The sequence below is a fragment of the Spinacia oleracea genome, chromosome 1, assembly GCF_020520425.1.
Source record: "Spinacia oleracea cultivar Varoflay chromosome 1, BTI_SOV_V1, whole genome shotgun sequence".
NCBI classification, from domain to species: domain Eukaryota; kingdom Viridiplantae; phylum Streptophyta; class Magnoliopsida; order Caryophyllales; family Amaranthaceae; genus Spinacia; species Spinacia oleracea.
The window spans coordinates 17,830,019-17,902,107 of NC_079487.1; the positions used below are offsets into that span (position 1 = coordinate 17,830,019).

At 37.0% G+C, this 72,089-nt stretch overlaps 2 protein-coding genes across 7 annotated transcripts; one reads left to right on the forward strand and one right to left on the reverse strand.

Moving 5' to 3' along the window:
- Positions 1-11,543: 11,543 nt before the first annotated feature.
- On the reverse strand, positions 11,544-15,894 carry LOC110803566 (EKC/KEOPS complex subunit cgi121). Of its 4 annotated transcripts, XM_022009086.2 has the most exons (8): positions 15,468-15,894; positions 15,096-15,273; positions 13,942-14,039; positions 13,576-13,642; positions 13,352-13,474; positions 13,150-13,233; positions 12,984-13,070; positions 11,544-11,789 (listed from the first exon to the last, which is right to left on the reverse strand). In XM_022009086.2, exons 4-8 carry the CDS (start codon positions 13,624-13,626, stop codon positions 11,760-11,762), a joined length of 375 nt encoding a protein of 124 aa, XP_021864778.1. In that variant the 5' UTR covers positions 13,627-13,642; positions 13,942-14,039; positions 15,096-15,273; positions 15,468-15,894; the 3' UTR covers positions 11,544-11,759. The 4 variants fall into 4 exon arrangements, with proteins under 4 accessions (XP_021864778.1, XP_021864779.1, XP_021864777.1 ...); XM_022009087.2 differs by lacking the exon at positions 15,096-15,273 and having other exon boundaries at positions 13,942-14,001; XM_022009085.2 differs by lacking the exon at positions 15,096-15,273 and having other exon boundaries at positions 15,468-15,893.
- Positions 15,895-50,746: 34,852 nt separating this feature from the next.
- On the forward strand, positions 50,747-56,360 carry LOC110803564 (uncharacterized). Of its 3 annotated transcripts, none has more exons than XM_056834608.1 (6): positions 50,747-50,890; positions 51,940-52,041; positions 53,606-53,857; positions 54,934-55,137; positions 55,516-55,614; positions 55,711-56,356. In XM_056834608.1, exons 3-5 carry the CDS (start codon positions 53,636-53,638, stop codon positions 55,600-55,602), a joined length of 513 nt encoding a protein of 170 aa, XP_056690586.1. In that variant the 5' UTR covers positions 50,747-50,890; positions 51,940-52,041; positions 53,606-53,635; the 3' UTR covers positions 55,603-55,614; positions 55,711-56,356. The 3 variants fall into 3 exon arrangements, 2 of the variants coding, with proteins under 2 accessions (XP_056690586.1, XP_056690585.1); XR_008925772.1 differs by having other exon boundaries at positions 50,762-50,909; positions 55,503-55,614; positions 55,711-56,360; XM_056834607.1 differs by having other exon boundaries at positions 50,763-50,909.
- Positions 56,361-72,089: the final 15,729 nt, after the last annotated feature.

A 72,089-nucleotide genomic window follows, 5' to 3' on the forward strand; every position in this document is an offset into this window, starting at 1 on the left:
TTCCGTCATGATCCATATTTCCATTTTCGGAAATATCATCATTTTCGGAGTATTCTTTATTCTGCCTTTTGACGATTTCAGCTTCCACTGGAATCGAGATCTGTCGTTTCCGAATGTTCATAAATGGAGTGTTTAATGAATAATATATTCACTTAAATACTTGATCCGTTCACGTACTATTTGTGTGACCCTATGGGTTCAGTCAAGAGTAAGTTGTGGATTAATATTATTAATTCCACTTGAACTGAAGCGGCCTCTAGCTAGGCATTCAGCTCACTTGATCTCAGTGAATTTATTAACTTGTTAATTAATACTGAACCGCATTTATAAGACTTAGCATTGAATGCATACTTGGACCAAGGGCATTATTTCCTTCAGATATGAGTGTTTGAATCCCAAAGTTTGACGCATGTAAACGGTCTCCTTGAGTTCTCCGTGTAAGAAGGTATTTTTCTTGTCCAATTGATGAATTGGCCAAGATTTTGGTAGAGCTAAACTGAGCACAATTACAATTGTAGTCAGTTTGATCATTGGGCTAAAAGTCTCTCCAAAATCAACACCAACCTGTTGACCTGCAGCATCACCTACAAGTTGGGCTTTATGCCTCTCAAAAGACCCATCATATTTTTCTTTATGAGTAAAAATCCACATAAACCGAATTACATTAACATTAGGTGGACGGGGCACCAACTCCCACGTATTTTTTCAATAAGATCTTTATATTCATTATCCATAGCCATTTTCCAATTCGAGTCACGAAGGGTCGACACGGAGTTATGAGGCAAGGGGGATTTACTAAGATTTGTGTTTAAATTGCAGTGATTTTTTGGTTTGAAAATTCCTCTTTGACTACGAGTTATTGGTCGTGTAACAAGATTGGAAATGAGTTGGCTAGAAATAGGTGGGGAAATGGTGATTGATTGTGGCCTGGAGTTGTTGCATTTGGCCCAACATTTGGTAAGAGGGAAGAGATTCCAAGTGTTGGGCTGCCAAGAGGAAAAGTTGGTGGCTGAATTGGCATGCCACAATAGGCTCCTGTTGGGCTGAACAGGTTGGGCTCGGTGGGCCTGCTGGGTGATTAGTAGGAGGAGGGGAGATAGTGGGAGTTAATGGAAATTGGGCATGCTGCAATGACTCAGATTGGGCCATTAATGAGTAACATATGGATTTAGACCATCACTCAAGAAATCGTAAGAATGAGTTTTCGGTGTTTGTATCTTAGCAAACGGGAATTGAGATTCATCAAAGACAATATGACCACAAATGATGATTTTATTGGACGATAAATCATAGAATTTGTAACCACGATGATGAGAAGCGTAACCCAAAAAGACACAAGTGGTAGATTGGGGTTAAAGTTTATTCATACTTGTGGAAGGAAAAAGAGGATAGCATAAACACCCAAAAATCCGTAGGTGAGAGTATGATGGTTGTCGTTGATAAAGAATCGTGAGAGGATATTTATAGTGTAATCTTTTGCATGATATAATATAAAGTAAATATGTTTCCATTTCTAATGCATGATGCCAAAAAGACGGAGGTAAGGATGCATGAGCAAGCAATGTTCGAACAATGTTATTAATGGTTCGGATTTTCCTCTTGGCTTTCCCATTTTGAGAGGATGTGTATGGACAAGAAAGGAGAAAAAAAACCATTAACCTTACAAAATTCCCAAAATTCCCATTATCAAATTCCCTCCCCTTATCACATTGAATGTTCTTCACCTCCCGTTCAAATTGAGTACGGATAAAAGCTCAATTTTTAGACAACGGAAAAGTCCACAAAAAATTAGAGTAATCATCCAACAATAATACATAGTTACGATGTCCCGAAGTGCTCAAAACGGGAGATGTCAACAAATCACTATATCAAATGGCATCATAGTACTAGAATTAGAAGCAACAAACGGTAATTTAATAAGTTTCCCAAGTGGACAAGAAGAACAAAAACTAGAGTTTCCAAGTTGATTACACTCAATAACCTTAATTATTCTAAGGGAGTCAAAAACAGATGCTCCTTGATGACCAAACGTTCATGCCATAAAGAAGAAATTATAGCAAAAAAAGTAGATGGTGTGGTAGTGGTGATAGGATAAATATCTCCTCGGCTTTCACACCTCATTAGTCGCACCCCCATTTGAAAATCCTTCACAGAAAACCTAGAAGGATCAAATTCAACACATACAGAATTATCAGTAGTAAATTTCCTAACGTACACCAAATTTTTAATAAAATTTGGAGCATGAAGGACATTATTTAAAGCTAATGGCGGGTTTGGGGTGTTAAAGTGATGTGACCATAACCTCGAATTGGAATTAAATGACCATTACCAACAATGATACCACGATTTTTGCTCAAATTGAAATAAGACGAGAGATTACCCTGATCAGATGTCATATGAGAAGTCGCACCGATATCTATGTACCAATTTGTATCCGGAGGATTAAGCCCAAGAGTGTATATTGCCGCTTCAATATCGGTGGGAGTTGGTGGGGCTGTTGCATGGAAAGCTTGAGAATGAGGACCAAGGATCCCTTGTTGTGGCTGCTTCTGTTGGACATTGGGCATGGCGCAATTGGATGTGGGATAAGGGAAAGGAGGAATAGGCCATCGCCAATGCCAAGGCGATTTCATTTTAGAAGCTTTGTTGGTCCATAATTTTCACCATGGCGGCCACCACCCTTGCCTCCACCGCGATAGCCGCGGTTCTTCCCACCATAATTTCGTGATTTCCATTATTGTTTTTTATCTTTCCACCATAATTTTAAGTGGAATTATCATGGAAAGAAGGTGTATCATCTGCATCCCTGGGCGCGGCAGCCACCATGGCACACAGAGCTTCGTTCACTGCTTTCTTGGCCACGCCCGCCTCCTCAAGTGTAACAATTGATCAGGCGTGGTAGAACGAATATAGAGGATTACTTTAACGGAGAAGGGTTCTTATGTCGTTGTATGCTTCTGTGAGGCCAACCAATAATTGAAGAACAAAACGATCATTTGTTACCGGTGCTCCAACATTCTTGAGTTAATTGGTCCGACAACTCCTTGGGTCATTGACAATATGCGGAGGCATTTGGGAAATCCTACATAGAGGAATGGGAGAATTCCTAATCAAGAGTGACGGCGCATGAATTCTTGTTGTCTTGGAATATGTCACATAACCAATTTCAAACTTCCATTGCCGTAGAGTCAGATTCGATGTTGGTGTGCATGTTACCAGTAGAGATGGTAGAGTATATCCATTGTAGGACCGTTGTATCGAGGGTTGCCAAAAATGTTAGGTTATGATTCATATGAAAAAACATAAATCATGCGGAAAAACCATAAAGCCAGGAAAGCATATTATTTACACATAATTATTTAGCATAGTTTAGATGCATACACTTTGTTGCGTGCCCTCCCTAGCTGCGCCCGAACCGAACAAGAACAAGTCTTTAGGACTCCAAGTGTCGTCCCTCCGTATATAGTCCACAGTACGTCCGGATCCGCCTCAAGATTGACCAACTAGAATCGCCCTTAAGGTTACTAGGAATTTTCGGCTATTGTGTAGCAAGTGTATGGCTGAATTTTTCTTTCAAAAACTTACCTTTAGAATACTTCAATTGTCACTCTAAATAATGACCCTAGGCACTTATTTATAGAGGTATGGAAAGGGAACCGGAATCCTACTAGGATACGAATTAATTAAACTAGAATCCTATTAGAACTCTAATTAATTAATTTATCCTTTTAGGTTTAGGAATTTAATCATATATCAAATCCTAATAGTTTTAGGAATCGTGTATGAACACAAACACACACACGCACGGCAGCCCACGAGGGGCGCCAATGCGCGCGCGGCCTGTGAGCTCGCAGCCCAAGCCACGAGGCCCACACGCTGCCGTGGCCTTGGCGCGCGCTGGGCCTGCCTTGCGGTGGGCTTGGGCGCTGCCTTGGCTTGGGGCGTTTGTGGCGCGCTGGCTTGCTGGGCGATGGCCCAGCTTCGTGCTGGGCCTTGTCCGGCAGGCCTCGTCCGATGCTTATTCGTACGATGCGCTTCCGATTAAATTCCCGGTTCCGGAATTTATTTCCGATACGAACAATATTTAATATTTCCGATTCCGGAATTAATTTCCGTTTCGAACAAATATTTAATATTTCCGTTTCCGGAATTATTTTCCGACTCTGATAATATTTCCGATTCTGACAATATTTCCGTTTCCGGCAATATTTCCGATTCCGGCAATATTTTCCATTTCCATTAATATTTTCCGATACGTACCATGTTTCCGTTTTCGGCAACATCTACCACTTGGATAATATTTATGTTTCCGATACGATCCATATTTCCGTTTCCGGCAATATCATCGTTTCCGGAGTATTCATTTCTTGCTTGTGACGATCTCAGCTCCCACTGAAACCAAGATCCGTCGATTCCGAATATCCATAGATGGAGTATTTAATGCCATTAAATACTTGATCCGTTTACGTACTATTTGTGTGACCCATGGGTTCAGTCAAGAGTAAGCTGTGGATTAATATCATTAATTCCACTTGAACTGAAGCGGCCTCTAGCTAGGCATTCAGCTCACTTGATCTCACTGAATTATTAACTTGTTAATTAATACTGAACCGCATTTATTAGACTTAACATTGAATGCATACTTGAACCAAGGGCACTATTTCCTTCAGTCTCCCACTTGTCCTTAGGGACAAGTGTGCATTACCTAATTCGTTTGTCGCTCGATGCTTGCTCTTGAACATAAGGTAAGAGTTGTCATCCTTATTATGTCCAGAGGTGTTTCTCGGTTTCAGAGTTCAACTGATCAAATAAATAGATAATCATAGCCTATGATTCATCTGAGCACGGCCATGCATTTTACAAATTCTAGCTCTCCGAGTGGCCTTGTACAACTTTTAAGCATCTCATCCCGATTTATGGGAGGACAATCCCAATCTTGCAATCTTGAGATTAGACTTCGTTTGATAGGTGATTACCTGAGCGTTGCCTTTATAGCCTCCTTTTACGGTGCGACGGTTTGTCAACGTCAAAGCAACCAGTTCTCAAACAAGTAATCTCAAATCACTCAGGTATTGAGGATTTAGTGTCTAATAATTTTAATGAAATTTACTTATGACAGATTTTCATCTCTTACAGTAAAGTTTCATAGGTCTGTCCGATACTAGTCTTCCCAAAGTAAGTATCTATGCAAATGATTATGACATTGTCATGTCCACATAGTTCAAGAAACAGAACTACTAGTCATCTTGCATTCTGGTCGTCTAACGTTTTCTATGCGTCCAATTTTATAGAAAACTCCGACCAGGGACCATTTTCAACCTTTGACATTCAAGTTCACTTGATAGACATTTCTTAGTCACAGGACTGGTCCTGACAGTCTATCTTGAATATATCGTCAAATTGAAGGGACTCATCATTTAATACTAAACCAAGATTAAATGGAATATGAAAATTCATTTTATATATGATAAATTTTCAACCCCAATGTTTTACAACCATGGGCCTCTAACCCATATTTAAAACAATTAGTGGAATTCAAAGCTATGCTTGATTTCCAGTGCCACAATGTGAGTGTTGTTTCTCACTTGTTGCTTAGGTTTAGTTGTCATGCTTTGCTAATCTTAATATCCTTTTCATCGAATGTTCTTAGAGATAGGATGATAAGATCTTTTGAGTTTGTTTATTATGTGATCTAGTCTTTCTTACTTTGATAGTGGTTCTACGCATTTTGCAATGAAGAACCATCAAGTCAGCAGACATGTGATCCACTCAAGTTCAGTGAAGAACTCTTTAACGTAAACAACCCTGTTTTATTGCTTCTTAGGCAAGAAGTGCTTTTACTTCAACTGTTTAGGTTGCTAGTGATGCTTTATTTGGATTTACTTATCCAAGTAGTTCATCGATATGTGGAAGACTTTCCGGCTGTATCTTAGAACATAGAAATTATTATTTTAATTTCCCACGCAACAACTCATGGTCTCCAATTCATGTTGCCATTTCAAAACACGATGCTCTCTAGCTCGTCCTTTTCAATGGTTAACTCCAAAGGAATCTTGCTTGATCCTTTGCCAGTGTTTATACGTGCAGCATCAATATTTAGCATATCTTTATTTCCTTGAGTCAAGAACTGTTCCTATGTACCTTTTCAAGTACCTTAGGTATTCTTGATCTCAATCTAGTTGATCTTCACTTAGATCAATAGAGATTGGTATATGTTCGTCATGCCTAAAGTCATACGATACGTTTTTGACGATCCTCATATTATATCATGCATGATAAATTCTTTTGCAGAATAATTCCCAATTGAATTCTATTCATGTAACTTTAGCTCATTCAATTTCAGTAGATACTGAATCCAGCTAAATTCTTTGACATATAATATAGGTTTAAGAATCTCATTTAGACTCTTTGATGTTTAACTTAGTAAATGCTTATACATAGTTCAAACATCCTTTACTTAGATTTATTCATATGGGTTGAATATCTCCAATGGAGTCTTTCGTGTTTGATTTAGTGAATTCCATTACTTAATCTAAGACAATATTATAAGATCTTTGTAACCAGATCTTAATACCCAGTATGTACTAAGTTTCGCCATGGTCCATCATTGATGAATAATTTCAAATCTAAGTCATTAGAATTTGAATGTTAGTTCACAATAGAGAGATATGTGTGTGATACACATAGGACCAATTAAGTTTTACGCACTCCCACTAAACTTCTTATATATCTATAAGAGTCATGTACATTTTATGAAACTAAAATACTTATTTGCTTCACCAAAATACATTTTTAATTCCCAATTGCTTGCTTAAATCTGTACTTAGATTTCATAAGCTAGCTTTCCTTTTCAAGCATTTATTTGGATCCACAAATCCTATGACATACCATGTACATAGTTTATTCCAATATTTGATTGAGGAATACGTTTTGTCATCCAATTGCCATATGTACCAATATGCAATCATTGCTTGAATTATAGACTTAAGCATTACGATTTTGCATGAGGTTTCAACACAATCCACATCGTGAATTTGCTTGTAACCTTTAGCAACTAATCTAGCTTTGTGTGTGAACACAATTCCATGTTTGATGGTTTTTATCCTTAAAACCAATTCGCAACCAATAGGTGTTTAATCTATTCTTGCAAATCAACAAAATTTCAATTTTGTCATCAAAATATTGGTTATGTTTTATGGCCTCTAACCATTTAAAACATTTGAGTCTATATATGGCCTCTAACCATTTTAAGGAATCTGGGTTTCGTCATAGCTTTCTTACAGGTCACAAACTCATTAATCTACATGATAATAGTTTGACTGCAAGTTGTAGGTTTCTTTACTATCTAATAGAAGAATCGCATAGCTTCAGTGATCTGAACTCCATGTTTCTTTACTATCTAATAGAAGAATCTCATAGTTTCAGTGACTTGAACTCTATGCCTAATTGGGTATAGAACATCAAACAATAGAATATCAATGGCCACTTGAAAGTCCTTTGATTCCGTTTTCCTTGAAGCACTTGTAAAGTCTTCTAAGAGATGTCCATTCTTTAAAGCCACTTCTAAAGTCCTTAAAGAATAAGTTCGGATTTTCTGAAGCACTTCGAAAAGCCTCCGGAATGTCCGTTTATGTTTGTTGTTCGCCTCGAAGACTTTCGAGGTCTATTTTCTCCCACTTGTCATTTTGGAAACGAATCTCCAAAATGACATTATTTCGAGCAAACAAACATTATGTTCTCAAAAATTCGTGGTAGAAACAATACCCTTGTGTCTCATTTGAATAAATCACAATGAAACATATATCTAAACTTGGGCCTTAGTTTGTTGAATAACAAACACTAAGCTCCCACTGAGTTTAGGAACTCTTTAGATATATTATGAAAAGATATTCTGAAATTACTTTTCAATATCTTTGACGAATTTGGTTTAGTTTGGTGGTAGTTGAGCATTTTGTTTTAGAAATTATAGGAAAAGTCTTTATGATTCATCATTGATCGAATCAAGTACTAATTGACTTCGATCATTCCAGTTAGATATGCCATATCTCATGGATCTAGATTGTGAAATTACAACACACAATCATTGATGATCATTATTGGTCTCAAGCAATCATTAACATGATCTATCCTAGATCTTTATGATTTCTTACCAAGTGGGATTTATACTTCTGAATCTTTGAACTAGTCAAACAGATTCAAACTTATATCATATTGAGTAAATAAACCTATATTCACTCAAACCTGTGTGAAATAATAAAGTCATAAAACCTTTCTTTAGCTTTGAATTCTATTGTCTAGGCGTTCTAACAATAGTTCATATCTTTTGTTACTTTCAACAAGTAAGACTAGTTGTCTTAAATTGATTTAGAAATCAATGAACTTTCAAAAGTCCATCAAAATAGAGCTTTTGAATGTTTACTTGTGGATATGGTCTAAGCAACAATGCCAAAGATTAGTGGAACTCAAATCAAGGGTTTGATTTGAACCTAGTAAAGTTTTATTGTTAAAGAGTTGTTTGTTTTAATCAAGCATATTGACTCAACCCATAAATGACCATTTTATTCAAATAAACAAACAAACAAACATTGTTTTTGTTTTTCTGAATGTGAGTCTTTCTGTGTTTGAAGCAGAAATTTAGGTATGCTGATTGTGGAACAAAATAGCCATTAAGTTCCAGCCTTTGAAAGGACTTAAAACAAACTAGATGACCCTACAACTAATGTAGTATTTCCATGATTCATTTCCTACTTGTAGGTCATTAGTGTAACCTAGCTTCCATTGTTTGAGTTATTACCGAAGTAAGAACCTCAAGCGGTATATGATACCAAGGAAGTTTGATTGCTAGGTCACTTCTCTTTAAACATAAACTTATAGGTAGAAACGGAATCGTAAATTCCTTTCATTTGTTCCTTGTTTTCCTATTTCTTGTACCCTTTCTTATAGTCTTAAGAATTGAATTCTTTAGTGTTGACTTTTATACTTTGTTAGACATGTCCAATGTCACTCCAACAAGGTTCTTACCATTTAATTTATGTTGAATATTTTGTTTCAACTAGATGATCTTACCAGAAACTTCTAAAGTTCTCTAAGCATCGATCTATTCGAATGTCTAGGGACTAGACTCATTCGAGAATTAAATGGAAAAAGATATTAGGTTGTTAACCATTGGTAAAGCTGAGCGTTTAAACTCAATGCTTTATGATCTCAAAACTAAAGTGTATTTTGAATTCACAAGCACCAATCGGTTTGCCATACGACTTTGATACTCGAAAACAACCATAAAAGTCGATATAAGAAACGTACATTTTAAATTGCTCACTTTCTCTCATTTCCGTGAATCGTTCTTGGATTCACTACCAATCGAGGAAATTTACTGTTTACCTTTCTAAAAGGATTTACTGCAGTGCAAGATATTTAATTATAAACAATAATTAAAACATACATTGAAGCATGCAAAGTCTAAACATTTATCATGAGTAATAACTTGAAAATTAAAGCAATCATGCAATTCAAACAAGTTATTAGCATTTTATTCGATTTTATTGTTCCGGCAGGTGTGAATAAAATGATTCCAAGACCCTAAAATCATTGAAGAATTAAGCACATTATGTTTGACTCAATTCCAAAACATTTTAGGTAAGCAAAAGCCTTTTGCTAATAGTCTAGAAACTACTCTTGGTTGATAGGTACGTCTAAGAACTTATTAGGTAAACCTATCGATTTTGCCACGACATAAAAGGACTCCTTACTTATATCGTTGAGTTTCACCAAAACTAACATGTACTCACAATTATTTGTGTACCTTACCCCTTTAGTATCGATAAGTAACACCTCGCTATGGCGGAAAACTATTACTAAGATCGATGAAAAAAGGATATCCAAGTAAGTGTTATTTTGGCATGGCACCTTTTAACTCAATATTTTTTTTTTAAGTTTGGAACTTAAAGCTCTTACTATGTTGGTTAGATTTTAAGTGAACTAAAATCCTTAATCATGCAACATAATCAAGCTTCGATCTCATGCATATTTAAGACATATTTAAAAGCAATAAATAACTTAAAACATGCATAAGATAAATGTGATCTAGTATGGCCCGACTTCATCTTGAAGCTTCAACTTCAAAATCCGTCTTGAAAATCTCCGTGGGAGGCGCCATTTTCTTCAAATAGGATAAGCTATAATTAAACTAATTACAACTATTTGATGGTACGCAGATAGGCCTGGTTATCGGGCGGGGCGGGTCAGGGTCGGTGCGGGTCAAAAGAGGGTCGGGTATTGAAAGGGTCATTTTTAGAGGGTCGATAATGGGCGGGTCAAAAGCGGGTCGCGGGTCAATAGCGGGTCATTATTGGACGGGTCAATAAACAAGCAATGAAAAATGAAAAACAAAAGAGCCATGTGCAAGTACAAGTAAATACGAAGCTATGCATGTAATTTTTTGTATCATTACTATTTTTATTTTCAAAATAATTGTAGTATAAGTTTGACCCTATAATGACCCTGTCCAATAAAGGCCCTGTCCAATAAGAGTCCTGCCCAATAAAAGCCCTATTAACTTGACCCTAACCCTATATCCATTGGACTACCCTGTCCAATAACCAGGTCTATACGCAGACCATATTTGAATTGAAAAACAATTTTGGTACTTTAGACCAATTACATTCAAATAAATGGTACGCAGACCATATTTTCTATCCTATTTGGGCCATACTAGTCACTTCATAACCTGCAAAACAGTACATATACAATATATACCATTCACCCATTCATTATCATGAATGACCCACATAGCTGGTTAGTAAAACACGTTATGCATCACATAAATATTTGCAGAATTTAATGAAGGGCACCAATAATCTACCAATTATTCAGTCCTTATTAATTCTAATCAAGTTGTTTAACCTTAAGGGATTTGTAGACCTAATCAAGAGTTTATGACTAAAAATGCTCCCACTTAAACCAATAAATTCATATGCTTTACTAATTTTAAACATAAAAATGTATTTCTAGTCTAACCGGAAACATACACTACTACAAAAATAGGTTTATAGAGCTGTTAAAATAGACTATATAAAGCGCCTTAGAGGCGCTCTCCAGCTCAACGCTTTATAAAGTTTATAAAACGGTTGGAAGAGGCGCTTTATATGTCTGATCATATATGACGTTGGTTTGAGAAAGGCGCTCTATATACCCTTCTTAAAATCAATTAATTGAGAAGGAATATAGAGCGCTTGCCATAGGTAACTGTTAAATAAGCATTAACATATGTAACTATCAAGGTAGATAGGCACTGTATATGGCGCCCTGTTTCAATTAGCATACAGAGCGCCTGTTACAGATAACCGGCCTATATTCCCTGCTTATTTATAAAAAAAAAAATTATAAAATTACCGTAATTTATAATATTATAAAATTACGGTAATTTTTAATATTATATAAATATTTGGGGATACTATCATCCTGCACCAAAAATAAATAGATACAATCGATCATATCCAATCAATCTAAAGGCAACATATTTCATATACGAAGTATAAAAAAAATTCATGTCCAAATCCTTTCATTCAATATTAAAATCTTATCATTCGTTGACAAAATGATCTATATAAGGTATAGTACAACCAAAAGAAAATTAAATACCTATCTAATGTCAAAAAAAGGAAAGTACAAAAATAGTTTGTTAACCCATATCACCATCTTCATCGTTAGTTGGCTGGTGATATCCGGTAACATATGAGATCCACCTATCCCTTAGCTCGTCAATACGTGGGAGGAGCTTTGTTAAAATACTACAAAACAAGGTAAATATAAGTTAATATACAATATTAGTCATAATTTAGAAGCTAAATCTACAATGTGAAGTTTAGAAGCTATTCAAGGTTAGTGATCCGAGTTTTAGCTCATGAAGAAACCAGATGGTATAAGTAGAGTAGTAGAGCCATAAAATACTCTTGAACCAGGCAATAAAAATGTTCTAAATAAACCACAGTCCAAATCTCCACCAAAGCAAATGAGGACATAAGATTGTAAAGCAACATATATGATTTAACATTTAAACGTTGTTTGTTCTAGCAAGGGACCTGACTTCAATGAGCACCTAATAATTCCCTTAGTACGTACTTAAATCATAAATCCTATTACTGGAAGTCTGGAAGAGCCCCACGGAAGCAGATGTAAATAAATTGTCATACGCTTGCAGAGTCCTAGAGGTTTGTTCTGATTTTTCATCTACTAAAGATTACACAATTGTGTTCCTACCAGAAACATTCAAACACAAATCAACGAAGGACTGTGCTTATGAAGCTGACAGAAAGTCTTAGCCTTGCAAAACCTATGTGATAGTCCATGTTATAACTTCTAAATTTGTACTCTGGGATGAAGATGCCCCCCCCCCCCCCTCCCCAAAATCCCTTGGTTCAGTAAAGAAAACAAGGTTTATGCTGTAATTGGGCAAACACACATGTGATCTTTATCCAATACTTACCAGGCATACAACTAGAAACTAACCATAACAGACTCTATACCAGAACTAGAAATTGAGTTTGAGCTTTCTATGTCTGTAACTCTATACCAGGTAATGTTGTGTACGAACCACTAAGACATGGACCGACGTTATGGGAAAATAGGCTTTCCAGACCGTACTGCGTTTCAGCCAAATAGCTTATTTGTAAACAAACTTTACACTGACAGTAATAAGAACAAGTAAGGTAGCTCTTCAACTGGAAAAATAAAGTACGAGACAACGAGTGCTGAAATTAAAGGAAAGGTCTGATTAAAAAATGGGATAAATTATAGTCTCAACAAAGCTTTTGATGAAATCTACCAACATATTAAGGAATCCCAGTCAACTCATATGTTAAGTACCAAAAAAATCTTTTGATTTCCATAATAATTAACTCTGGATTAAATTGAACAAAAGAAGTGAAATCAATCAAGGTTTCCTATTGGTATCAAGTGACTGAATCAGGCATAAAGTGGCCTACCTTTTGAATTTGGCTTTGATTTTCTCTTCCTGCCAGCTCCTCCAAACCAATCTCCTTTCCCTTGATTAAGTCTTGGGTGGCTTTAATCTATATAACATTCCAAGTCCAGTCATATATGCTGATAGAACCACCGCTGAAATAATAAAATAAATAGATTACGGCTCACCTCATTTACTGAAGCATCGAAACATGCAGCAGGCATATAGGTACAACTATCAGAAATCCCACGCCTTTTTAAAGATGATGTAATCTATGAACATGAAAACATTAAAATTAAAGCTCTTCAATGCATTATATTTGGGGCAGTAAGGGGGAAGGGTGGGTATGTAGGCAGCATTAGGAACTTATTAGAAACTACAGATGATTACATGCTTAGATTCCGAATAATTGTAAACTAGCTCAGAATGTTGTGTCCTTGTAGTTAGAGAGTTTCGAGCTTTCGACGGTAGAGCCTTGTGGGCAGCTTCTAGAACAGGGAAGACATCAGGAATCTGTTTCAAGAAACAAAATATAACAGTAGATTGAAACTTGAAAGATAAGCAGCAAACTCGCTAAAAATAGAGACTAGAAGCAGAGATTCAGAGAAACTCACAAGAGAAGCATTAATGAAAGCAGCTTCTGGCTCCAACTTTTCTGATTGCATAAGGTCCAAAAGTTCTCTGCAATCACCAGCATTGAAAAATGGTATTAAGGACATATATGGTTTCTTTATTTTTCAGAGTTAGAATTCACATGATCTTTGTATTAAATTACATGTTTATCATAACTAGATATTTAAAGCACAATTTGAGAGGGGAGGGGAAGAGACAAACTGCCTGCATCTCTTCCTAGTTCCTAGGACCATAGAGCTGCAGACCTGTAGTTGATAGGCACACAGCCACACAGCCTCGCAGAAAGGAAAAGTTCACACAGAGACGATTGAACCAATTGATTAAAGGTTTCAGGTGATCAGTTTTACCTCTTAAAATGCACGTAGAGGAAGTCTACTTGAGTGGAGAGGCTCTCCTAGCTTCCTATCCTAACAAAACCATGTCTTGGAACATTATCAAAGGAAGTCTGCAGATACCAAATACAAGTAATTGTAGATCTTTACTAATATTTTAAAAATTGAAAACTGAGAAATTTATGTCAAAAAGCATTTAACTCGCCACAAACTATTCCCTAATTCTTTCTCTATACAACTAACAAGGCCCCTCAGCCTATTACCTATCCCGTCGTCCAAGCTAGTAATATATACATATATATTATGATCACACGAGGTATTAAAATTACAACTCTAGAGGATCAAATAGGTCGAGTAGAACATTTAATCACTACAACTACAAGAGAAGATATCCAGGATAATCTGCAACATAAATTTGCGAAAACCAATACAAAGAGAACAAGGCTGCAAACAGTAAGAAATAGTGCAAACAAAATATCATTCTATATCAGACAAATACAATCTTACACAGGTCATAATAGTAATAGATTAAGTGTAGCAAGGACAACCAATTTGAGTCCAAAAGACTAGGTGAAAAATATTTACATCAATGACAGTATCCAGAGCCAATGCAAACAATGTAGACATAAACCCTTACCTGAACAATTAACACAACAATTGTATTTGTATTGATAGTCAATATACAGATGCTTTATAATATAATAATGTTCTCATCTGTATCATCTCATACTCCCTCTCAAATTTCACTTAACCAGCAAAAAACATGATAGGGGTAAAATTAATAAAATAAAGTCGAACGATAAAAAGACAGATACAATGATAAATCAAACAACGAGAAAAATAAAAGCATGTAAATCAATACAAACAAGTACTCATACAATCAACCGATTTAGAAACCAATATTAGAGGCGGTGTTAAAGCAACAAGAGCATATTAATCTCTTGTGACAACATATATAAGCAAATATAGAACTTCTTTTACCAGTTATGCTGACTTTTAAAACTTAGCAATTTAATAAAGAGCCATATCTGAACCTTCTACACAAATATGGGTCTGATTGGATGCATTTGTAAGATAAAGTTAAAAATTGACTTGATGTAAAAGTTATTTACAGATTACAGTACAGTTAAGTGTCTCAAATAAGTAAAAATTTACACCCTAAATAATACCTTATATAAATTAAAACTTATGTTGTCAGCTTGGAAGAATTGTACCATACACTCCTATTTACCACTCCAAACAATTCTGTTATTATGGCTACTGACTGGTGCATTCCATAGTGATGGAAATCAAACCCATTTCAGCTATTGTATACCTGGCTTCAGTTTGGAATCTTGCTGACACAAACTGAATAGAAAAAGTGAGCGTCTCTCATCATGTAAAATTTCCCAAATTAATCATTGTTGATTGAAGTGAACACAAAAATAACGAAAATTCCATCAAACTCCAGCAGATCAACGCGAAAAATCAAAGGGACGACAAAACAAAACCTAACTTAATGTTGAGAGGATAAATTACTAGAACAAATTAAGGATGCTAACCTCAAAATTCGGAGTTGGAGCGTCGCGTGCGGCGGCGGTACAACCTTGAGACCGGTGGTCGCAGTTTAGGGTTTGCGGGAGATTGCAGTGGTGGTCGCAATTTGTGAGTAGTTGTGATTTCCAAATGAAAAATTAACAGGAGAAGAGGAGGATTTCCGGGTAAAAAAAAATGGCACAAATAGCTATTGTTTGCAAGATAAAACAAAAAATTAACAGAGATAAACGAATTACCCTTGTAATTGAGAGCTCCAACGGAGGAAGAGGGAGAATTCAAGAGCTCCAATGTAGGAAGATAGAAAACGAGAGGAGAGAGAGATGGGTTTGGAGCTGTAGAAAAGAATACTCCGTAATTAGGTTTTGAACTTTTGGGTTTTGCGCCAGACACAATATTTTGAGTTTTGGATGAATTTACTAATTTAGGATCCCGCCTAAGAGTCGGTTTTTTTTTAAAGGGAATATATTACACGGTCTAGCACCACCGCTTTGTATACTAGTACTCGTTCCAGCTATCTATTAGCTTTAATTTTCTTTTTATTGGGGTAAAAATATACGGAACAGTTAACTTACTTAACCGCTCTATATTCTTTCCCCCCATGAAACTGTCATCATAGATAGGCGCTCTATAAAATACTGCAAAGCGCTTAACCCACTTGACCGCTCTATATCCAACGTTTCTTATTCCGATTTTTGTAGTAGTGATACAAATTTAATTAAAATTTAAAGCTCATATAAATTTATAATTGAATCCGCTCATTTAATTTATTTTCAGTCGAATTTAAATTAATTCAAGATTTTTAATTTAGTAAAATAATTAGAATAAATAAAATTTATCATAATTATAATATTCAAAATTAAAATCCAAGAAAACAATTTAAATTATTAATTTTAAAATTAATTAAAATTACATGAACTGAAAATTTCAAATTAAAATTTTAAAACGATTTAATCGTAACACAAGGTACGCACATCACCACGCAACGCACAGCCATAGGCCACACGCACGCAGCCATCGCTGGCCACGATGCGCGCGGCCTATGTGTTGTGTCGCGTCTGCTGCTGCTCACCCTCGCAAGGCATCAATCGAAGCACGCGAGCTAGTGCTCGCTGCGCGCGCCAGCGCTCGATCCACGCGAGCCAGCGCTCGCTGCGCGCGAGCCCGCGCTTGCTTCACGAGGCAATGCGCGCTGTGGCGCAGCTCGCTTGCTGCCCACTCGCCCATCGCGCATAGCACACGACACAAGGCAGGGCTACTGCCTTGTGCTCGCGCACCATTGCCTTGCTCGCTGCATTCGTACCGCATGGGCGACGAGCTCCCTTGCTCGTCGTCGCATGCCCGCACTATACAACACCCCTTAAGGGTAACACGTAGCGTCCATTGCTTTGTGCGTGCAAGTTTAATGAGCGATTTGCATAAAAATTAAAACTTTTATTTCCAAAATTAATGACAAATTAATAAATCATATTAATTTCATAATTTTAGGGCGAAAAATCGAAAATTTATTAATTAATTAATTTTCGATTAACATGGATTCAAATCTAGGTCATAAAAATTTAAAATTTAACACAAATTAACAATTTTTATGGTGGTTTTTAATCATAGGTATCTAATTAAATTATTAATTAATTATGAAAATCAAATCAATTCTAAATTATTCGAATTTTCAACAAATTAATTATAGTTACAAATTAGATTCCATAATTAACAAGGCTATGCATTCAAACTTGTTAAACATATACAGTAGGTCAATCAAAAATTCAAGATTTATCAACAAGAATCACAAATATTTAATTTAACATCTTAAATTTACAAATTTTTGCGTTCGAAAAACTAAAACCTCCGAAACGTCATAATTAGGCTTCGAATTTGGGAATTCTGGGTTCGGCCGAAAAATACTATTTTTGTCAAAATTTAAGAATGCCTTTTACATGCGGAATTGACACAAATAGTACGTAAACGGATCAATTATTTAATGGCATTAAATACTCCATCTATGGATATTCGGAATCGACGGATCTTGGTTTCAGTGGGAGCTGAGATCGTCACAAGCAAGAAATGAATACTCCGGAAACGATGATATTGCCGGAAACGGAAATATGGATCGTATCGGAAATATAAATATTATCCAAGTCGTAGATGTTTCCGGAAACGGAAACATGGTACGTATCGGAAAATATTAACGGAAATGGAAATATTGCCGGAATCGGAAATATTGCCGGAAACGGAAATATTGTCAGAATCGGAAATATTATCGGAATCGGAAATATTAAATATTTGTTCGAAACGGAAATAAATTCCGGAATCGGAAATATTAAATATTGTTCGTATCGGAAATGAATTCCGAAACCGGGAATTTAATCGGAAGCGTATCGTACGAATAAGCATCGGACGAGGCCTGCCGGACGAAGGCCCAGCACGAAGTCGGGCCATCGCCCAGCAAGCCAAACGCGCGCCACACGCCAAGCCAAGGCAGCGCCCAGGCCCACCGCAAGGCACGCCCAGCGCGCGCCAAGGCCATGGCTGCGTTGCGGGCCTCGTGGCGTGGGCTGAGCGCGCGCGCGCATAGGCGCCCCTCGTGGGCTGCCGTGCGTGTGTGTGTTTGTGTTCATGCACGATTCCTAAAGCTATTAGGATTTGGTATATGATTAAATTCCTAATCCTAAAAGGATAAATTAATTAATTAGAGTTCTTATAGGATTCTAGTTTAATTAATTCGTATCCTAGTAGGATTCCAATTCCCTTTCCATACCTCTATAAATAAGAGCCTAGAGTCATAATTTATAGACACAATTGAAGTATTCTAAAGGTAAGTTTTTGAAAGAAAAATTCAGCCATACACTTGCTACACAATAGCCGAAAATTCCTAGTAACCTTAAGGGCGATTCTAGTTGGTCAATCTTGAGGCGGATCCGGACGTACTGTGGACTATCTACGGAGGGACGACACTTGGAGTCCTAAAGACTTGTTCTTGTTCGGTTCGGGCGCAGCTAGGGAGGGCACGCAACAAAGTGTATGCATCTAAACTATGCTAAATGATTATGTGTAAATAATATGCTTTCCTGGCTTTATGGTTTTTCCGCATGATTTATGTTTTGTCATATGAATCATAACCTAACACATTTGGCATGGGTAAGTTTCTGGTACAAGAAAGTATTCAGGTTCTGTATGAAATGTGGCACAATAGGCCACAAAACCATAGCGTGCAAGAAATTGTTGCAGGTTGCCGAAGAGGAGATCATGGAGGTGATGAGGAAAAGGAATGAAGGGGATGCTAATATTATTTTCGATGATAATGATGTTCTTCTCTACTCCAACAAAGTCAGAGGGCTTGCCTCATTCCCTAAGTATACAACAACAATCCCCAATTAACTGGGGGTGCCCCCCAAGCCCGTGTATACTGGAATCAAGTGCGGACAATGGGGATAATGACGACGACATGGATGACATGTCAGATTCCTTGCATGAATAGGATGGCTCGAATGATCGGGATACTCCATCGGAGGGAAGCGGTGGCGATAATGGTTACCCGGTTGGGAGATACGGGCTGACAACTTTGATAATGAAAACCCCATGCAGCCAGTGTAACAAATACCAAGGGCAACTATGTAATTCACTATTTGGTAATACCAACAACCATGCAACAAAAGGTAAGTGTGTACTTATGGTGTCTTAATGAATGTTAAGGAATGTGGAGGAGAGTCGATGCATGTGTGGTCCAGCCTTGATAACCAAATAGCTGCACCCAAATTTTTCCATAATATCTCAGAAAAGGCCACAAATAATACAAACAAAGAATTCTCATTTCCCATGACCACACCACAAAATATAGATCACTTGAACCACCCCTTTGGACTGTCAAAGATGGCCATTTTGAGAATGGGCCTATTAGGTGAAATGTTTGACCCACCAAAAACTCAATCTTACCTTGTAACCAATCCAGAACACTTGTCCCACCAACCAAATACAATCACTGATCAATAACAGACAAATCCACCAAGCCCTATTCATTCCTCAGGGTCGAACTATATGTTTAATGATTTGGGCCATAATCAATTGGGCCAAAACCCTATGGATCTGATGTGGGAAGAAGTTAAACTTCCTGATTTACTAAACCCTCATAACCCAGTCCATGATGATAGCTTCCTGTTTGAGCTACGGAACGATGACCCCACCTTGTATCCGTATAACCGGTTACCAACGGACCGATTGACCCCACCCCACCTGTATTTGATTGATCCTCTCATCCCAATCCATCCCCTCACTGATTTCAACCATCACAAGTTCAACCCCTCTCCAACCTACACAACAGCCTATTCCGATACTGAATCATCGTCTGAATCTGAAACCTTCCACCGTATGTCAAACTCACCAAACTCCCCCCTCCAACACAGCAAAAGAAAACCAATCCACCACCCCAACGCTCCACCCCCATCGGGGAATGATTCAGCCTCTGATGAATCAGCCTCCAACCCTCAACTAAAATCAGAGAAAGAAAAAAAACTAGCCCACCCATCATCCCCTCACCCAACTCCTATACCCGATCTGGAAGGTAAATATTACAAAAGTCGAAAAACTTGGGTCTCAAAGGGTTTTCTGGTCAGTATGCACCATAAAAGTTCTCAAGCGTGGGACTCGTTGAATAGAAAAGAAAAGAAAGACCATAGTCAGGCTAATTTGAATCTGCTTCCTAAAAAGCGAGCACCGAAGAATTTTACGGGAATTCGGCTCCAACGGACAAAGAAAAGGAGAATAAAAGGGGCCAAAAAGGAAAATTAGGAGAGATTGATACTTCCCTTTCCCTGAAAGGAATCTGTTGTGGAATTGGTGTGGGTGCCCGAAAGGCCCATCTGAGTCAGATATGAAGATTCTCTCTTGGAATTGTAGAGGTTTAAGATTTTCGAGCAAATCTATAGTTTTGTTTTTTCAATGGATTGTTCGGAAATTCAAACCAGAAATCTTATTTCTTAAGGAAACGAAATGTGATGTATCTTGTCTTAGATGGCTGATGAATGGTAATGGTTTTAATAATAGCTGGTGTAGGTGAAATATGCCTAAGTGGGGGTTTAGCCATGTTAAGTGCCACCACAGTAGCAATCTCTATAATCTCGTCTAGTTGCAATTTTATTTCTTTTAATGTTGTTGATGTTTGGAACAATGAATGGTCCCTAGTTTTCCTTTATGGTGCTCTGGCTGTGTCTAATAGACTAGCAATATGGAATAGTCTCACTCAACTTAGGAGTTCCCTAAGTAGAAAAATCATGTATCTTGGGGATTTTAATCAATTAGATAATTATGAAGATAAACTTGGTGGAAGTGAGATAGTAGCTGGATAGACTGATTATATTTGCTGGAAAATAGGGAATGGACTCATTGATCTACCATTCTCTAGAGTGAGCTTCACCTGGTGCAACAACCAGAAAGGAAACAAAACAATCTATGAAAGAATTGACAAGGGAGTTTGCTCCGAGGAATGGATGGGTTGTTTTCCATCAACTAGCATTCTTAATTTACCCATTCTAATCTCTGATCACTCCCCCATCATCCTGGAGCTCAAACCAAATCATGACCGAAAGAATAGGCCTTACAAGTTCGAATCATGGTGCCTCTCGTTTGAAGAACTAGCTTCTGAGCTCACAAAAGAATGGTCCAACCGGTCTACAGGGTCGCCGATGTGTTCGGTTTCCAGAAAATTAGGTCAAATAAAGTCCAAATCCTACTATTGGTTTAGGAAATAAAAAAAGGAAAGGATGCTCGACTGGGAAGACGTTATCAAAACCATGGAGGATGTCCAAATTAAGCACTTGAAAGATCACCAAGCGGAAAAAATAGAAGAGGACGAGGTGGATACAAGAAAGAAGCAGGAGGAGGAAATCAGTACCAAACTGGAATTTTGGAAACAACGGGCAAGGTAAAATTGGAACTCGTGGGGCGGCTCATCTTTGGCCTTGTTTTATAGATCAGAAAAACAAAGAGCTAAGCACAATCAAATATACATGATCAATGATGCGGAAGGAGAATGGGTTTCGGATAAAGGCCGGATTGAAGAACAATTCAACTCACATTTTAGCTCTCTTTTCCGGGCTGATGATAGCCCAATACTTGTGAGGGAAAGCTCGGTGACTTCGAGATAAAATGGGAGGACATGAAGCTGAAAAACAAACACTTGTGGATGCTCAATGTAGCCTTCTCCAATGAGGAAATCAAAACTGTTGCTTTTTCCATTGCAAGTAATAAATCCCCAGGACCAGATGGGATCCCAGGTGCGGTCTTCGACAAACTTTGGAAGGCAATGTCTAAGGACATTCTTGATGGAGTTCACAGCTTCTTTAACAATGGGCACATCCTAAAAGAATGGAACCACACCTACATCACGCTCATTCCCAAAATCTCTAATCCGGTAGAAGTGGGAGACTTTAGACCAATCATTCTATGTAATATGGTGTACAATATTGTCTCAAAATTCCTTACTATTCGACTTCGAAGCATTCTCCCTGATATTGTTGGGCCTTACCAAAGTGCCTTTCTGAAAGGCAAGCTAATGGGGGATGCAAGTCTAGTCACACATGAGATCTTGACCCATATTAAGAGGAGAAAGCAAGGGAGGCAAAGTTTAGCAACAATTAAGATCTACATGAACAAATTAGAGCATACGATAGGATCCATTGGGATTTCCTACGGAAAGTGCTGCAAGGTATAGGATTCCCAGAATTCTTGGTTAGTATGATCCTGGAATATGTGACTTCTGTTAAATATCAGGTACTGATCAATGGTGATCCATCAAAGCTAATTTCTCCAAAGTGCGGGCTCCGCCGGGGTGATCCCCTATCGCCTTATTGATTCATATTGTGCATGGAAGTCCTCTCACACCAAATCCGAGACCTAGAGACGTTGACAATGCTAAAGGGGATCAAACTCTCAAGAACAGCGATCTCCATATCGCACATGTTCTTCGCGGACGATGCCATCTTCTTCATTTAAGCCCCAAATGAAGGTTGCCAAGCTCTTAGATCAACCTTGGCGGCATTTTTTGATCTATCTGGGGAAGTCATAAACCTGTCAAAATCTTCCATCATATTCAGCCCCAACACGAGTGAAGAGCGAAAGCATGAGTTGAAATATATCCTGGCTATCCAGCTAAGAGAAGAATTTGGCACCTATTTAGGCGCACCTACAACAATCTCAACTAAAAATATTATGGAGTTTAAATTCCTATGTGATCAGGTCAATTCACGAATTTCCACTTAGGGAGCTTCGCCGCTAACGCAAGCTGGAATATAATTCTCATTATTGGTATCCTATCGACTATGTGCAGCCATGTTATGTCAATTTTCTTACTCCCAAAAAGAATCACAAAAAATCTTGATTCCATGATCAAGAGATTTTTCTGGAAATCCAAAGGCAAAGATCGAGGAATTCATTGGAGGAACAAGTACTTGCTAGAAACACCAAAAGGAATAGGGGGGGCTTGGTATCCAAAATACAACCATGTTCAACAAAGCGTTATTGTTCAAATATGCATGGCGATGTGAACATAATCAAAGAAGCATATTATCACAGCTCTACAAGAATAAATACGGTATCCTCCCCCTGGAAGCAGAAATGATAAGCACTAACAAGGCCAATTGGTCGTGGGGTTTTAGGGGTATCTCGAAGGTGGCTAAGGAATTCAAGAAAGGAATGAGATGGAAGTTTGGAAATGGAGAACAGATAAACACAATAAGAGATTTGTAACATAAGAAGCTCGAACCAATATGCAGAAAGCGGAACAGCTGCTAGACATCACAAAGAGGAATTGGAATAAGGAATTAATTTGGAGAAATTTCCCGAGAAATGATGCATACAGAATCCTGCAAACTCATATACCTCAAAGTCCAACCGGCGATGAGATCTTCTGGAGTCCAAAGGTTACAGGGAGTTACTCGGTTAAGTTAGGTTATGCCTTTCTAATCAACAATAGCATGGAGCATATAACCAACACAGATAACTCGAAGTTCTGGAAAGTTTTATGGATCATCAACACCCTCCAAAAATGGAAGGTCTTTATCTAGAAAGTGTGCAATAATGCACTAGCAACCAAAAATAATATCAATCGCAGAGGTATTGCTTTAGACCCTGTTTATGTCCTTTGTAAAAAGGAGAATGAGACTTTGGGTCATATGTTTAGAGACTGAATGGGCCACAAGATTATGGCAGGCATGCCCACTAGGAATCAACACAACAACAGGGAGCCTAATCCCAATTCAGGAATGGGTCAAGGGGTGGATCAAGGTGCTCTCAAACCAAGACTCCGGAAATTATAGCTCTACTAACATGTTTTTTGCAGGTCTATGGGCAATATGGAAATACTAGATTGAGGTAATTTTCAGAAATGAAGACCGAAATCCTAAGACGCTAATGGAAGTTATGAAGAGTTGGTCATCCAAATAAAATGAGGTAGTGCAAAATATACTAGACAAGCGAAAACTGAAGAACCAAGGGGAAGAAGAGGAGCAGCGAATCCGAAATAATCCAACACTCATATCTTCATTGGGAAAAATAATATTACTAACTCTGGAAAAATTACAAATGTTGATGGTGCATGGAAAAGGGATAGAAGAAAACCGAATAGAAGCTTCAAAGGCGTAGGATGGAGAATTTTTAACAATGATGGCAACACGACAATTGCCACCATGAGTATGCCAATCGAAGGCTCTTCATCCTGGACACGGAGGCTAGAGGCGTCTATCTTCTCATGAAATGTTGTGATGACAACAACCTCAAGGATATCTCCATACAGTCGGACTGCAAAACGTTAATCAATTTCTTGATCAAAGAGAAGACCGGTTGAAATCTCTGGAGTGATTAAGGACATCCTCATGCTGGGCAATAACTTCTTTTTTTGCAAAATCATGTATGCTAATAGACAAACTACATTGGATGCCCAAAAATTTGTGATAGAAGCAAGGATTAATGATTTCCATGTTGGTCCCTAGGTTATCTCTGTTTAGTGATTGTCAAAAAAAAAAAAAAAAACCCAATCCTTCTTGCACTGGTGTCTGGATCATCCCATATGCGAGCATAAATTAGTTTGTGTTGTAAATTGTAGTGATGTCACCAAAAAAAATTAAATTAAAAATATTTTTAAATTAAATAAATTAGTTTTGTTAATTCAATTTTTATAGAGGAAATAAAAGAAAATAATCATCATAATGAACTACTTAGTATTCGTCTGATATTAATATGAAACAAATTATCCTATAATAAAATATGACAATCTCTTTAATGGTCATCTATACTATTATTAAAACTCCAAAGCAAGAAATGTCATCTCGCCACATGTCACTTCCTATATAACGATGACATGAGGCGTCATCATTTTTGACATGTCATCATCTCATATAATTTTCTTGATCATGAAAAAAATATTAGTTATAGGTGTCAAACTTGTGACCTCTCATTTATTAGTCACATATTTTAACCACTATGCCACAACTAATTTTGTTGTTTCTTATAGTTCAAATCTATATTAAGTCAATATAATTAGGAAAATGATCTAAATATGTTAAAATATATTATTGTGGGGAAAATACAATGTTGTGTTGTGTTATTCACGGTCATACGCCTCTATTTATAATACAAACTAGATCTCCTACTCTTCATAGGTTTCCTAATTCATATAGACTTCTATATAACCCAGTTATAACATAACTCTACTATATACGATATTCTATCATATAGGATAACTGCGTTATCCTCAATACACGGCCTCCCACAATCGGAACGGCAGTTTCACGAAAGTTGTGATTGGAGAAATAAAAAAATGGCATATGCTTGTCCTGTCGTGTCAAGGAGTCATGTCATTACTGTCGTTTCAAGGAGTCATGTCGTTACTGTCGTTTCAAGGAGTCATGTCGTTTCGTACGAGGAAAAAATATCAATATGAAAAACCTCTCTCACGGGAGAAGGAGAATCGTCCATGTCTTACAAGACATGAAAAACCGTCCAAATCTTAAGACATATGGAGAACCGTCCATGTCTTACGACACATGGAGAACCGAAACATCACGAAGTGAAACTAATAAACTAGTGTTCTCACCACTAGTAGAAAAACCCCTATTGCACCCCCCCCTTGTTGCAGCGTACATGTTTTCATTCGCTTCAACAAGTAGTCAGTCAACGCGGGTCAAACCCTATAAAGGATTGTTGCAGCGTACATTTTAAATGTTCCCTGCAATAAGTGTTTTTGCAAGGGGCTTTTACTGTTCGCTGCAATAAGTTATAACCTGTTGCAGGGTACATCTCTTTGTACGCTGCAACAGGTCAGCTCTCAAAACCCTTCTCGCTTCTAATTAACAATACTGGCTCGCGTTTTAATTTGCAGCAGCTGGGTACTTGGAATTTTTTCCTTTTCAAAATTTCTCATCCCACACATCACCTTCTTCTTCGATCTTCCTGGCCTCAGATCTACCGGAAACACCGCAGCACCTGGCCCCTTCTTCTTCTTCTTCTTCTTCTTCTTCTTCTTCTTCTTCTTCTTCAATCTTCCTCGCTGCCCCCCTTCTTCTTCCCTCTGCGTTTTTTCTCTCTCCTCTGCTTCTCAGTCACATCCGAAAATTAGGGTTTGTGAATTGAAATTGGGGATTTGGGTGTTAGGGCTTTTCGTAAGCAATGGTGGTCGACACATCTAAAGCTTCTTCCGACACATCAGCGGCAGAGCAGTGGTGGTCGACACATCCAAACCGCAGTGGTGGTCGACACATCCGAACCTTCTTCATCTATTGAGGATAGAAATCTTCTATTCACGCGTTTCCGCCGCTGGTAATTTAATTTTCTTCTTCAATTTTTGTTATTTTACTTTAATTCTTATTCCATTTGTTGATTAATCAACTTTATTGGTTTAATTTGATTTGATTGATGATTCTATGCGATTCCTTGCAAGTCTTTGATTTTGCTGATTGAAGGATTGAATTATTCGTTACTTCTGTGTGCACATATTCTTTGTTTAATGTTATGTGAGTACTATACTGTGTATGTTTGAGGGGGTTGGTGTTCTGCTTCTGATACATACCAATTTTTTTTGTATCTAATCTTGTTTTATGGTTGATTGGCCTTATGGAAACATCTGATAAGACGTTTGAGGTCGCCTAGTCCCTATATTGGAATTCCACGTGCTTCAATGGGATGTTACCACGTCCTATCATATGTTTCCACGTGCTTCAATTGTGCTTGAGCAAAATATAAGAGCAAATGATAGATGTTGTTTAAATATAAAGAGCTTGTGATAACTTGTATTGATGAAGCTTTGGGGTGATCCATTATTTTTGATGGGTGAGAGAGGAGATTTTCATATATTGATGACATCTAGACTATTCTAGTTGAGCTTTCCATATATGCAGACATCTAAACTATATTATCTGCATACAAAACGTTAACGAGTAATTTTCAATGTTAATAGCAATGTTGAAATTGGTTTATTGAGATTTTTTTGGATGAATTAAAATATCAAGGTTGTTTCGAGAAAGATTTTGTACTGGAGGAGTGGAGGGTGTCTAAAAGAAATCCCTAATTTTATTCACATTTTTACTTTCTTTTTTGTTTCACTTTGTATCTGCCGTTTAATGTTCTAGTTGAGCTTAAAATTTATGAATGCAGCATATGTTATCTCATTCATCCTTCGTCTCGTTGAAAAGATTAGAGATCATCAAATAAAATCTAATAGTATTAACTTTTTCAGTGTCAGGTGTAATTGTGATTTTTGAAATTGTGTTTGCCAAGCCATCTTCAGTTTCTAGTTTCAGGGTGTCTGATATATGGCATGTTAGCAAAGTACGGTGAATCATTTTTTGATTTGGAGAAAAATAATGGAAAGATTAGTTGTGAGGTTGACGTGCTTTGAAAATTTTGGCATGCCCTTACCAGACTTCTTTCACTATCAGCAAAGTTGGACATATGAGCTTAAGCCAAAAGGCCTGTCAAGAGACATGATCTTGAAATGCAGGGAACTCAGCTTATGATTTTCTATCTACGTATCTATTGCATCTCGTGCACCGCTTTATGGTCGATCTTGATTACACAAGTATTTCCATTGCAATATGCTTACTTTCTGTCTTGTGAATTTATGTAATTTTGGTTACTTTTGATTGGTTGCTGATCTTACTACTGCATGACTTAGTCTGAAACATTCTTTAAGTTTGAAGTGGAGATCCTTCTAATTTATAACTATGGGAAACTTGGAATATATGATCAACCCTCAGTATAGTGAACAACCATGGAACGGTCTAGGAATGGAACGATCTACAATGGAGCTTTTATTCTGATATTTCACCAAGAGTGTTGAAATTAGGTTGCTGACTAATTGAGATTGATTGTTACTTCAGTGTTAATACCGTGAAATACTTGAGCGCCATTGTTGAGTCACAATCCCAGCTAGGGATCGTATACTCTCGGTCTTGAATGTATAGTATCATTGTGTTACGGTATTTTAAAAACTACCTTCATAAATTTATCATTGTATAGGTTTGACAATGAAGTCTTGTGAAATGGGCAGAGTTCATATTTTTCTGCTTCCATGGCAAGCAATTGGATACCTTATGTCACTGCCTTTAGACTTCTAGAGGTAGCTATTATTCTGGTATTCATGTCAATTTGTTTCTTGCAGATAGGCAAGAGGGTCTGATCCTGCCATACAACTCAGCAGACTAGAAATTGCAAAGGTAAGTGGTGCTAGTTGTACGATTGTTGAAGCTACTGATTTGAGATTGCTGATTGTGGATGTTCCATTTCTGTAGGAGATAGCTACAGAAGTCCAGAGTGAGTCAAAGTGGAAGTAGTTGGGAGAATTGGCTTTGTCTTCAGGAAAGGTGATCGATTGTTGTATATAGTATCCCATCATTCATCATTCATGTAACTTCTTGTTTCGGTTTTGCTGAATCATTAAAAATCTCACGAGAAGCAAAGAGAACATTCCACCTTCTCACATCTTTTGAAGATGTGTAGTGTCTACATCTGGGCCTCTCTGTAGTTAGTTTTAGATTGTTGTTGCTCAATCCATCTCTAACATAGGATTGAAAGTATAGGCCTTTTTCTATGCATTTTCAGTTCTTCGGGGTTTGTTTGGCATGTGGGAATCAATTAAAATATGGGAGTGGAAATGAAATTTATAGTTCGCACTCCCTGTTTGGTAGACCTGGAAAGAGCAACCCAACTCGAAATGACCTGATCAAGACCTGAATGGTACCAAAAGTGGTCCAAACTAAAATTTACCCAGACCGAAAACATTATATGGCTGATATTATCAATTTCGCTAGAATTTAAAGATTTATGTCTTGGATTCTCATTGTTTTTCACTACATTGCAGTTTGAACTGACATGTTTATTTCATCAGTAACAGAATACCTGAGGCTGCTTTGATGGCACGTTCTTATCTTCCCAGCAAAGTTTCAGAAATTGTTGAATTATGGAGAAAGGATCTCAACAAGGTCAGTTGATTGTTAACTGCATGCTCATTTTTATATGTAGTTATCAAATTATTAAATTAATGAGGCCTGGCATTCATTCTTCCACAAGAGAATCATGGTGATTTGCCTCAATGCCTTACCAAAATTAGACTAATAATTTTATTTACAGCTGTAGTAGATTCAGTTTTAAATCGTTCCATTTTAATCTCATACAATCTTTGGTATTGCTACAGGTAAATCCAAAGGCGGCTGAATCGTTGGCAGATCCACAGGAGTATCCAAATTTGTTTGAGGACTTGCAAATTGCTCTAGCTGGTATCCTCCTCCCATACATATACTGTTCTTTTTTGAATGGTTTTAGGTGAGCAAAATATGTCAAAGTAGATAGAATATATGTGATGGACTTATACTCATTTGTCTGTCTCGTGCTTTAGTGATGGTAACCTCATCCAATGATCCTAACTGCTAATTTGGAAACCATAATATGTGGATGTAATAGTGACGAGCTTATACTGAAGTTATCAAGGACAGAGACGAGTGTCAAATGGCTCTGGTATTGATCAAGTTAATGTGCATATAATAGGTGATTCAATAGAACCAATATAAAAAAAAATAGCTCCTGTTTGAGAGTGCATTCTATATTTCATTGTTCACCAACTTCTTTTGATGGTGTAAGTTTACTGGAGCTAAATGATGAATTTCCAAGTGCTTTGTCTATTCCAGTAATCATTCCCTGGAGGATGTACTGTTGAATGATATTTTAGGTTTAGGTCTTGGTGTGGTGAAAATTACTTAGTTCAATCTTTGAAATGAGTGTTGTTTGAGGTCGGGGGAAAAACTTCTGACAACAGATATCAGGGAACGGAAAGCACCATAAAAAGTCTTGGAGACTGGCAAAGAGGTCATTTAGCTCTTTTTTCTAAAATATCTTGAGTCAAATATGGTCAATTCTAGTATGATCATTGGAAACTTATTTCATTCCTGGTATGTTGATCATTGTAATCTTGAATGCTCCATGATGGAGCTTAGTGTTGCATATCTATATCAAATCTCTTAATAGTCAAGTTCCCGCTATCACTTCTATTGTGTTTTAGTTTTACTTTCACAGTTTCACGGTCTAGGTCGTATTCTTCGTGCTTGATTCATCATGTTTAATTCTTCATATCCTTGATTGTTTTTTTTCTTGTCCCATTTTATTCCTTGCTTCTGGGTAAATTGCAGCAAAAGTTTCTGCTCTGCTCCGTATTACTTTTAATTTGATGTGTTCTGCTGATTATTGCTTTTATGTAAATTTTTGTCTAGAATTTTGCGGTGCCTGAGGATCTTTCTGCTTATGATGGTTTTGAGCTGCGACTTAAAGGTGACGGTCGTCGATATAAACTCATTGTCCGCACTAGCAGCGATTGGGATACTGTAGGTTATACGGCAAGTTTTGACACAACGGAGGGACAATGGCAATCAATACGTGGCATCATTTGTTACAGAATTGGTAATTGAATGCGTTTGTACTTTTGATGCTCACCCTATCCTGGTGCATCCAGATAAAATTACCGTTTTCCTCATTGAGGCCTGTACTTTGAGCTCGGACTATCTTAGGCGCTCCGCCCTTCGATGCACACAATATTAGTTCTCTTTAGGTGCTCTGCACATTCTCCTACTTTCTTTGGTTGACCATAAATTAATAAAAAAAATCTTTAAATTTCTGGGAACTTAATGAAAGAACCCTTTTGACTTATAATTATCTTATTCCAGGTAATGTTCAGTAAGTTTGAATATGATGGCAAACTGAATCCAACTTTTGTAGTGGGCCCTTTCCAGCTTCCTCTGTCAGTTGTACGGGCATACATGTAGGAACCAATTACACCAAGGTCTATAACTTTAAACTTTTGATTTTTATAGCTTATATCTAATAAGCCTGTTTTCTTTCAAATCTTTAATTTTCTTTTTTGCATTATGTGTATATTCGTCCATGTGAGCTCTGCAGGAGTTACGCGTCCAGATAGGCCTGGACTTGATCTGAGTAAGCAGCCTCCTGCTGTCCGTTTGAACAAGGAACTGGACTTCATTCTCACATACAAACTGAAGGTTGGTTAGTACCCTTCTTTGGTTTTTTTTCATAACATCAATGGCCCAATTAATTAGTAGGCGGTAATATTTGTATTACCATCCATACCACTTTAGAGGTGTTATTGAATGGTAATGAAAATTTAGAAAGAAGGGCAGACTTACAGGGGAACAAACATTAATGTGGACATTGGCATCAAACTTTCCTTGAAAACTTCAGTATAAGCTCGTCACTGTTACATCCACATATTATGGTTTCCAAATTAGCAGTTAGGATCATTGGATGAGGTTACCATCAATTTATCAGATAGAATATATGTCAGATTAAATTATTACCTGTTGGTGATGGTGCAGTTTGTGGTTTTGTGCATGCTTAATTGCTTATCTATTATCTGTATTGTTGTATGGGTTATGTGTCATTTTGTACTTCAAATCTTTTAGTTGCAGAAGGTGTACTTTGTAATCGGTTTCTGTTGCTCCAATGCATCTTATAGAAATGTGCTACCGGAGATGTGAGAAGGCTTCTACAATTGGTGAACCTGTTTTATCATTTAAATCTGGACGGCCGCAAATTGACAGCAAATTTAAATGGTATTCCATCCACCCTGTTGATGCTTGTTGGATTGATTTGCTTGTATGCTTCTATCTAGTCAGCTTTATTCTTTATTTTGACTTAAAAAATTGACATAGAATTGGCTGAATCAAGTTCCTTTTAGCCAAAATTTCTTCCCTAAGAACTCATTTCAAACTTACCACGTGATTCATATGATTAGTTTTAACTTTCCAACACATTTGAGACTTGTTTGTCCGTTATAGGTCATATTTAGGCTAAAATGAGGCATTTTCGCTCCCAACTTTGAACTAAAGAACCTAAGGACTCATTTTAAACCATTTACATGATTAATATGCTTAGTTTTAAGTTTCCAAGACTCATTCCAATCTATTTACGCACATTTAAGGCTCATTGGGTCGTTATAGTTCATATTTAGGCTAAAATGACATTTTAGCTCCCAACTTTGAACTAACGAACCTAAGGACCCATTTACAACTTATTACATGATTAATATGATAAATTTTAAGTTTTCAAGACTCAATCAAATATATTTATGTACATTTGAGACTTGTTTGGTCGTTATAGGTCATATTTAGGCTAAAATGAGGCATTTTTGCTCCCAACTTTGAACTAAAGAACTAAGGACTCATTTTAAACCTATTACATGATTAATATGCTTAGTTTTAAGTTTTCAAGACTCATTCCAATCTATTTATGCACATTTAAGTCTCATTGGGCCGTTATAGGTCATATTTATGCTAAAATGATATTCTTGCTCCCAACTTTGAACTAACGAACCTAAGAACTCATTTCAAATTCATTACACAATTCATATGCTTAGTTTTAAGTTTTTAAAACGCATTCCAATCTATTTATGCACATTTAAGGCTCATTGGGTCGTTATTGGTCATTGTTTAATTTGCATTTAATTTAATCTTTTGTTTAATTGAAATTTCTGTTTTTGTGAAGGTCTATACTCCGAGGAATGCGCCTTATGCTAGTGAGGAAATTGATGTGGTTCGTGAGCAATGGGCTAAGTTTTTTATCAGCTAGGAAGTATTTATTATTTGTCTGAGCGCGCTTGATCGGGTTGGTTTAGATGTTATAGAACAATCTTTTATATTAAAATGTATCCGTACGTTGAAATTGGAACGTACATATATTTAAATGTATGTGGTACGTGCACTTTGGTTTTGGGATATATACAAAACAACAGTTATTGTTTTATATTTGTTATACAGGTTGCGATATTCTATTATTGTTGTGACAGGTTTCTATATTTGGTGCAAGGCACTCTAGGTATCCCTAAACAAAACTAAAATTTTCCCGCCAAAAGTGCTTTGTTGCAGCGTACATATATATGTGTACGCTGCAACAAGGGTGTAAAATTTGGCAAAATTTCAGACTTGTTGCAGCGTACAAATAGATGTATCCTGCAACAGGTGGGGTCTTTTGCAGCGTACATGAATTTGTACGCTGCAACAAGTCAAGATTTTGGCCAAATTTTTGACACTTGTTGCAGCGTACATGCATATGTACGCTGTAAAAAAGTACTTTTTGCAGCGAACATTGTACGCTGCAACAAGTCTAGACTTGTTGCAGGCCCCCCTGTTGCAGCATACGATGTACGCTGCAACAGGGGTCTAAAAGCCCGCTGCAATAAGGGTTTTTTCTACTAGTGCACAGAGAATCAAATTTCAGTGTATGCGTGAAGGATCATAACCTCCAATTAAACAATTAGCAGAGCTCCCGCCTACCCATAATTATCCAAGGAGACAAATCAAACCAATTTATTTATTTGTCTAACACACACGACACACTTCTTTATATTTATAAACATAGACGAGTAGACAAACTACCTCATCAATTGCAAAAGAAAACATGCGCAACGGAACAATAACTTAAAAGAAGTCTTATTTGGGATAGAGACTTATAAATCCAGCCGGCGGGTCTAATTTCCCAACCCACCGGCATGGGAAAACTTTTGTAGACAATCCCAAGATCTCAACTTGCTCTTGATACCATGTTAAAATATGTTATTGTGGGGAAAATATAATGTTGTGTGGTGTTATTCGTGGGCATACGCCTCTATTTATAATACAAACTAGATCTCCTACTCTTCATAGGTTTTCTAATTCATATAGATTTCTATATAACCAAGTTATAACATAACTCTACTATATATGATATTCTATCATATAGGATGACTGCGTTATCCTCAATAGAATCCTTTCTTAATAGTCTCACATCACTAATTAATCATTAATTTTACGAGTTACTAATCCTAACATGATAAAATTTATTAACCCTTACTCAAAGCAAGATATATTTTAATGTAACAAATTAAATGAGACTCAAAACGAGTAATACAATAATCTAATTGATCCATTTTCTACTATCCAGGGCATCGCTCGGGGTACTAACTAGTTTATATATTAAATAGCTAACCGCTGATGACTAACTTGCCAAATATTTTTACACAAACAACTAATTTAACCAACTAATACAAACAGTTACCCGCTAGTCAACCCGTTAACAACTAACAGGTAACAACTCCTAGTCCTAGCCAAACAGAGCAAATGTCATTTGAAGTTCTCCATCTAACCACATTATCAAGACAAGTACATATCGAAATAAGTAAAGCTCAAGAGAAGGCGCACAATATTAATGCAAGGGTATTAATGCAAGGGTGTTATTAGAGCATGTACAATGGGGCTCTTGGAGTGGCTCTCCAAATAGATCTCCAATAAGAACTATCTCTTGGCCAATATTGGGGCTCTTGAGTAGTTCTTGAGGGGCTCTTGAAAAGCTCTTCATGGAGAGCTACATCAAGGTAGCTCTTGCACACGAGCCCTCCAAGAGTTGATTCTTGTTGAAAAGTGGGGAGTAACTTTGAAAAGTAGATAGTAATTTTGGTTAAAATTAAGACAATTAATTATGGACCACCAAATGGTAAAAAAAAGATTGGAGAGCTCACTTGAGGAACCAACCAATGTTGGGTGTTTTTAGGAATAAATTTATGAGTGTGTCTTGAAGAGAGATAGTGGTAGAGAGAGTGGAAAGCCCTCCAAGAGCTCTTTTGAAGAGTCAACCAATGTACATGCTCTTAGATTTGCAAATAATAAAGGGTACCTTCCAAAAGTTTATGTGTACTTGACACTCATTCCGTCTAAATTAGTAATCACATTATCTCTATCTCTTATAATCAAATACTCCCTCCGTCCCGAAATACTCGCACCGGTTTGACCGGCACGTAATTTAAGGAAATTTAATTTGCTTATTATTTAATTAGGTGGTGGCTGATATAAGGTATTTTTTTTTAATATAACTAGTGAGAAATGTGGCAATTTTTTGAGGGTGGTGGAGGGCGGGGGTGATTTTTTTAATGTTTTGTTTAGATGTTAGGAATACAAGTTAGATCAAAACAATATAAAATTAGAAAAGTATACCATTTATAGAAACGACGCAAGTATTCTGGGACGGATTTATAAGGAAAGCGGTGTGAGTATTCTGAGACGGAGGGAGTATATACGTACATGATTTAATATACAAGTGTTCTTTAAGGAAAGTTGGCCGCAATAAAAAGGTAGCGACCGGAATCTATTAAATATGAGCCCTTAATTATTGTTGACTCATTTGGATCATTAGTTACTTTAACTTTATACTTCGTATTACTCCCTCCGTATTTCAAAAAGAGATACACTTTTCTTAAACGGCTGTATTTTAAAAAGAGATACATTTTCCTTTTTTGACATATCTTGGTCCCCACTTCCAATTATATTAATGTTTCCCTCTTCCTTATGGTCTCCACACTTACTCACATCATCTTTTACTACAATAAATAATTCACACACTACCCCACTTTCATCTTATTTTAATAAATTCAACTCATTATCCTAAAACTACGTGCCGGTTAAAGTGTATCTCTTTTTCAATAATTTATAGAAAAAAATAATGAATTAAAAAAACCGCTGCAGAGTATCATCCTTAGGGATGTCAATGGGGCGGGGCGGATGCGGATGTAGGTCCCTCCATCCCCATCCCCACCTAAAATTTTGATCCCCATCCCCGCCCCATCACCCATGGCGGGTACAAAATTCATCCCCATCCCCGCCCCAACGGGTGTAAGCTAAAATCCACCCCCGCCCCGCCACCCAACTGGGTATCCATCCCCGTCTTATCCCAGCTTCATACCCGTGCTAATACCCGCCTAATTTTTCTTATTTAGCAAACATTTGCCATATATACGGAGTAATTAAAGTTAACTATAGAAAAAAATACCTTATGACTAAAGTAACCTATATAATCGAAAAAAATACTCGTCATAACAAAAAAAATCCAAAAAAAAAACATAAAAATCTCACCTAAATTTTTATTATCACCTAAAGATGCGAATAAATCCAAACTCACCCCATCACCCATGGCGGGTATAAAGCGGGGCGAGTGGGGATGGGGCGGGGCGAGTGGGGATGGGGCGGAGCGGGCGGGGATGGGGCGGGTTCAACACAAAATCCACACCCGCCCTATCACCCATGACGGGTACAAATTTTATACCCGTCCCCGCCCCATCACCCGCCAAATCTACCTCCATCCCCGCCTACTTGGGACGGATGCGGGGCGGGTCTCCCGCGAAACCCGCCCCACTGACATCCCTAATCATCCTCCACGTTCAATTTTTTGTATTCTTCTTTCTCTTTGTCGATTATTTTGTTCAAGGTAAAAAAGAAGAAAAAATAATCACTTATTGTGCGCTCTTCCTAATTTGATTCAGCTAAAACTAAAATTTCATAATTTGATTCCAACGTTCATTTTTTTTTTTTGGTATTTTATATCTCTTCGTCAATTTTTCTGGTTTGATTTTGACAAGAATATTAAGAATGAAACCCATGATTTTCAGAATTTTTGTTCAACAAATACACCCAAATTTGTAATCCACAACAGCATCAAATTTTTTCCCCAATTTGCTTCTTGCAAGTACATAATGGAGTTGAAGAGTTTCATAAACTTTGTTCATTTTTTTACAGGTAACATTGTTGTAGATCATAGATGAAAGGGGGAAATTTTTTAATGCATTAATTTTTATTTTGAAAAACTTATTTAATTTGATATGATTTATTAAACTAAAAGTCATTAAAATCAACGGTTTGGATTAGTCAATTTATTTAATGGTTGATATTTATTGTTTGTGGTGGCCACCATATTATTATGGCTATTGTAAAAAAATATATTCTTTAAACTAGTACAAAGTACACATGAGCAGCGAACATGTGACTATATATAGACTTTATTTTGGGTGTATAACGAACCAAGGTGTCAACCGCCAATAACAATGACTTACCCTCTCGGCTCACGTGCTCTAATTACGAGTAAAGGGATGACCGGTTTACTAAGTTGAAGATGATGACGTTGAAGGAAATAATGCCCTTGGTCCAAGTATGCATTTAATGTTAAGTCTAATAAATGCGGTTCAGTAATAATTAACAAGTTAATAATTTAGTGAGATCAAGTGAGCTGAATGCCTAGCTAGAGGCCGCTTCAGTTCAAGTGGAATTAATGATATTAATCCACAGCTTACTCTTGACTGAACCCGTAGGGTCACACAAATAGTACGTAAACGGATCAAGTATTTAATGGCATTAAATACTCCATCTATGGATATTCGGAATCGACGGATCTTGGTTTCAGTGGGAGCTGAGATCGTCAAAGGCAAGAAATGAATACTCCGGAAACGATGATATTGCCGAAAATGGAAATATGGATCGTATCGGAAATATAAATATTATCCAAGTCGTAGATGTTGCCAGAAACGGAAACATGGTACGTATCGGAAAATATTATCGGAAATGGAAATATTGCAGGAATCGGAAATGTTGCCGGAAACGGAAATATTGTCAGAATCGGAAATATTATCGGAATCGGAAAATAATTCCGGCAACGGAAATATTAAATATTTGTTCGAACCGGAAATTAATTCCGGAATCGGAAATGTTAAATATTATTCGTATCGGAAATGAATTCCGGATTCGGGAATTTAATCGGAAGCGCATCGTACAAATTAGCATCGGACGAGACTTGCTAGACGAAGGCCCAGCACGAAGCCAGGCCCGCGCCCAGCAAGCCAAGCGTCCAACACACGCTTCCAAAGCCTCACCAGGCCCAGCAAGGCATGGCGCGCGCGCATCATGGGTTGTGAGCTGTGCAGCTTGCGTGGGCTGCGAGGCTTGCGCGGGCTGTGCGGTGCTCGTGCTCGTGTGCGGTTGTGTGCGATACGAATCCTAAAGCTATTGGAATTCGTTTTATAATTAAATCCTAATCCTAGTAGATAGAATTTATTTAATAGAGTTCTAAAGGGATTCTAATTAAACTAATTGGTATTCTAATAGGATTCTAAATCTTTTTCCATAACTCTATAAAAATGTGCCTAGGTTCACAAATTTATATACAAGATTTCAAGTATTCAAAGCTAGGATTTTTAAGCAAAAATCAGCAAAACACTTGCACCCTAATAGCCGAAAATTCTAAGAACCTTAAGGGCGATTCTAGTTGGTCAAGTTTAAGGCGGATCCGGACGTGCTGTGGACTTTCTACGGAGGGACGACACTTGGAGTCCTAAAGACTTGTTCTTCTTCGGTTCAGGCGCAGCTAGGGAGGACACGCTACAAAGTGTATGCATCCTAGACTAATTATATGATTATGTGCAATTAATATGATTCCTGACATTAAGGTTTTTCCGCATGATTTATGTTGTTCATATGTATCATAACCTCACAGTGGTATCACGAGCCTCTTATTATTTGCATAATCTATTATTGCTTAACATGGTTAAATTTTACAAATTTGCAAAGAATTAAAAGGGTGATTAATTTTCGTAATTGTTGATTAATTGCAAATTGCGTTTATTTAATTATATGTACGTAGTTTTTCGGCAGTTTCTTCGTTACTCAGCCAAATCGAGTGATTTTTGTGTCAATTCCGCATGTAAAAGGCATTCTAAAATTTTGACAAAAAAAATTCTTTTTCGGCAGAACCCAGAATTCCCAAATTCGAAGCCTAACTATGACTTTTCGGAGGTTTTAGTTTTTCGAACGAAAAGTTTGTAAATTTAAGATGTTAAATTGAATATTTGCGATTCTTGTTGATAAATCTTGAATTTTTGATTGACCTACTGTATATGTTTAACAAATTTGAATGCCTAGACTTGTTAATTATACAACCTAATTTGTAATTATGATTAATTTGTTGAAATTCGAATAATTTAGAATTGATTTGATTTTCATAATTAATTAATGATTTAATTAGGTATCCATGATTAAAAACCACCATAAAATTGTTAATTTATGATAAATTTTAAATTTTTACGACCTAGATTTGCATCCAAGTTAATCGAAAATTAATTGATTAATAAATTTTCGATTTTTCGCCCTAAAATTATGAAATTAATATGATTTATTAATTTGTCATTAATTTTGAATTAAAAAATTTAAATTTTTTTTGAAAAACGCTCATAAATGTTGCACGCACAAAGTAATGGACGCTACGTGTTACCCTAAAGCGGTGTTGTATAGTGTGGGCACGCGACGACGAGCAAGGGAGCTCGTCGCCCGTGCGGTACGAATGCAGCGAGAAACATAGCATGGCGCGCACGTGAGGCAAAGGTGATGGCCGTGTGTGCTATGTGATGGGCGTGGGCAATGGGCAAGGCACTACGAGCAGTCGCGTGTGGGCAGCAAGCGTGTTGTGCCACAACGCGCACTGCCTCGCGCCAGCGAGCGATGGCTCGCGTGCAGCGAGCGATGCCTCGCGAGGGAAAGCAGCAGCAGACGCGACACAGCACTGAGGGTGCGCGCTGCGTGGCCAGGGATGGTTGCGTGTGCGTATGGCTGTGTGTGACTTGTGCAACGATCGATCGAGCGGGGCGTAGCTGCCTCGTGGCTCGATGGGGCTTGGGCGCAAGCCCAAGTGCCTCGTCTTGCGACGATTGATAAGTTTTGTTTTTTAATTTTGAATTTTCAGTTCGAAAATAATTTTAATTAATTTTAAAATTAATAATTTAAATTGTTTTCTCGGGATTTGATTTTGATTATTATAATTATTATAAATTTTAATTTATACTAATTATTTTACTAAAATTAAACCTTGAATTAATTTAAATTCGTTTAATTCAACTGAAAATAAATTAAATGGATTCGATTATAATTTGATATGAGCTTTAAATTTTAATTAAACTTTTATGTTTCCGGTTAGACTAGAAATACATTTTTATGTTTAAAATTAGTAAAGCATATAAAGTTATTGGTTTAAGTGGGAGCATTTTTAGTCATAAACTCTTCATTAGGTCTACAAATCCTTTAAGGTTAAAACAACTTGATTAGAATTAATAAGGACTGAATAATTGGTAGATTATTGGTGCCCTTGATTAATTGCTGCAAATATTTATGTGATGCATAACAATGTGTTTTACTAACCAGCTATGTGGGCCATTCATGATAATGAATGGGTGAATGGTATATATTGTATATGTACTGTTTTGCAGGTTATTGAAAGTGACTAGTATGGCCCAAATAGGATAGAAAAATGGTATGCGTACCATTAATTTGAATGTAATTGGTCTAATGCGCCAAATTTGTTTTTTTAATTCAAATATGGTCTGCGTACCATCAAATAGTTGTAATTAGTTTAATTATAGCTTATCCTATTTGAAGAAAATGGCGCCTCCCATGGTGAAATTCAAGACGGAGTTTCCAATCCATTTTTCAAGACGGACTTTGAAGTTGAAGCTTCAAGATGAAGTTGGGCCATACTAGATCACATTTATCTTATGCATGCTTTAAGTTATTTATTGCTTTAAATATGTCTTAATTATGCATGAGATTATGGCTTGATTATGTTGCATGATTAAGGATTTTAGTTCACTTAAAATCTAACCAACATAGTAATATCCTTAAGTTCCAAACTTAAAAATTGAGTTAAAAGGTGCCATGCCAAAATAACACTTACTTGGATAACCTTTACATCAATCTAGTAATAGTTTTACGCTCAGCGAGGTGTTACTTATTGATCCTAAAGGGGTAAGGTACACAAATAGTTGTGAGTACATGTTAGTTTTGGTGAAACTCAACGATATAAGTAAGGAGTCCTTTTATGTCGTGGCAAAATTGATAGGTTTACCTAATAAGTTCTTAGACGTACCTATTAACCAAGAGTAGTTTCTAGACTATTAGCAAAAGGCTTTCGCTTACCTAAAAGATTTTAGAATTGAGTCTAAATACATAATGTGCTTAATTCTTCAATGGTTTTAGGGTCTTGGAATCATTTTATTCACACCTGCCGGAACACATAACTTGAATAAAATGCTTAATGAACATTAAATTATGCATGCATGCTAGAATTTAAGTTTATTAAGAGAAACTGTGAATGATTATTTATTTGTTTATTCTTTTTCAATTGTAGTTTTAACTATGGCAAACAACAATCAAAACATCATCATGGGTTCTGAGCTTATGGTCAAGCTGAACCTAACGAATTTTCTTGAATGGGAAGCTAAGCTTGTTGAAATAGTCAGACTCAATGGACTTGAGTATGTACTGTTGCATCCCATGCCAAGCTACTATGCCAGAGACATGACCCCTGAAAGATTTGCCGCCTGGGATGCGGATCTCAAAAAGGTTATGAGTCTCATGCTGAACAATATCCCTGATGAATGGGCTAGAAGGTTTTTAGCTTACGAACCTTTTACGCTCATCAAGAATATGAGGGATATCTGTCGTGGAAGCACGGAGGACAGGGACCTAAACGTCCATGAGTTGATTGAATCAATGTCTGGTCTAAAGGTTAGTTCTCCCAACAGGTGTTATAGGATGGAGGTCCAAGAAACACATGTTCAGCTCCTTCGCACTAAACAAAGGGTAGGCGTCCCACTAAGGTTCCATGTGGAGCTTATGCTTTCATATTTTGATCGCCTAAGTCCGCTAGGAACACCAATAAGCGAAAGGATGGAAGTCTCTATCTTGCTCAATTCACTGCACAGTGGGTTTGGTCGCTTCAAGCAACTATACCTAAGTGAACCAAGAGAAGAAAGAGTTGCAGAATTTGTTCACCTTGTCAGAAAAGATGAGATAATACTCGACTGTGAAGCCAAAGATTTACTCAAGGCTAAAGGGAGACCCTTCAAGAAAGGTGGAAAGTCCAAGGGCAATGCTAAATCAAAGCAGGACAAGTCCACATCAAGCTGTCTTTATTGTGATGGAAAAGGCCATTACAAAAGAGAATGTCTAAAGCTTAAGGAAGATCAGAAGAACGGAACAGTCGTTCCATCTTCAGGTATTTTCGTTATAGACTGTATACTTGCTAATTATACTTCTTGGGTATTAGATACAGGTTGTGGCTCACACTTATGTTCCAATCCACATGGACTAAGAAGAAGTAGAAGGTTAAGCAAGGGTGAAGTCGACCTACGAGTGGGAAATGGAGCACGGATTGCTGCATTAGCTGTAGGAACTTATTATTTGTCGTTGCCCTCTGGGCTAGTTTTGGAACTGGAAGAGTGTTTCCATGTTCCAAGTCTTACTAAAAACATCATTTCTGTTTCTTGCTTGGATGCTAAGGGATTTTCCTTTTTAATAAAAGACAATAGTTGCTCGTTTTATTTTAAAGAGATGTTTTATGGATCTGCTAGATTAGTCAATGGACTTTATTTATTAGATCACGACAAACAAATTTATAGCATAAATACCAAAAAGGCCAAAAAGGATGATTCAGATCTCACCTATCTGTGGCATTGTCGATTAGGCCATATTAACTTGAAACGCATAGAAAGACTTCAAAAGGAAGGAATTCTAGAACCATTTGACTTAGAGGATTATGGTAAGTGCGAATCATGTTTACTTGGCAAAATGACAAAGCAACCTTTCTCAAAAGTTGGAGAAAGAGCAACTGAACTATTGGGTATAATCCATACAGATGTGTGTGGACCAATGAGTACAAATGCTAGAGGTGGTTTAAGCTACTTTATCACTTTCACTGATGACTTCAGTATATATGGTTATGTCTACCTAATGAAGCATACGTCTGAATCCTTTGACAAATTCAAGGAATTTCATAGTGAAGTAGAGAATCAATTAGGTAAGAAGATTAAGGCACTGCGGTCTGACAGAGGCGGTGAATATCTGAGCTATGAATTTGATGACCATCTGAAAGAATGTGGAATTCTATCAGAATTGACTCCTCCTGGAACACCACAATGGAACGGTGTGTCGGAACGGAGGAACAGAGCCTTGCTAGACATGGTTAGATCAATGATGGGTCAGGCCGAACTTCCAATAGAATTTTGGGGACATTCACTAAATACAGCTGCACTCACTATAAATAGAGCTCCGTCTAAAGCTGTTGAAAAGACTCCATATGAGTTATGGTTTGGAAAGCCTCCAGATGTGTCTTTTCTTAAGATTTGGGGATGTGAAGTATACGTCAAACGATTAATTTCACACAAACTTCATCCAAAATATGACAAATATATCCTTGTGGGCTATCCAAAGGAAACAAAGGGGTATTACTTCTACAATACATCTGAGAACAAGGTGTTTGTTGTTCGAGATGGTATCTTTTTGGAAAAGGATCACATTTTCAAAATGACAAGTGGGAGAAAAGTAGACCTCGAAGAAATTCGAGTCGAACAACAAAATCTAGAGAATGCTCAAGATGACATTCAGGATGAAACTCAGAGATCTTTAGAAGTATCTGGTGAGAATCATGGACCATCTAGAAATGTAACCCCTCGTAGATCGCAGAGATATAGATCTCAACCAGAAAGGTACTTAGGTATTTTGACGAACGAGAGCTATGACGTTCAATTACTTGAAAGTGATGAACCTGCGACTTACAAACAAGCTATGACGAGCCCTAGCTCCAAGCAATGGCAGGAAGCCATGCAATCTGAACTAGACTCCATGTCTGAAAACCAAGTTTGGGATTTGGTCGATTTGACAAATGGCTACCAAGCCATAGGAAGCAAATGGGTTTTCAAACTGAAAAAGGACAAGGATGGGAAACTTGAAGTTTTCAAAGCTATATTGGTTGCAAAAGGTTACAGGCAAGTCTACGGTGTGGATTACGATGAAACCTTTTCACCAGTTGCAATGCTGAAGTCTATTCGGATAATGTTAGCAATCGCTGCATATTACGATTACGAAATATGGCAGATGGATGTCAAAACCGCTTTCTTAAACGGCGTTTTAACAGAAACTGTGTTTATGACACATCCTGAAGGTTTTGAGGATCCAAAGAATGCTAAAAAGGTATGCAAGCTAAAGAAATCAATCTACGGATTGAAGCAAGCATCAAGGAGCTGGAATATACGTTTTGATGAAGTAGTCAGTGACTTTGGTTTCATCAAGAACGCAGACGAATCTTGTATATACAAGAAGGTCAGTGGGAGCAAAATTTCTTTTCTAGTATTATATGTCGACGAAATATTACTTATCGGAAATGACATTCCTATGTTAAACTCTGTCAAGATTTGGCTTGGGAAATGTTTTTCGATGAAGGATCTAGGAGAAGCACAGTACATACTGGGCATCAAGATTTACAGAGATAGATCTAAAAGGATGATTGGACTTAGTCAGAGCACTTATATCAATAAGGTGCTTGAAAGGTTCAAGATGGCAGACTCCAAGCGAGGCTACCTACCCATGTCTCATGGAATGACTCTAAGCAAGACTCAGTGCCCAAAAACACTTGATGAGCGTAGACGAATGAGTGGGATTCCATATGCATCATTGATTGGTTCAATAATGTATGCTATGATATGTACACGCCCGGATGTTGCGCATGCACTCAATGCTACAAGCAGATACCAGTCAGACCTAGGAGAGGCACATTGGACTGCTGCCAAGAACATTATGAAGTACCTGAAAAGGCACAAAGATGATTTCCTGGTCTATGGTGGAGATGATGAATTAATTGTTAAAGGCTATACGGATGCAAGTTTCCAAACCGACAAAGATGATTTCAGATCACAGTCTGGGTTTGTCTTCTGCCTCAACGGAGGTGCAGTAAGCTGGAAAAGTGCTAAGCAAAGCACCCTTACGGATTCTACAACTGAAGCGGAGTACATTGCTGCACATGAAGCAGCAAAGGAAGCTATATGGATAAGGAAGTTCATAGGTGAACTTGGTGTAGTCCCCTCCGTTAAAGGACCAATAGCCCTATATTGTGATAATAATGGAGCTATTGCACAGGCAAATGAGCCTAGACACCACCAAAGAGTCAAGCATGTACTTCGTAGATTTCACCTTCTACGAGAGTTTGTTGAAAGAAAAGAAGTCGAGATAACCAAGATTGGAACTGATGACAACATCTCAGATCCATTGACTAAACCTCTGCCGCAGGCGAAGCACAACTCGCACACTGCAGCTATGAGAATCAAGCATATTGGAGAATGGCTTTGATGTCCTTGTTTAATGTTTTAAAGTTTTAGAGTTTAATACTTTGTAAAACATTATTGGTTAATCATTCGCATAAATGAATAGAATTAATTTTTCCATTTAATTTGTGGTTTATTAAATGGTGAGTCCCTTCAATTTGACGAAATATTCAAGATAGACTGTCAGGACCTGTCCTGTGACTAAGAAATGTCTATCAAGTGAACTTGAATGTCAATAGTTGAAAATGGTCCCTCGTTGGAGTTTTCTATAAAGATGGACGCATAGAAAACGTTAGACGACTGGAATGCAAGATGACTAGTAGTTCTGTTTCTTGAACTATGTGGACATGGCAATGTCGTAATCATTTGCATAGATACTTACTTTGGGAAGACTAGTATCGGACAGACCTATGAAACTTTACTGTAAGAGATGAAAATCTGTCATAAGTAAATTTCATTAAAATTATTAGACACTAATCCTCAATACCTGAGTGATTTGAGATTACTTGTTTGAGAACTGCTTACTTTGACGTTGTCAACCGTCGCACCGTAAAAGGAGGCTATAAAGGCAACGCTCAGGTAATCACCTATCAAACGAAGTCTAATCTCAAGATCGCAAGATTGGGATTGTCCTCCCATAAATCGGGATGAGATGCTAAAAGTTGTACAAGGCCACTCGGAGAGCTAGAAACTGTAAAATGCATGGCCGTACTCAGATGAATCATAGGCTATGATTATCTATTTATTTGATCAGTTAAACTCTGAAACCGAGAAACACCTCTGGTCATAATAAGGATGACAACTCTTACCTTATGTTCAAGAGCAAGCATCGAGCGACAAAGGAATTAGGAAATGCACACTTGTCCCTAAGGACAAGTGGGAGACTGAAGGAAATAATGCCCTTGGTCCAAGTATGAATTTAATGTTAAGTCTAATAAATGCGGTTCAGTATTAATTAACAAGTTAATAATTCAGTGAGATCAAGTGAGCTGAATGCCTAGCTAGAGGCCGCTTCAGTTCAAGTAGAATTAATGATATTAATCCACAGCTTACTCTTGACTGAACCCGTAGGGTCACACAAATAGTACGTAAACGGATCAAGTATTTAATGGCATTAAATACTTCATCTATGGATATTCGGAATCGACGGATCTTGGTTTCAGTGGGAGTTGAGATCGTCAAAGGCAAGAAATGAATACTCCGGAAACGATGATATTGCCGGAAACGGAAATATGGATCGTATCGGAAATATAAATATTATCCAAGTCGTAGATGTTGCCGGAAACGGAAACATGGTACGTATCGGAAAATATTATCGGAAATGGAAATATTGCCGGAATCGGAAATATTGCCGGAAACGGAAATATTGTCAGAATCGGAAATATTATCGGAATCGGAAAATAATTCCGGTAACGGAAATATTAAATATTTGTTCGAAACGGAAATTAATTCCGGAATCGAAAATGTTAAATATTGTTCGTATCGGAAATGAATTCCGGATTCGGGAATTTAATCGGAAGCGCATCGTACGAATTAGCATCGGACGAGACTTGCTAGACGAAGGCCCAACACGAAGTCAGGCCCGCGTCCAGCAAGCCAAGCGCCCAATACACGCTGCCAAAGCCTCGCCAGGCCCGGCGCAAGGCCAGGCCTAACAAGGCATGGCGCGCGCGCATCATGGGCTGCGAGCTGTGCAGCTCGTGTGGGCCGCGAGGCTTGCACGGGCTGTGCGGTGCTCGTGCTCGTGTGCGGTTGTGTGCGATACGAATCCTAAAGATATTGAAATTCGTTCTATGATTAAATCCTAATCCTAGTAGATAGAATTTATTTAATAGAGTTCTAAAGGGATTCTAATTAAACTAATTGGTATTCTAATAGGATTCTAAATCCTTTTCCATAACTCTATAAATATGTGCCTAGGTTCACAAATTTATGTACAAGATTTCAAGTATTCAAAGCTAGGATTTTTAAGCAAAAATCAGCAAAACACTTGCACCCTAATAGCCGAAAATTCTAAGAGCCTTAAGGGCGATTCTAGTTGGTCAAGCTTAAGGCAGATTCGGACGTGCTGTGGACTTTCTACGGAGGGACGACACTTGGAGTCCTAAAGACTTGTTCTTGTTCGGTTCGGGCGCATCTAGGGAGGGCACGCTACAAAGTGTATGCATCCTAGACTCATTATATGATTATGTGCAATTAATATGATTCCTGACGTTAAGGTTTTTCGGCATGATTTATGTTGTTCATATGTATCATAACCTCACAGACGTGTCGGGTAATTTAAAAAAATCACGTGGCACTTTAAATCATATCCACCCATTTAATAAAAATCCCACCCATTAAATTAAAAAACCTAACCACTTAAAATACCAACCCAGTTAAATACCCACCTCCTCTTTTAAATAAAAAAGAGGGGCGAACGAAGAGGAAGGCAGAAGGAAAAGGTGGACCGTGGATGGGGTTGATGATCAGAGACCCGCACAAGAGAGGTGGTCGGATGCTAGGCGGAAGAAGCACGACAGCAAGCGGCGTCGGTGGTGGTTGTTGATTGAGCGCGGAGAAGAGAGGAAGGGAGCCAAGGAAAATGGCAGGAAAAACGAGAGGAAGAGGGGCGAGAAAGGGCAACGAGGGTGGTGTTCGGTGAATTGAAGTGCATGGCGGTTGTTCTTGGTGGTTTTCGGAAGAAGGTGGGAGGCAGTGGTGGTTCCATGGTGGTGTTAATGGCGGTGCATTAGAGCAATTGGAAACTCAATTCGAAGAAGATAGCAGCAACATCTATGATTAAACTAGAGCAATTAGGAATTCGAGATTGTAGTTTATGTATTCGATTTTAGGAATTAAATCACAAATTTTTAGATTCTCTTCTTTAATTTTCCTTGGTTTTGTTCTTCATTTTCAGAAATTTTGTTCTTCAATTTGGAAATTTATATTTAACTTTTAATGCTAAAAAAATCAAACATATTGGGTAAAAAAAAAATAAATAAATTGGAATTTGACTTAGACAACCGGTCACCAGTTAAAAGGTCCACACAAAGTCAACACCCCCCTTAGTTGGGATCAGCCACTAATAATCCGTACTTGGGACCTTTTAAAGATGAACGTCCATAGTTGGGACTGCTTTTATCAATTTTTCCTTCTTCTCTTTGTTGTTTGTTATACGAAGTATTTTAAAGCTTCAACTCCTCTTCCACTCCATTTCCATCTTTAACACTCAATATTTATTTACCATCTAATTTATATAAAGTATTTTTTTTTTTCAACTTTCAAATTTCACCTCTATATAAATCATATATTTCACGCTAAAATCACAAACTCTCAATAAAATAATCACTTTAGAAGACGACTTTACATCCGCTATTCAGTTATCCAAATGAGCTCAAAAGCTAACTATATCAATAGTTCAATACAGAACAACTGTTAACATGCGACTAAAAATTCTAAATGCTGAAAAATGGTGTGATCGAAATATAAGGCTTAAAGAAGGCTACACTCGGTACGTACATAATTAGCTTTACAATGAGCTCCTCTCGTAAATTAGTGTACGTTACAATACTAATGTCTATGGGTGTCATGCAATTCTCAATCCGATCCATTAGAATTTGATGGGTTTGTTTGACCGTTTAGAATTCGCGAGTCAGAATTCTAAATCTCATCCAATTATGTTCAACCTAAATCCTAACCAACCGATAATATTGATTCGATTAAGATTTGAATCTGATAGCAGACCAATTCGTGACAACTAGAATCCATTCAATCCGAACCGAAGCGATTTGAAACCCGTTTATGATCTGATCCGTTACAACCCGAATATATTCCAACCCGAGAAAAATTTGCTTAATCTGACTCGTTTGCAATTAATCTGTGACCCGTTTAATCGAAACCGTTCAACCCGCAACCCATTTAATCTGGAGCGTTTCAACGTAACTTGTAACCCGTTTAAAGGCTTATAAACTTATTTACTTCGTAATTATCGTCTTATAACATAGGTATACAATTATGTATTTAAATATTTATATTCTTGTATAGTTATAGTTTTACAAATTTTTAGTTTGAACGGGTTATCATCATCAATGCCTAAGTTATTATTAGTTTATTAAAGTAATCATTTGTAGAGTTCTACTTTTTCATTCGTTGAAAATTATTTTAATTATTACTTTATTAGTTCATTATTAAATGCTTCATTAATACAACTTTATAAATTATTTTTTGACTGGGACAATAAATTGTATTAGTTATTAATTTATCGTTATCGGTTATTGAGCTAAGTTATATAATCGATCAGTAACTTATATTACTGATCTTAAATTCTTAATACTTTTAAAAGTTAGACCTTTTTTCGTCCCCTGATTAATCATCGATATTACAATTAAATAATTTGGAACCGAATTGACCAGATCCGGATTCCAATCCGCTACCAATTAATCCAATCCGATATGTACCCGAACCGATATGAATCTGAATTCGATGTAACTCGATCGGCTAAACTGTTTCAATCCGACCCATTCCACCCAATTAATCCGACTCGATATGAATCCGATCAAACATTAGTCTTACCCGATATGAGCATGAAACAGTTACAATCCGTCACTTTGCAACCCGATCCGATCTGACCCAACCCGACTACGATTTGACCCGTTTACAATCCGACCCGATATGAACCTACGCACAAAAAATTTGACCCAATCTAATTCGTTAAGTTTTAAACCTAGCCCGATTCGATTCGATTCTCTAGCCAAATGAAGTTGTTCCAACCCGATCCATACCAACCCGATCTGTTTCACTCGGATCCGATGAATCTTACCCAAACCCAATTTCTTGATCTGATTTGACACCCCTACTTAATCCCCGCCTCCCCGGTGTTAATTTTATAAAAATTTAATTTTGCAAAATTAATGGTGCAAAAAGTTATAACATAGGTATGAAGGCTTTAAAAAGCCTTAATTTGTCTCAAGTCTCCTTTTCTCTCTTCCTCTTTCAAAACCCTAATTTTCTAGGGGCTACCACCAACCATTAGGTTGATGGTAAGCCCCCTTTTTCTTATTTTTCATAGATTTTGATTTCATGTTCGGAATAAAAACTCCATTTTCTCCCTATTGGAGAGTTTTTTACCCATTTATTGGGTTATTCGTACCCATTTATTGGGTTTTATCTCTCTCCTTGTGAGAGATTGGGGCCATGTTTTTAATTTCGCAGGAAAAGTTGATTTATTGATGAAGATTTGTGCGGGGTTACAACGGATGTCATTCTTACGTCTACAATCAATTGAATCGGATTTAATTCATTACTAAAGCTACAACAGATCGAAAGACCCCCTCGTTGAAGGTTGTATCAAACAGCGATGTGAAATAGGGTATTCATCATTGTCAGATCTCATCTACAACGATCGTGATTTTGCCGGATTAGAATTTTGTTTGATCCAAATTGTTTGGTATTTGTTAGTTTTGATTTCTATTGTATATGTCGTATGACTATTTTATCAATGAAATAATTTTTATCTTTAAAAAAAAAAAGGTTATAACATAGGTATAATTATCACTATTTATTACTGCCTATTAAACACGTATTTTAACTCATAATTAAGTATTTTTTGTTTAAAACGATCATACACCGGAGGAGTAATGACAAGTTGGATAATTAAATTAATCAAAACTTAATCAAGTTGTTGACTAATTAATTTTCTTGCCGTGAGCTCCAAGTGATGCTAATCCTTTATTGAAAGATTGTATCTATGAATAAAAGACAGAAAATTAATGTCCAATTCATATAATTAATCTATTCTAATCTATATTAAAAAAAAAAAATTCTATATTCAAATACTCCATTTTATTTAGTGTAATTAAGGGAGACTATTTCCAATCCTCGTGTATTTATAAACATGATCAATTAAGGTGACTAATATGTTCAAATAAAAATAACTTGAAAGCTTAAGATCAGGATCAATGGCGTTTGAAGGTATGTTAATTAAACTATGGTTCGTATTATTATCTCTTCTCTATTATACTACCTTCGTTCCTTAAAGGTTTTACCCTTCAGAATATGTGTCCAAAATATAAAAATTTTGACCGTATATTCCCACTCATGTGAAATATTGTTAGATTGGTCTTGGTATTTATTTTCAGAATATCAATTTTTTTTTATAACTTTTTTACATATTCGAATCCCTATAATTTCTATTTCATAGGTCAAATGCCATTATCATTAATGTTATTTAGCTCGAGAATTGTAATTGATTGTTTTTTTTTTTTGGTTCTAGAAAATAAAAAATCAGATGATAATTAATTATTATTTATAAAGAGTGGTCAAGGGAAAGGGAATGGCAAACCTTGGGGGTGGTATGGTATCAATGTAGAGGGATTTGGGGGTAAGTGAAAAAGAAAATAGGGTAAAGGGATTGACAAAAACCACCAAACAAACAACAACAAATGGAATGAAACCCCATCATTCCCTTTCCCTTTCCTGAAAATCCCCAACCAAACGCCCCCTTAGTTGTTTGACAACAAGTCATCATAACAATAATAACAATAACGATGATGAGAAATGGTTAAAGAAGGTGGTTCATCAATTTTACTTTGCCAAAATCAACATCTATTATCCTGATCAAGGTTTGCAATTCAACTTAAACGCGGCCAAGAATTTGAAGGATCTAATTGAGAAAAAGAGAAGATCATTGTTCAACAAAATTCAATACGTAAAGGTGACTAATACAACTCGTGCGTGGGTATTCTCCCTCTGTTTCTAAATGTTAACCTTGCCAGTGGCCACATACATTTGGGAAATATACTCCCTCATTTGGAAGTGATTCAAACGCGCGTTGACTTATATAATTGGGCTGACTAACCTGAGAATCCAAGTTTTATGCTTACAAAAAGATTATTAACAAAATTTCCTTGACAATTGTGATTATATGTTTCTTGGAGACAGACATTTCCGGACATTGTTAAAAACAGTCTTGGTTAATTACTTGTGACAATCGATCACCTCATGAACTTAATTGTATGCAGGAAAAATTAAATACTCATCCAAGAAACTACGACGCAGAGTGTTTGAAGAGCAATGTTGAATTCTACCGAGAACTTCTTGAAAAGCAGTGGCCTGAAAGCATTGTAAGCCTCGAAATTTTACAATATCAATTTTTTTTATAGGGTTTACTTATTGACAATGGGTTTACTTATTGACAATTACATAAATTAATGGTCAAAGATATGATTCGTTGTTAGTCTGCCTATTGCTTTCTGATTGGTTATGCCAGCGGGGCTTTATGCATACTATATAAGTAGAAGCATATCTATTGTAGGAGAAGCTATATTCCAATCTCAGATATGTTTCAATAAAAACATATTAGACCAAAATAAAATAAAATAAAAGTGATAAAATATACTCCGTATTAAGAAATGAGGTTTGAGTTATGTACTCACTAGTCTTATATGCATGCGATGCGTGCGAATATAAGAAACCGATTTGTGTTATTATATTTAAACCTGAAATAATATGTAAAAAATATAATATGAATATGATGCGTGTGAATATAAGAAACATATCAGTTAGATAGAGCCGAACGTATATAAACAGATTGATTAAAATGGTAAGAACTTATTTAAGGGGCTAGATTGATTAAAATGCTTATTTGAGCTTTTTCTATTGGTTATGTAAGGTTGTCAACATATTCTCTATTCTATAAGCGTGGAGGGTATTTTAGTAATCCAAGGGAGACACCAAAAGTGGATTTACTAAAATAACCCCTCTTCTTCATTTATATAATAGAGATAAGTCCAAATATGGTACTCATAACTTCAAATATGATACTTACTTTTCAAATATGGTACTCATAAGTTCAAATATGGTGTTCATTTTCCAAATATATATTTGGTACTCAAAAGATCAAATGGCCCTTTCAAAATAATGGTGCAATTACCACTGTGCCTTCATATATGTGTTTGGAGGCGCATATTTGATATAGGTCTCTCCGCCCTCCATAAGCAGTACAGTTTTAAGCTGCTAAGGACCAAAACTCTATGTTAATTATTCAATCTGTATTTTCTTTGAATACTCGAAGATTTCAACATGGTATCGCTGACAAGAGTGGAAGTCAAAATGTTATGTTGCAACTAATGATTATATATACTTTATCCGTTCCGTAAACATCGCATCACGTGTTTTTACACTATTCATACTAGATCTGGTCATCTTTTGTGATTCATACCCAAGAAAAATTGTAGTCTATCTTGTTAGATGTGTATCGACAGGGGCGGAATTAGGGTGCCTGGCGGGGGCCATGCCCCCCCCCCCACGGTGATATGTTTAAGTATTAAATAAGCAATATAATAACACATGTCTAGTATAGCTCAAGTGGTTATTTTCCTTAAAAGATTAACCTACATGTAGGTACAAGGATCAATTCTTAGCTCCCTCAATTTTATACTTGGTTTTCTTATTTTATTTTTGTTTTTCAACGTTATAAAAATTATATGTTAAAATTTGGCCCACCTATGTATAATTTCTGGTTCCACCCCTGCGTATCGATATATTTTTTTCAAATATCAACTTTTAAAAGTTTTACTTATACATAATTAAAACAATAACTGTTGAAAAGTTAAAAGTCAACCATGATGCGAGGAAGTATATTTATAGTTGCAATAATAACGGTTGTCCATTTGAGTTTGAGTACAGAACGAAGAATTAAAGGATGTGGAAGCAGATATGGAGGTGAAAGAAATCAAGGAAAGGATTCTAAAATTGAGTAAGCGATTGGGTCATGGGAAGACCAAATGGGCGGAGGAGAAACAAATCCTAAAAGAGCTTGAACATCTTCAAACACAAACGGAGTTGCCTAATGGCCAAGTTAAAGAAGCAGAAGCTGCAATAGAGATTCATTGGTGTCGGAATTATGGTTCTAAGTTTGATTTGAAACGATATATCCATGTAAGATTTTGAGTACATACTATATCCGTTCAAAATGATCTTTATAGTTATATTTGCACAAATATTAAGATAAAATAGGAAAAGTGTAAAAAAGGTGGGTATATATAATAAAATATGGATAAAATAAGACATTTCTTGGGTAAAATCACTACAAAAAATTGTACCTTTAACGATGGGAATCTCGTCCGTTAAATGCCAATAATCGGTTATTAATGATGGGATTTCCTGTCGCGGACCTGTCATAAAAGGGGGCCGTTATTAATGGAAAATCTCGTCGTTAAACCGCCGTAAAAGACGTTTGCGACGGTTGTTCCCTTCTTTGTTTGGTTGTTAGCCCTGACGCAAAAGGTTTTTGTGATGGGATTTTTGATCCGTCGTACTTAGGTTGTCGTTAAAGATACTAATTCTTATAGTGAATGGTGGGTGAGGTTAGGTAAAAAATGAATGTAGTGAGTGAAAAGTTGTAAATGGTGTTTGGTGAGAGGAATAAGATAGTAAATTTTCACGTCTAAAAATAGAATGAAGCACAATGTTGTAATTAAACGTGTAATTAAAGATTATTTTGAAACAGAGATAGTATATTCAATATATTATATTATTATATTCAAACTCCTTAATTAAGTCATCCATGAAGCGATCACAAATTTACAAATGTGTCTTGTTCTAAGGGTGTTCTTTTGCATGTTTTATTAGTTGTGCTCATTTTAAGTTATACGGCCATGATACCTATTGGTGCACCTGAGTCCGGATCCTCTAGAGTTTTAATAAAACTCTACAAAGTAGAGTTGTATCTAAACCATACATTTTAAAATCAAGGGCTCATATTGATGAGAAAAAATAGGGGGAATTTTGAAAAGATAATATATGAACCATTGATTTTTCAATCAATGGTTGATATGCTCAAACTCTACCTTGTAGAGTTATTTTAGAACTCTAGAGGATCCAAAACCGGTGCACCTGGTTAATGATGTACCCGGTAGAGGAAGATATAGATTTTTTTTTTCATTAAAAAATGACATAACGACAATAATATAATTTAAATTTGTATTGAAGTGAATTCAAATTGTCTCAAATAGGAATGTTTGAAGAAAATTAGAGAATATGAAGAACAGGACAAGGTTGCGAAACTTCAGTGTATACCAGAAATTGCTAAAATGGAGAGGAAACTTGCAACCCTAGAAAAGAAATACAACATTGTGAAACAAGAAGAAGAAAAAGCAAATGACCGCCTTGTTAAATTGCAGCACATACCAGTACTTGAAATGCAAGTAGAGAAGCAGGTATGTATGTTACGTACTTTCTATTCTCTACGTTCCATAATGTTTCTCACTTTTTCATTATGCGTGGTTTTCAATGCATTATTTTGACTATTAATATTTTTAATTAGATATTAGTTAAAATTATAAATAAAATAAAATTTCACATTGAAATGAATCCAATAGGATCCCACAAGCTAATTATGTTTTCTCGATCTTATACTTAAACTACCAATTTTGGTCAAATTTTAAATCTTTGCCACCATGCATGAATAAAAAATGTGAAAACATTATGAACATAAGGTGTAAATACGTCCTACTACGTAGGTTCTTAATTTATCGCAGCATTTCTACTCTGTAGTACGGAGTACTTAAATCAAAAAATTAAGCTAAATGTGACAGGTTACGCTTTATAAAAAGTATTGCAAAATACTGAATAAGGCAGAAGAGCTTGCAACACACAAAAGTTTGGCTACACTTGAAGAATAGTCTATGAACGAGGTTAGTATTTAAAGATTTTCAAAGTAACACAAGTTTACATTTTTTTTTTATCTAGTGTTTTTTATTTGTTGTTAATTTGTCTCTAATCATGTTTAGATCGAGGAGTTTATGTCAAGATGGACAAATAATGGTGAATTTAGAGCTAATTATACTAGAAGTATTCAGCTATCCCTTGCCAATCGAGATTTATGTAGCGATGGAAGAAGGCTGGAATTGGATCCATCAGTACCAGATTTATCATGCTTATAGCTTGATTGTACGCAACATTAGCTGATTACGTGCTTTTCTGTGTTTGTTTGTCATTACTATTTCTATTGACCCTGTGATGACATGGCGTTACGATTGTATTGTATAGTAAGCAGTCACGGAGTGAGTCTTTGCGGGTTTGGGAAATCATTGCATTCGGGTATTTCAAAGTGACTTGATTTATAATTCTTATTTTGTTTAATTTTGGAGTTCTACAGTTGGATTTAAAGTTTGGTTTCCATTTGGATTGATAGTTTGGTTTTCATTGGGATTTCATCTGGGCTTTCAATTTAAGAGTTGGTTATAGCCTAGATTTTCGGTTGTATACTTATGCACATACAGCTGGCTGTATATGAGCTAAAATAACGTCGTTTTTGCTATTTTAGCTGTATTATTTTCCTTCCTTCTCTAGCGCACAATTCTTTTCCCTCTTTGTTTTTTTTAATTTTTTTTAATTTTTTTATTTTTCTCTTTGCTTTTTGATCATATCAAGCCTTATTTGAAATAAATAAAGTTTATCTCTCCTCTCCATTTTCGCTGTCACGCATAAGCTTTATCTTCAACTTCATGGATTCAAATTTACTTCAGAAAGCATGCATAGATGTCACTCTAAAACCCTATATATAACCAATAACATTAAACGAATAAAAAATAACATGATTGTATTACAAAACTAGATTAGATCCCGTGCACACACGGATTTTGATAATTTTTTTTCACAAAATATTTAAATAAATATCTCCCAAACTACTGCATAGTTATGACATTTTAACATACTCGTTTAAATTTATTCATCTAATATACGTATTTAAAATGCTAATATGACAATTTGACTAAAATATTGAGTGATATATATTCCATTATTAATATAGCGATTTGACTAAAATATTACCAATTTAAAATAATTATTATTACATCGTATCTATTATTGTCAATAAACTACATTTTGTTTCCATACATAAATAATTTATATAAAAAAAGGTAGAGAATAAAAATATAATAAAACAGATACACTTTTTCAGGAAAGTGGATTTTGGCGGGAAAATATCGCACCAGGAATTGACACGTGTCATTCCTGGTGTCTCTTTTAGTATATAGTAATAGATACTCCGTAACATGAACATTAGGAAACAAAATAGCCTATAAATGACTCCAAAACCATAGGTATGATTAAACATTGAAAGGATAAACAATAGCATGAATTATATCACAAAATAACATGCAAATTAGAAGAAAAAAACATCATATAATGACACGTATCACTCATGATGTATTTTTTAATAGATAGAAAATATCCTGTCAAATGTCAAGCTTTTCTTTAGACCTACTTCACATTCACATGGAGAAACTATTACATATTTTCTCTGTTCTTTTTTAAATGACACAATTATTTAGGCAATATACGATTTCAAACATTAATATCTTCAATTACGAATGAGACTTCTTTTTAAAAAGTTAATATTTAAAAAATATTTATTGATACTAATCTAATAAGACCCCACATAACTATGTTTTTTCTTAAGTATAAATCACAAAAGGAAGTCAAAGAAACTTGTGTGAATAGTGTCGAATTCAATTGTGCCATGTAAATAAGAACGTGGGAAGTATTTATCACCACAAGTATGTTTAAATTCCGCCCAAATAATGATCTTAATTCCTTTGGATTGAGCATTACCCACATGAAAGGCAAACATAAAAAATTATTTTAATATTGAATTTAACTAATCTACACAAAAGAGGTCATTTTAACAACTTATTGTTTCAATTAATCAATTCACAACATTAACAGGAAAACTCTCTAGTACGATTCTCTCTCTCTAGAAAACTCTTTGACTTCTCTCTAAAAAAAAGGAGCACAAAACCTAAACCCTAAGTTTCTTTCTTGGCGGCGGCCCGAGATCTACCTCTCAACTCGGGTCGCCCGCGAGCTTCCGTCATCAAGGCTTCATTGGGGCTTCGACGTAGTTCGTTGAAGAAGTTTTCCTACGTTTCCGTCCAGAGGTTAGGGGAAGTGGTGGAAGCTCGTCTCCGAGGAGCGCCGTTTTAATAGTTAGTGTTCTTCAGATCCGACCATCAACGAATCGCCAATTCGTAAACGGAGGTTAATCAGACCAGATAAACAACTTGGGGTGCCATTTTCGATTTCACCCCCAAACATCGCCGCCGTAATAAAGTCGGTAAAGGTAAAGTTTTGGTTAGGGTGTCTAAGTTGGGATTGGAAACGCTAAATTTTGTTGTGATCTGTTTATTGGGGGTTTTTGGTTTTTTCAATTCTCAAATCTTTTCTAATCGCCGCCGTCTCGTAGTGTCGGATAACCCCGATCTTGACGGTAAAGGTAAAGATTAATAGAGGGGTCCTAATCGCCGTTGTCTCGTAGTGTCGGATTATTCTGATCTTGGCGGTAAAGGTAAATATTAGTAGGGGGTCTCTGTTTTGGGATTGAATTGACCATTTTCGATTTTGATAGTTACCTCTATGTTTTGGCTTTTTTGGTGGTTTTAGGTTGTAGTAGTCGTGCTTGGTCTAGTAGTCCAAGTTTAGGTAGTAGTTTTTCTCGGTATGTTTATTCTCTTGTTGTTGTGGTTGTTTAGCTTAGTAATTTGCTTAGGGGTTGGTTGTTTTCCTGGTGTTTATGTTGGTTCATATGCTTCCTTGGCGTGGGTGCGAGTGGGCTTCTTGTTTGAATGTCCATTGTGGGTGTATCAGTTTACAAATGTTTTAGGTGAAGTAATTTTGGGTTCAAACCCTAGGAATAGGGTGGTCAAGGGAAGAGATGTTAGGTTATGACAAATATAAAACATATATATATCATGCGGAAAAATCATAAAGCCAGGAATCCAAATTAATTGCCACATAACAATTAGCATAATTTAGGATGCATACATTTGTAGCTTGCCCTCCCTAGCTGCTCCCGAACCGAACAAGAACAAGTTTAGGACTCCAAACGTAGTCCCTCCGGAGATAGTCCACAGCACGTTCGAATCCGCCTTAGATTTAATTAAACTAGAATTCAACCTAAGGTTTTAAGTTATTCAAATATAATTTGTTGCAAATTATTAACTTTAGTTTTAACCTTAAAACTATATGAATACTTGAATTGATTCATTATAAATTGTGAATGCCATCACCTATTTATAAGGTAGGATTATCGGAACTAGAAACCTACTAGGATTCAATTAATCTAATCTTATTAGAATTAGATATTAATTAAAACTATTAAGATACTGTTTAATTCAACAACTAACTCTAGTAGTTTTAGGAAATTAATCTTTAATCTAATCCTAATCGCTTAAGGATTCGATGCATGCACGAACTCAACGCACACACGCACGCACAACCCACGAGGGGCGCTGGGCGCGCGCGCGCAGAGTGCTCGGCCCAGTAGCGCTGCAGCCCACGAGTGGGCGTGCCAGCCTGCTGGCCTCGCTGGGCCTGGCCTTGCGCTTTGCTTGGCTGGGCCTTGCGATGCTTGCTGTAACACCCTAATAATTCCTTGCTTTTATAAAACCATTTTCCAACTTAATATAAAGGAATTACTAAAGTATTACCTGAAGGAAATAATTCCCTTGGTCCAAGTATGCATATAATATTAAGTCTAATAAATGCGGTTAAGTATTAATTAACAAGTTAATAATTCAGTGAGATCAAGTTAGCTGAATGCCTAGCCAGAGGCCGCTTCAGTTCAAGTGGAATTAATTATATTAATCCACAGCTTACTCTTGACTGAACCCGTAGGGTCACACAAATAGTACGTAAACGGATCAAGTATTTAATGGCATTAAATACTCCATCTATGGATATTCGGAATCGACGGATCTTGGTTCCAGTGGGAGCTGAGATCGTCAAAGGCAAGAAATGAATACTCCGGAAACGGTGATATTGCCGGAAACGGAAATATGGATCGTATCGGAAATATAAATATTATCCAAGTCGTAGATGTTGCCGGAAACGGAAACATGGTACGTATCGGAAAATATTATCGGAAATATTGCCGGAAACGGAAATATTGTCAGAATCGGAAATATTATCGGAATCGGAAAATAATTCCGGAAACGGAAATATTAAATACGGTTTTTTCATGAAATGCCCCTGAGGTTTGCAATAATGCACCAAATACACCTGCGCGTTTCAAAATTCATAAAATACCCCTATTTACTCAAAACTGTTCACCAAATACTCCTATTATGACTTTCCGTTAGTCCTCCGTTAAGTCATGTTTAAAATTCATAAAATGCACCTAAATATAAAGGTTTTGCATAGTATACACCTATTTGTAAAGTTCTTTGCACCAAATACCCAAACTTCATAATTTGAATCCAACGGCTAGTTTTAATTCAATATAGCCGTTATGTTCATGCTGCCTATAAGTAAGGCTGTTGTTCACTTGACTTGCTCCATGTTTAGCCCTCTATTTCCTAAATAGCCATGAGTTCTAATTCAAAAACCGGATCCTCTTCCATCCCAAATTTGTCATACCTAAGAGTTCCAAATAAAAACTGCAATTGTGGGAGAAGATTTGCAATTAGGAGCTCGGAAACGGCTAAAAATCCGCAAAAGATTTACTACAAGTGTGATCCTTGTGATAATTTCAAGTGGTGCAAAGGTTTTGTTGAGCAGACATTTGATGAAGCTCAAAGCAAGGGAAACAGAGCTGATGAAAACAGGGGAATGCAAGAAGAAAACAGGGGAATGCAAGAAGGAAGTAGGGGAATGCATGAAGAGTTGAAGCTATTGAAGAAGAAACTGAAACAACAGAAACAACAATTTAAGTTTGCAATAAAAATTGGTGTAATAATGTTTGCATTTCTAATTTGGATAGCAATGAAGTAGAGTTGTAACAAATTTCAAGCAATAACATCATTTGTTTAAGCATATGAGCTTTACAAAAACTGATTTCTAAGTGGACAAATGCCACTGAAACTGCACAAAAACATCTTGTCTAAGCAATTGTGTTCTTTCCAAAAAGTGATACTAACTGTAAATTGCCTAAGCTATTTTAACTTTGTGCACCTACAATTCACCAAAAATTGACTATCTTTTAACTTTGTGCATGGTTAAGTTGCTGTGTTTGCTCTTTTCCTCCCCCTTGGACCCCCTTGTGATGTACTTGCTCCTGCTGCTGCTGAAGTGCTTGGTCCAGTGCTTGGTCCTCCATTCTTACATGTCCTTGAGTTATGACCAAACTCCCTGCACTTTCCACATTTCACATTGCTGTTCCTCTTCCCCTTCCTGGGTTCATTTGGTCCTCTCTTTCTCTTCTTAGCAGGTCTGCCAGCTTGTCTTTTGATGACTGGAGGTTGAATGGTAGGGAGAGAAAAGTTAGGCCACTGTGTTGGGTCTGACATGGGGTGAATTTGGTCTGCATATGTAAGCTTTTATGCAGCAGACTTGAAGAATGGGGAGACAAAATCAATGGGGTTCAGCCTTTGGTCATAAATCACCCTGAGCGCATGCTTGCAGGGGATTCCAGAAATTTGCCACTTCCCACACCCACAGATTCTAGTTGATAACCTGATGGGGAAGTTCACATGTGCATCTCTGACCTCAAATTCCCCCCCACCACAGGCTGTAGCATAGCAGAACCTAGACTCTCCTGTTCTTTCATCCACCTCTTTCTTGGCATACTCAGTCAACTGACCATCCTCCATATCAATTGCCATGTCAAATCTTGCCCCAACCCTCTCCATACACCACTTTCTGATTGTTGTACAACAACACAACAACATACAACATTATACACAGAACATCACAAACATCACAAAATAAAGGAACAGAACATGAAGTGGTGAGCTATACCTTCCAACAATGAGAATACAGGCATGTCTCTGTATGGTTTTGTGCATGCATTGAATGACTCCACAAAGTTTGTTGTGTTTTGATCACAACAAACAGCAGGGTCAAACATATGCCTGGACCACTGCTCCTGGCATGTGTCCAAGTATGCAGCAGCATTTGGATCATGAGCAGTGATCTTCTCTAATGCTTTACCATACACATACTCATTGTGTGCATTTGCAGCTATCCAAAACAGTTTGAAGAAAGCAGATCCACTAAATCCATTGTTTTTGCAATCCATGTACAAGTGTTGGCAGCAAACTCTCCTAGTAGCTCTAGGAAAAGTATCTCTCACTGCCAAGTCAACTCCCTACACAGAATATGTTCATTTTAGGCCAATCATATCTGTTGCAATATTATAAAATTGAAACAAAAAAGGAGCAAAATAAACATATACCTTCATCCTGTCACTGATGAAGGTCCAATCATCTTTGTTGCAACCCTCTTGCTCAAACATCTGCCTCAAGCATCTCATGAAATGTGTCCAACTATCACAACTCTCAGTGTCCACTATCCCATAAGCCAGAACAAATATTTCATTGTTCCCATCAATGCCAACAGCTGTGAGTAGGATTCCCTTGTAAAACCCACTTAGATGAGCCCCATCTATTCCAATTATAGGCCTGCACCCCCTCAAAAACCCCTTGACTTGAGCAGCAAAGGAGAAGAAACAAGCTCTGAACTTGGGGTTCACATCCCCACTTGTAGCACCCCATGAAATCAGTGCATAACTTCCTGGGTTTGTCTGTTTAATCATCTCAGCATACCTAGGAAGCAACTCATAAGCCTCAGCCCAACCACCATGTATCTTCTCTACTGCCATACTCCTTACTTTGTACAACAATCTCTTTTTAACCCTCAATTGAAATGTTTCCTGTGCATACCTTCTCAATGTCTCAACAGGAATTTCAGTGTTGGCCTCAATTAGACTCATCATGTTCTTACATAGCCACTCAGAGGTCACCACAGGGTTCTCCTCCAATCTCCCACAAGTTTTGTGGCACCCACTGATCCCCTTAATAGCCCAACTGACACTGTCAAACATCTTACTTGCATGTATCCTCCAGTCACAAGTTTCTATTGCACACACTGCAGTGTACCTCTTACTGTCAGCCTTCTCAACACTAAGTCCAAACCCCTCTTGTATGCAAAAACTCCTCAAAAAATCTAGGAAAGTGGACTTGTCTGGAAAGATCAACCAAGGTTCTAATTTGATGGACCCATATGGTTGATGAGTCCATATCTTTCCATTCTTGTAGGCCTTATCCATCTTACTAGAACCATCCAAACATTCCTCAAACAATAAGTCAGGCACATCATCTGTTATCACCTCAGCCTCCACATCAGAGTCAACCCAATCATCAAGTTTATCCTCCTCTAGTTCAGAGTCTGGTTCAGATTCCTCCCAATCTGAATCCTCACTCTCCTCTTCTGAACCTATATCCTCAACATCAGTGAACACCCTTGCACTCTTTGACCTCCCTGTACCCTTCCTACCTATGCCCTTCCCTTTGGATACCCAAGTTCCAGCTTTCTTGGCAGTCACTTTGTTCACCCTGAACCCTGTAGGTCTAGTTCTGGCCCCCTTCCTTTTAACAGTTTCAGACTGATTCTGTGTTGGTGTTGAATGGGGTGGCTGATCATTTTGGGTGTTCTGTGGTGGTGGGGAATGGGGTGGTTGATCATTTTGGGTGTTCTGTGGTGGTGGGGAATGGGTGGGGTGTGTTTGTGGTGATGGGTTGGGTTGCTGTGGTGGTGGGATGGGCTGCTGTGTTGTTGGGGTGGGTTGCTGTGCTGGTGGGATTGATTGTTCTGGAGTTGGGGTGGGTTGCTGTGGTGTTGAGGTGGGCTTTTTTGTTGTTGGGGTGGGTTTTTTTGCCTTTGGTATGGCTTGTTTTTGAGTTGGGGTGGGTCTCCTCTTAGGGGTCAGTTTCTTGGCTTTAGGAACCTTAGGAGCTTTTGGAGTAGTTGGCTTGACTTTGGCCTTTTGTTTTGGTTTAGGAGAAGTAGGTTTTTTGGAGGGTGAAGATTCTTGTGTGGGTTGTGGTTGAGAGGCTCCTGGAAACACCTCATCAGCACCATCCTTGCTTATAATCCTCACATACTCAGTGCTTAAGTCCTCACAATCAACCACAGGCACCTCCACAGCTACTGTGTACTCCATTTGTTCTTGAAGTTCCCTTAAAATGTCCTCTCTCTCCTGTTTTTTCCTCATTTCCTCTTCCTCCTTTCTTTGAGCCCTAAGAAGTTCATCTTGTCTCTCTTTGAGCTTTCTCTCACTCTCCTTCCTATGATGCTCAATTGTGGCAACAGCATTTCTAAACACCACTCCTGGTTTGTCTGTACCCTCAACCCATATTTCAGCAGTGTCCTTACCCCAATTCCATCCCCACATTAGCTTCATTGTCTTATCATCTACCAACTCAACTCTACCACAGGGAGACTCAATAAACAGGGCAAATGTACTAGGTAAAAACACATCCTGCCTAACAGATTCCTCAAAAATATCCAAAAACAACCTCAAAAGACGATACTTTTCCATGTCTGTAACTCTCACATCAAAGCTATGTGATCCATGATGCAATAACAACCACATTGCAGTCATCCTAAAGGGAAAATTAAAGAAAAAAAACATGAATTTCGATTCAACCAACAACAATTCATCAATAAACAACCACAATCATGATCACAATGAAATTCAACAGGTCACAATCACAACTTACAACTAACCAAACAATTATTCACAACAAATCCAAGGAATAACTAACTTCTAACCAATCAATTAATCTCAACTGACAATTTCAAAAAATCACTGACAATTTCACAAAACCCTAACCCTAATCAATTTCGCGAAAAAAATTGTACTTTACAAGCAAAATAAATCAGCGAAGAAGGGATTATTACCTTGAAGTAGATAATCCAACTAGGAAAAGGGCCCTTGTTCGTCCACTGCACCCGAAGCTCTAAATCGCCTCCAAGTTGCCCCCTTTTTGTCGCGAATTCACCAAACGAACACCCACGAACTCGCCAAAAGAGAACGCAACAAATTTCACTAAATTCTTGAAGATCTACCCAGAATTTTGTCAGTTACAGTAGAATTGATGAGGGTTGAAGAACAGGGGAGGAGAGAGAAAGAAGAGAAGTTGAGAAGTTTTTTTTTTTTTTGGAATTTCAGTCACAATTGTTACCTAAATCGCGCCAAACAACAATTAAGGGCAAATTGGTAAAACGTCACTAACGGCAAGCTAACGTCCGTTAAATCCAGGAGCATTTAATGAACAGTACGGAACTTTAGGGGTATTTTATGAATTTTGAAACGCGCAGGTGTATTTGGTGCATTATTGCAAACCTCAGGGGCATTTCATGAAAAAACCGTATTAAATATTTGTTCGAAACGGAAATTAATTCCGGAATCGAAAATATTAAATATTGTTCGTATCGGAAATAAATTCCGGAATCGGGAATTTAATCGGAAGCGTATCGTACGAATTAGCATCGGACGAGGCGCCAGACGAAGGCCCAGCACGAAGCCGGGCCATCGCCCAGCAAGCCAGCGCGCCACACGAACAGCCAAGGCCACGCCAGGCCCAGCGCAAGGCCAGGCCCAGCAGGCCGTGGCAGCGCGCGCAGCTGCGAGCAGTGGGCTGCGAGCATTGCTGCTGCTCGCGTGGGCTTGTAGCTCGCGTGGGCCGAGCGGCCGTGTGGGCTGTGCGCGGGCATGGCCTGCACGCTTGCGGGTCATGCTCGTGTAGAGTTTGTGTTCACATACGAAACCTAAAGAGTATAGGATTTGTTTAAAGATTAAATTGCTAATCCTAAAAGATAAATTAATTAAATAAGAGTTCTACTAGGATTCTAATTTAATTAATTCGTATCCTAGTAGGATTCGATTACTTATTCCATGGCCTATAAATATGAGTTAAGGGCTCATAATTTAAAGAGACAATTTCAAGTATTCAAAGTGACTTTTGAGAGCAAAAATTCAGTCACATCATTGCCTACAATAGCCGAAAATTCTAAGTACCTTAAGGGCGATTCTAGTTGGTCAAGCTTAAGGCGGATCCGGACGTGCTGTGGACTATCTACGGAGGGACGACACTTGGAGTCCTAAAGACTTGTTCTTGTTCGGTTCGGGCGCAGCTAGGGAGGGCACGCTACAAAGTGTATGCATCTGAATTATGCTAAATGATTATGTGCAAATAATATGTTTCCTTGCTTTATGGTTTTTCCGCATGATTTATGTTTATTCATATGTATCATAACCTAACAGTGGTATCACGAGCCTCTTATTATTTTCATAATCTAAATTGCATGAACATGGTTAAATTTTACAAATTTGCAAAGAATTAAAGGGGTGATTAATTTTCGTAATTAATTGCAAATTGCGTTTATTTAATTATATGTACGTAGTTTTTCGGCAGTTTCTTCGTTACTCATCCAAATCGAGTGATTTTTGTGTCAATTCCTCATGTAAAAGGCATTCTAAAATTTTGACAAAAATATTCTTCTTCGGCCGAATCCAGAATTTCCAAATTCGAAGCCTAACTATGACTTTTCGGAGGTTTTAGTTTTTCGAACACAAAAGTTTGTAAATTTAAGATGTTAAATTAAGTATTTGCGATTCTTGTTGATAAATCTTGAGTTTTTGATTGACCTACTGTATATGTTTAACAATTATGAATGCCTAGACTTGTTAATTATACAACCTAATTTGTAATTAAGATTAATTTGTTGAAATTCGAATAATTTAGAATTGATTTGTTTTTCATAATTAATTAATAATTTAATTAGGTATCCATGATTAAAATCCACCATAAAAGTTGTTAATTTATGTTAAATTTTAATTTTTATGACCTAGATTTGAATCCATGTTAATCGGAAATGAATTGATTAATAAATTTTCGATTTTTAGCCCTAAAATAATGAAATTAATATGATTTATTAATTTGTCATTAATTTTAAATTAAAAATTTTAAATTTTATAAAAACGCTCATGAATGTTGCACGCACGAAGCAATGGAAGCTACATGTTACACTTAAGGGGTGTTGTATAGTGCGGGCACACGACGACGAGTAAGGGAGCTCGTCGCCCGTGCGGTACGAATGCAGCGAGCAGCATAGCATGGCGCGCGCACGAAGCAAAGGAGCTGGCCGTGTGTGCTATGCGATGGGCGTGGGTGAGGGGTAAGGCAACTGAGCAGTCGCGTGTGGGCAGCAAGCGAGCTGCGCCACAGCACGCACTGCCTCGCGCTAGCGAGCGAAGCCTCGCGCAACAAGCGCTGGCTCGCGTGCAGCGAGCGGTGCCTTGCGAGGGTGAGCAGCAGCAGACGCGACACAACACAGAGGCTGCGCGCGTCGTGGCCAGCGATGGCTGCGTGTGCGTGTGGCCTATGGCTGTGCGTTGCGTGGTGATGTGCGTACCTTGTGTTACGATTAAATCGTTTTAAATTTTAATTTGAGATTTCAGTTCGAGTAATTTTTATTAATTTTAAAATTAATAATTTAAATTATTTTCTTGGATTTTAATTTTGAATATTATAATTATTATAAATTTTAATTTATTCTAATTATTTTACTAAAATTAAAAACCTTGAATTAATTTAAATTCGACTGAAAATAAATTAAATAAGTGGATTCAATTATAAATTTATATGAGCTTTAAATTTTAATTAAATTTGTATGTTTCCGGTTAGACTAGAAATACATTTTTATGTTTAAAATTAGTAAAGAATATGAATTTATTGGTTTAAGTGGGAGCAATTTTAGTCATAAACTCTTGATTAGGTCTACAAATCCTTTAAGGTTAAACAACTTGATTAGAACTAATAAGGACTGAATAATTGGTAGATTATTGGTGCCCTTAATTAATTGCTGCAAATATGTATGTGATGCATACAATGTGTTTTAACTAACCAATCACGTGGGCCATTCATGATAACACTAGTAGAAAAATATTGATTTGAGGCGTCACTTTTATATTGATTTGCGGCGTTTTAGGCGTAGCAGCAAATAGAGTGGCAGCAAATGAATGGTATTGATTTTCGGCGTTTAAAAACGCCTCAAATCAATCATTCATTTGCGGCGTAATTAAGGAAAAACGCCTCAAAATAGTTATATTGTATGGCGGCGTTTCTACCTGAACGCCTCAAACTTTGGTAAAATGGCGGGAGTTTATACGCCGCGAATAAATAATATATTTTTCTTAATAAATAATATATTTTTTGTATACTCAACAATCCCAAAAATGTAGAACCTGTACTTACGCCACATTTATACAACGTTCAAAAGTGTCATCAACCACCAATAACTTCCAAGACACTTTGATTTTTACATGTAAGTTAACCATCATATATATGTTTACAAAAACAAACCACCTAAATAGTTTCAAGTCGATAATAACTATATCTTTTACACTTCATACGTTACAAATTTGCACCAAAAATATAATAAGGCAATTATATATGATTTGAATAGAAGGAAACATCCACAAAAAGAGATCTATGAAGCGTTAATTATTTACACACAATGTTCGGTGAAGTATGATGCCCATTTGTCTCGCATTTCATCAATTTGCTCATCGGTGAAAGAATCTCCACTTAGTGACGTGCAAACCTAACAAAATAATATATATCATAAGATAAGTTATCTTCGGTTAGATTATCTAAAAAGTTGTTGTCTCCTAGGTCCTCGAACCATGGAAATAATAGTCTTTGAATAGGGATGATGAAAGAGTTCAAAATCAGAAGCATATATTCAACCGCAAGAAAAAACCTAGCCCTTAACACATGCGCACACCAAAGAGGAATAACCCAATAAAAGAATAACTTTAATCTTCACATGGATAAGAATGGAAGGGCAAAGCCCTTAGAATCAAGAACCCTGACAACATGACAACAACAATATTCATGACAATAAAAGAAACAAAAACCGTGTGTCTTTCCATCAATAAAACTTAGTCACAAAAATTACAATTTTGACTTAATATAAACGTCAACGGGGAAGTAAAAAATCATAGTCAGCAAGCTTATCATGAATTAAAAAGCTGATTGCGACAAATAAGACCATAGATGGTAGCAAATTAGACCATTTGCGAACTAAAACTGTAGTAAGTATGACTCTTTAATTCACACTACAATCATTGATTAAATAGCTGGTATATGATGTTGGCCAAGAGGGTATATGCTGGTAGGAAGCTTAGTATTTATGTAATACATAAGACTCATATAATTTGGCCGATAGCAAAGGGTATAAATTTTGAAATCAGGACGTTAGCAAAGAAAACTCATCAAATTACACTGACATCAGTTTGGACGGTAGCAGACAGTAACAGAGGTGAGTAGGTGACCATGTACCCATGGGTGATTATTTAGTCTAGATTTAAGACAACCTTTTTGTTGTTGGCCTCATATGATGGTATAATGCTAGTGATACTAAATCAAGTCATACCTCTTCTAAAACATCATTATATACTAAGCATAAACTTGCCGCTTAGATTAGGCTAGTAGTAAATTAGCTACGGAGTAACAATTAACAAGTAATCTAGAATTTATTGGGCTATGGAGACAGTGAGTCAGCAATAAATCATATGGTATACTGATAACTCTATAGGCTGGTAAGAGTTTCATGCCGACAGAGGTGTTTAGACTAAGTGTGTAAACTGACAGAGAAATAGAGAATGATCGGGCTAGTATGACACTTAAATCGCAGCCTACCACATAAAAAGAATTACCAATGAAGCATATTTAAAGAATCAAAAAATCCATTAATACAATAAAATCAACCAGACCATCGCATCTAGATACTATAACCAGACCACCGCATCTAGATACTATAAGAAATCAAACTGAAATTCACATTTAGAAACTATGAAAAATAACAATACTACAATCACGTAGCATCAAGTGTTGGTATGACATTTCGAGGCTGGTATGGAGTAGGATTTAGCCCTTTGGAGCTGGTAAGATAAAAGCCTAAGTCTACACAAGTAGGTAGAAAATCTAGGGGATGCTGGTAGCAATGACGCCGTCATGGCATGGTGATTGACTTGTAGGTTATGCAGACAACGAGCTGATAGTAAATCAGATGGTATGGGTATGTCTAAACTTTATACCAACATAGTCTTCCTCCTAAATTCATAACATTGCTGGTAACAATAAATTAATAAAAGGCGTAAATACTAATAGAATTTTAGGCTGGTTATACATGTTGCAAGTTGGAAGTTTATACTGTATAAGCTGACATCAAATTATACAAGCTTTTAATCTACAAATCAAACAGACCAAGCCACCAACCAATCCTTAGTTTATCCAGGTTGTGAGCATAAACACTCTCATAGTCATATTTCAATTTAAAAATCCAACCAGTAAATTAATCCCTAGTTCACCAACCTAACCTTCTAACAAAAGAAGAACTCCACTTCTTTGCCAAATGGCCCAAAATTACCCTTATTCAAAGTCAGATATATGGCCGGTAAAGAATTAGTGAATTACTAGGCCGGAACAATTAAAACACTTGTCCCAAACGAGAATTACTAGGCCATATATCAACAAAGTTCATACCATCGAAGTGTAAATTGCCAAACAATGCGAATCATTTGTGCTAGAATCATTTACCAACCATATGAAGGGGCATACCAATTACCAACCATTGGGATTGATACAAATCATTAATTAATTAATTAATTAATTAAACAAAATAGCCGACAATGAACTAGCTGGTATCACTGTCAAACGGCATGAGGTTGGCTGACAACAAGTTGAAACTAGCAGATAGAAAATTAAGAGATGTTCACCCGGCTTGCGAAACTTATATTGGTAGCAGATAAGAATGTCTGTATGCGGCATTACCGTAGGATTTCCAAAAGATATAACTAACCGCTTGCTAATAATTCCTTGCTTATTTGTGACAATTTATGCACACACATCATCACAACAAGTACTTTACAGACAGAGCCAAGAACGAATTAGAGGGTATAATGTGACTATCAGACTATGAGTTATGGACTTTCTAATCAGGCCGGTAGCAAATTAGATAATAATTAATCATTTGTTAATAATTCGTTGCTTAAACTTTTTCTTTAACATCAACTTTACATAAACCAGGTAGTTTCAGACTACCCTGGTAACAAAACAATCGGCAATAAGTCAGGTAATCTTAGCCGGTAATAATACAGTCGGCAATGAACCAGGTCATTTCAGTCGGCAATTAACCCAGAAATCAATAAATCCGTCTTATTAACACTTACAGTATGACAGAGAGATTATGACTTAGACTTTGAAGACTCGATGGAACATGTTAAAAACATAACAATTGTGCTTTAGCAAACACACAATGTGCACCATTTTAACTTGTAAAATCATAAACTTATTAGGCACTTATTAATTTCGCCTGGCAAAGGGCCATTAATTAGCTTGCTCAAACTAAATGCCTACTGGTGCACAGCTGCACACTAATGGCAGGTTGGCTATGGAGTAATAAAATTATAATTAAAGCTATGTCACAAAGAAAATACACACAGACATCATAACGAGAATCTTGCGGAAAGTGCAGTCGGCAATTAATCGGGTAATTTTAATCATGTATGAGCATTGAATTAAAACATCTTAATCGCATAAATAAGGAGAAAGAAATCTTAGCTTTGGTGTCGGTGTTTTGGTGTCACCGCTGTTACCGTAGCAATTCAGCAGCTATTTAATCGGCAATTGATGGTTATGGAAATTCAGCACTTATTCGGCAATTGGTATTGCTTCCAGACTCACCTAGCTGTTGTTCTGGGCCGGTGTTGCTTCCAGAAATGTCCTATCGGCCAGTGCTACCGCCATCATTGACTAGCCGGTCTAGAAAGGTTAACTGTTGGTAACAGCCCATCAAGTAAATTTGAAGCAATTACAACTAAAAAAAAAAAACTTCAATAAAAAAGGGGGGCTATTTTTCGATGAAAATACACTTGAATTTTACACCCAATTGATCAAGAACACCCTAATTCAAACAACCCATCAGTCCAATTCGCACGCAAGCATTATAACTATAAAGCAAAACTTTCAATTAAAAAGAGGGTTATTATGAAAGAAATTATACTTGAATTATCAAAAAACCAATCATACCCATAAATAACACCAGTTCGTGTACTCTATAATGACCGTTTGAACTCCCACATCCTCCAGATTCGCCGCTGCTGGAACTTCTATTAAGAAGGTAAGTGGTATGGTTCCTAGCGAAACATTCATTGTTCTTCGAAATTTACATGTCATTGAATTACTCCAATAATTAATTAACTAATTCGTTAATAAAATAGAAGATACTTACTAAAAAATTCAATCAGATTAGTTGATAGTTAGATACCACTTGTTGATTTTTGAGTGGGGATGTGATCAATGGGGACGCATCAATACAT

Bases quoted from the DNA above. Each gene is read 5' to 3' on its own strand.
- LOC110803566 (XM_022009088.2), bottom strand. From the start codon at position 13,626: ATGCAATCAGAAAAGTTGGAGCCAGAAGCTGCTTTCATTAATGCTTCT. The intron at 13,234-13,351 runs GTAATCATCTGT...TCATGTTCATAG, and splicing joins ATTATTCGGAATCTAAGCAT to ATTACATCATCTTTAAAAAG. The intron at 13,071-13,149 runs GTGAGCCGTAAT...AATGTTATATAG, and splicing joins TCGATGCTTCAGTAAATGAG to ATTAAAGCCACCCAAGACTT.
- LOC110803564 (XM_056834607.1), top strand. The intron at 53,858-54,933 runs GTAAGATTTTGA...TGTCTCAAATAG, and splicing joins ATTTGAAACGATATATCCAT to GAATGTTTGAAGAAAATTAG. The intron at 55,138-55,515 runs GTATGTATGTTA...TAAATGTGACAG, and splicing joins AAATGCAAGTAGAGAAGCAG to GTTACGCTTTATAAAAAGTA.